Raw genomic sequence first — 72,089 nt, forward strand, 5'->3', positions numbered from 1 at the left:
CTACTTCTGTACCAGCAATCTACAAACAGAAAATACCCAACCAGAATGGGATGACGATACTAAACAGATGGTTGAACAGCTCACAACTTTCCCTTCTATAAATTCCAGTCTTTATCGACAACCACATCTACCAACATCTCTGCTGAACATTGACCTCAATGATGAGTGGACTCAAACAACAGCTGCTGAAAGATTTCTGCTAATCAATGCTGGAACCTACGATAAGATACTTGTATTCACCACTGACAACAACCTACAACACATGGCAAACAACGACAACAACTCAGTCTAGTAGTCTACGATGATGGTACTTTCTACACATGTCCATCAATCTTTGAACAGCTGTACACTCTGTATGCACTGATTGGTGTTCCCACTGGTTTTTGCACTATTACATGGGAAGTCAAAGGACATCTATACCAGATTCTTCTCACTACTAAAGACTGCTTGCACCCAACGCCAGATTCAACTGAATCCAACAACTTTCTTCATTCTTCATAGATGACGTCACTGTGTACTGGGTTGAAGCAAACAGACAGCTATGGAATCATTATCAAACAGAAGGACCAAGGACAACAAACCACTCAGAAGGATGGCACAGCGGTTTGAAAAAGATGATCCAAGTGCCACACCCTACTACAGAATAGTGATATTACCGTATTTCAGTTTGCAGACACTGCCTCCTATTTGATACATTTGGACTAGATTTGTTACAATTTTATATGATATTTTGTATTGTGTTCTTAAATACTGGTTTGAAATCAATTATCATACATTAATGAAGAAATTAATGAAGAAATGAGTAGTGCTTGATATCTGATATTTTATGACTTTACATTATATTTTATGTTTGCTGTTATTTCATATTAATATGTGCAAAATAAAATACCTAATAATTATTTTATGTTCTTTTTTTCCAGATTTTACAAGAAAATCATTAGCTACCTGTAATTACCTACTTCACACTATAAACAGATTAATCACAATAAAAAAATTCCTGATTGTCCCACAATTAAACTTCCCAATTGTCCCACAAACATCTTCCCGATTGTCCCACACAATTTTACTACCTTTTTACCTGTAATTTCAAAAAGTGGGACAATCGGGAAGACACCAATTATATACCCTGTCTGAGACATTAATTTCATATAATGTTACTTACCTAAGTGCCACACATAGTTAGGACCCTGAAAAACAAAAGAACACAACCAAATAAGGCTAACAGGACTGTGTAGAGTTTCAGTAAAATAAAGTAAGTTGCATGAGGAATAATAACATACACTTTAGTTTATATCTTGATGACTTGAAATTCAGAATTTTGTTTTCGACAAGAACATTTATACATACTTATGAAATTGAGAATGGAAATGGGGAATGTGTGAAAGAGACAACAACCCCACCAAATAAAAAAACAACAGCAGAAGGTCACTAACAGGTCTTCAATGTAGCGAGAAATTCCCGCACCTGGAGGCGTCCTTCAGCTGGCCCATCAACAAATATATACTAGTTCAGTGATAATGAACGCCATACTTATTTCCAAATTGTACACAAGAAACTAAAATTATGAACCTGTTTCAAAAGGTTTGTAGCCATAACTGCACGAAAATTCAAAACTATATGTGTAAAAACATTGAGGAATAATATATTAAATGAAACAGTTAATAAACAGCTGATAAGTCTGTTACATATTTAATAGAATAAACTTCAATTACTTCTTAATGTCATAGTGGAAATTAAAATTTATAAAAATCTAAAGGGAGCTTACATAATTAGATATCAACAATTCACCAAAGTTTCATGAGGACTACTGAAATCATAAAATTTGGAGTTATTGTTCGAATACTGGAAAATTTCCTTTTTTTTTCTGAATGAAACCCTGTAACTCAGAGATGTATAATCTAAAATTTATAAAAATGGTAAAGGAGCTCATGTCAAAAGATATAAACAATTCACCAAAATTTCTTGCAAGATAAAGGGTTTTTGAGTTATTGTCCAAAGTGTTGATGATACAGACGGACCACAGTACACCATTATATGTCCAGTAAACGAGTGTTTAATTACTGCAATGATGTTGATGACACAATTCAGACTGAAATTGATGAAGACACTGTATCTCAGTAACATGAAGATTTATTTCTCTTACATTATATAATTAAATTATCATATTATGAATGGATGTGGCAGTGAATCAAGGTTTATATTTAAAGTTTGAAGGTTTGTACATGTATGCTACTTAAAAGTCCTCTTACAAGGATATATTTAAAATTAAAACATAATGCAGAATACCTGTATTAACAGTTAAATTAATACTTTCTATGCACATAAAACTAGATATCATGGATCCTGAAAAAAAAATTCAATATGACCTGATAAAAATGCATAGATCAATTATTGTTCTCCAAACATGAAATCAACATGTACGTCGAACACCTACAAATAAGAACTGAACTTTTCTTTCTTTAAATGATATGTTACCCTGGATATATATTTTCTTCTCCTTAATCTTCTACCTTTATGTCTTTCAATACCATCACCATCTAAAATTCTAACAAGTTCCCTGGAAAGAGACCTAAAAAAATATATCCATATAATCATTTGAAAAAGAAGTGTACAATGCATGTGAAAAACATATTACATATATAAAGGAACCACAATGGTCCATTACAAATGTAGTTGGATCAAGGTGCGATATCCATTATAAACAATCATGAACATATTTGTATTTGATGCCAAGTACTGTTTATAAATAACAACATTTCATAAAAATATAGAATTACCTTGTTATTTGCAAGTGGTATTTTATTTTCAGTGAACGACGTAAATTTTCACATCCATTACAACCATTCTGGATTTCAATCTAAAATAACAAAACAAAAAAGCAATTTTAGGAAAAGGCAATGAAGTTATATAAATAGTGAAATAGCCAAAAAGTAAACACCAAAATAATAATATGTTTGTTTCTGTAACTTCAATGAATTGAAAAAAAAGCAAGACTTCGGTCAGCTGTTTTATGTGACAGAGGCTTCTCCAAACCAAGTTTTTTTTAAAGCAAGTATAAATTTCATTCATTAACTCAGTCTCCATATCAAAATACAGCATGGGAACGGCATTTCATGTTTCGAGCAAGATTTTTTTGCTTCAAGCACTGAGCAAAGTTTAATGACTTCAACCCCTGATCTTAGCCTTTTTTCAACTGATTATGGTAGTTTGTTCTAATGCTGTATGTATGTCATCATTTTTAAGATTCACCGACCAAATAATTCCATGGAAATGAAATATGCCAATGCTAATACAACTGCAAGTAAATTTTCATTATCTTACCACTAGTGGTTCCCCGCAAAGTGACCTCATCACAAACTAATAAATGAAATTTAGCAAACATTTCAGAGTAAAAAAAAAAAATGAGGGGAAGCAATTTTCAAAGTCAGTAGACCATAACTGACAGCATGGGACCAAATAATCCCCAAGGTTATGAGATGTGCCAATACTGATACAACTGCATACCAAATATTTTTGACATACCATTAGTGGTTCATCATAAACTGACCTAATCACAAAATAATACGTTTCGAAGTCAATAAACCATTACTGAGGGGGCGGTGCCAAATAATCTCCATTGTCATGATTGTAATGACATGTGTCAATACTTATACAACTGCATACCAAATAACTTTGACTTACCACTAAAGGTTAACCATAAAGTAGACCTAATTACAAACTAATAATATTGATTCCTTCATCGTCATTGACGCCGGAATCAGCATACCTGTGTCTCTGTCAAGCGAGTCAAAAACAGAATTTACAAATAATTCAACAAAAAGTAGCTAGCTTTTATCTTTTAAAACAAAAAAGTCATGTTTTTCTGTCGAAAGGGAAAATATGTCCACAAATCCTTATTTTGAGCAAATATATAAAATTTCAACCTCATTTTCTCAAAAGTAGCAAGGTATATTTTTTTTTACATATGTGATTTAATCAGGCAAAAAAAAGCCTATATTCAAATTGTCCGCAAAATTTCAATATGAGATCAAAACTGTATAATATGCCCTTAATTGTCACTAACCCTGCCAATGAGATTGCTGTATCAATGTCAATTCTACAGTTCCTTCTCTTTAAACCTAACCTGGGGATAACTTTATGCTGCAAATATTGGAAACTGCCAAAAAATAACATCATTCAGAATAAAAATATTTAATCATTAAAGGGAGGAAAATAAACCAATTGATGTTGACTTCTTTTTGGAAAGTCAGGAATAGCATCAGAAATTTTCTAAAGAAGTCAGTTTTTAATATAATCAAAGTAAGTGTAATGTGAATTGCAAAGGAGTGAAATTTGGAAGCTTTTATGTACAAAATAAATCCTGACATAAGTGTGTGTACCCATTTTTGTCAATGATGTTCCAATAGTGTATTTGCCAATTCCTGTAATTGACCCTGTTATTATAGATCCTTTTTTTAGTTGTCTCCCTTATATAGACACATTTTTATGGGCAATGAAGAGCTACCAGAATGAGCAAATCTACCTGTGCATAATGTCAGAAACTTTTATGTTTTTCTATTATTTATTTGATTTTAAACTAAATACCTTTTACATTAGAAGTTAATTTCACAAAATATTAGTAAAACATGCTTTAATTGTCAAAACCCAATTTAGTCGTTGTAGACACAGATTATGATGGACAAATTTAAGGGTATTTTTTTTTTTGAAAAGAGAGTAAAAACCAAATCAAATCGTATTTGGCAAATGGGCTATCAGAAATTGTATGTCTCAACTGTTAAGGAAATAATTACATTTTACAGCAACATACCTTATCTGAAAGTTCTTTTTTTTCCAGTATGTAGTGCATCAGTCTATAAGGATGTCCTTTATAAAACATTTTAATTATGCACTGCTTTATTTCTGAAATGAGTCATATACAGAATATAAACATAGACTTCATATCTCATGGATAATAGATTACAAGTATAAGGAATTCTGTCTTCAAATTATGGTAAAATCTCCTCCAATTATACACTATTGAATCAGCTTTTTGTGTTATATAAAAGGGGTCAGGTAAGTTGAAGAATACAACTGAACAATAATTTCTGAAAATCACACACCTTTAAATACACTACAAACATCACTATTTGACTTTAAAGAACAAAACTGTATATATCAGTAAATTTTTACAATAGTTATATAATATAATTTTACAACATAAATTTAAGGCAGATAACTTTTTTGTAGATTAATATGATTAACTACAGCACTGAAATCAATGCAAAAAAAATATTTCACTCGACACTGTAAATTAAAAACTTTTTCAAAAATATTTTATGAGTAAATTCCTGACTGTAGTATAATAAGAAATCCATTAGTAAGTGCATAGTTTGAACATAAACTTAACAGGAAATCTATAGAAGTTCAAATATATATAAGTAACACTACGTAACCATCAGGTATCATCTTGAGTTAATCTTGTAATGGTGCTATTATACAGACAGAGGACCTGAAAAAACGAAAAAATAAGACTATGACAGTATTAAATATTCTGTAGGATTTAACAACTAATAGCAATATAAATTGAAAATTTATTGATAACATGTTGAAGGTGTGTTTGATATGATATGTGCTGTAATATCTGTCCAACATTACCTTCAATTGACTTGTGCAAGAAAATACACACAAGCACATATCTTTAACATTTTTAATACAGGTAGTTTACACCATCATTGTCTTATTCTATTTACAGTCATTTTTTTTTCAGTTCAAATGTAAACCAAATTTCAGTAACAATCTTTAAGTGACAAGTCAGAGGTCTAAGGTTCACATATTGCTTTTCTTTTTCTTAAAGAAAGCAACAGGTTTTTCATCTTATCCCATGTATACTGTCATAGGAAATTCGTTCAATAATTAACATCCCGATTTTTCATATACAAGAAATGTACTCATAAATATATATGTATAAATCTAAACGTGTGACATCTTAAGATTGACATCCTTCTTCAGAAAATAAATCCATGGTTACGACAGAGCTAGTTTTAAACAATAATAAATATATTTATCACATAAGATACTAGTTACGACTATAAATTAAAATAAGGTATTAGTAAAATTACCTGGACAATACTATACATTTGTAGCTGGAATGATACACATAAATTCTTCAATAAAATATCCGATGCACGAGAATATAGAAAACATGAAACTCACTCTAGCTGGTATATAGCATGTAGATTTTTTCAAACATAATATCATGTGAATTGTTGAAAATGAGGTTTCATCAATTTGTCAGTATGAGTATTCACAGTAATGAGTGACTTATATATAATGTAATATAATGTAATTGTTTGTTTAATGAAAATGGTTGAAATAATTGCCATGCAGAATACTTAATAATACTACAATACTGTTTAATTTTGATTAAAACTTGAATTTGTGAATATATGCCTTGAAGATGATACAAGTTCATTGTTACTGCATTCTGGAGATGCTATAAATGCATTTCAAAATAGGATTAAAAATCTGAAGAAGGTTTCTATATCCCCTATGGTAAGTCATGTTGAAGGAATCTACATTTCTACCAAAAAAAACCTAGAGCAGCAAACAACAAGACAAAAACTGCATTTTTTATAAGTGTGCATGTAAAACAAATTTTGTTGTAGAGCATAAACACAATTTTCCTAAAGACATTTGACTAACAGGTTGAACAACTGGTTTTCTTAAACCCTGGTGACTGCCATTTTTATAGCTGACTATGCGGTATGGGCTTTGTTCATTGTTGAAGGCCGTACAGTAACCTATAGATGTGTTTTAACAAGATTTAGAATTGGAGCTCACAAACTTGAAATAGAAGAAGGTCGTTATTTTAATATTAAACTAGAAAATAGAAAATGCAAACTCTGTAATGAGGAAATAGAAGATGAGATGCATTTTCTTTTAACATGTAAAACTCTGGATAATGTTAGAAATCTCTTTCTTAGCAAAATATATAGTAAAAATAAAAATATTTCAAAACTTGATAACAAATCTTTTTTTATTTGGCTAATGGGAAATGAAGATAAAAACATTTTGATAATAATTTGTCAGTTATTAGAGGTTTTAAATATAAACAGACATACAATATTAAATAAGATTTCTCTATATAAAATTATGTATGATCAAATATATATTTACATAAGTTATTTTACATAAGTTATTTCTTTTACATTTGATAAATTATAAGTATATACTACGAGGTGTGCTGTCCAATAAAGGGACCAGAGTAACAGACTATTGGTCATATTGTATTATATATGTTTATTATTTACAAATTGCCTACTTCATTTTCTTTAATATTATATATCAACCAACTAAATCAAAATCAATCATATGTACTTTGTTTAACCTATTTTTAATTTACTTTACATTATGTTTGAAAATTATATTATAATTATTCTGCGCATTCTAGGCGCAGTGATTGGCAAATAAAATATTTGTTTGTTTGTTTGTTTGTTTGTGTCATTTTGTTTTTTTTGTGGGTAGTTGCCTCATTGGCAATCATACCACATCTTCTTTTTTATATGATGAACAAACAAATTGATCACAACATGTAACAAAATGGATCTTTATATCTACATTTGTATTTGATACCAAACAGGAAACAATAAACTTCCCAGAAAAGATGGTAAACCACAAACATGAGGTGCTTAACATTTATTTTTTACACAATTTCTGGACACCCTGTAAATCTGGTTAATCTAGGTAATATTGTGTTTGTTGGGATACATGTATATATATATATATATATAAACGAGTCTAAATTGAAAACTACGTTCAAACCTATGACTGCGTTGGATAAAAACCGCAATTTTTATACGTGTGCATGTCAAACAAATTTCGTTGTAGAAGGGTCTAAAAACAGCACAAACAACATTTTCCAAAAGACCAAAAGAGTGAAAAAGTATATTTAAACAAAACGCATTTGACTAACAGGTCGAACAACTGATGTTCTTTAACCCTGCTGACTGCCATTGGCGATTGCCAAATAAAATTGATCACAAGTTGTAACAAAATGGATCTTAATATAAATTTAATACGTCACAGAAAAAAAAATAAAATTGTTAACTTGTGGACAGGATGTTGTGCCACAAACATTCGGTGTCAATATTTCTTTAGTACACCATATCCGGATTTCGACAATAAATGTCTCTTCAGTGATGTTAGGGATCGAAACGGTATTTGGAAGGCCAAAAAAAGTACCCTCATTTTTAGAGAAAGTACCCTCATTTTTAGATTAACTCTTGAATTTTAAGAGTCAATATATAGGATGAACGGATCATATAAACCGGAGGGAAAATATGATACATGCCCAAACAAAAAAATATAAACGAGTCTAAATTGAAAACTACGTTCAAACCTATGACTGCGTTGGATAAAAACCGCAATTTTTATACGTGTGCATGTCAAACAAATTTCGTTGTAGAAGGGTCTAATAACAGCACAAACAACATTTTCCAAAAGACCAAAAGAGTGAAAAAGTATATTTAAACAAAACGCATTTGACTAACAGGTCGAACAACTGATGTTCTTTAACCCTGCTGACTGCCATTGGCGATTGCCAAATAAAATTGATCACAAGTTGTAACAAAATGGATCTTAATATAAATTTAATACGTCACAGAAAAAAAAATAAAATTGTTAACTTGTGGACAGGATGTTGTGCCACAAACATTCGGTGTCAATATTTCTTTAGTACACCATATCCGGATTTCGACAATAAATGTCTCTTCAGTGATGTTAGGGATCGAAACGGTATTTGGAAGGCCAAAAAAAGTACCCTCATTTTTAGAGAAAGTACCCTCATTTTTAGATTAACTCTTGAATTTTAAGAGTCAATATATAGGATGAACGGATCATATAAACCGGAGGGAAAATATGATACATGCCCAAACAAAAAAATATAAACGAGTCTAAATTGAAAACTACGTTCAAACCTATGACTGCGTTGGATAAAAACCGCAATTTTTATACGTGTGCATGTCAAACAAATTTCGTTGTAGAAGGGTCTAAAAACAGCACAAACAACATTTTCCAAAAGACCAAAAGAGTGAAAAAGTATATTTAAACAAAACGCATTTGATTAACAGGTCGAACAACTGATGTTCTTTAACCCTGCTGACTGCCATTGGCGATTGCCAAATAAAATTGATCACAAGTTGTAACAAAATGGATCTTAATATAAATTTAATACGTCACAGAAAAAAAAAAAATTGTTAACTTGTGGACAGGATGTTGTGCCACAAACATTCGGTGTCAATATTTCTTTAGTACACCATATCCGGATTTCGACAATAAATGTCTCTTCAGTGATGTTAGGGATCGAAACGGTATTTGGAAGGCCAAAAAAAGTACCCTCATTTTTAGAGAAAGTACCCTCATTTTTAGATTAACTCTTGAATTTTAAGAGTCAATATATAGGATGAACGGATCATATAAACCGGAGGGAAAATATGATACATGCCCAAACAAAAAAATATAAACGAGTCTAAATTGAAAACTACGTTCAAACCTATGACTGCGTTGGATAAAAACCGCAATTTTTATACGTGTGCATGTCAAACAAATTTCGTTGTAGAAGGGTCTAAAAACAGCACAAACAACATTTTCCAAAAGACCAGAAGAGTGAAAAAGTATATTTAAACAAAACGCATTTGACTAACAGGTCGAACAACTGATGTTCTTTAACCCTGCTGACTGCCATTGGCGATTGCCAAATAAAATTGATCACAAGTTGTAACAAAATGGATCTTAATATAAATTTAATACGTCACAGAAAAAAAAATAAAATTGTTAACTTGTGGACAGGATGTTGTGCCACAAACATTCGGTGTCAATATTTCTTTAGTACACCATATCCGGATTTCGACAATAAATGTCTCTTCAGTGATGTTAGGGATCGAAACGGTATTTGGAAGGCCAAAAAAAGTACCCTCATTTTTAGAGAAAGTACCCTCATTTTTAGATTAACTCTTGAATTTTAAGAGTCAATATATAGGATGAACGGATCATATAAACCGGAGGGAAAATATGATACATGCCCAAACAAAAAAATATAAACGAGTCTAAATTGAAAACTACGTTCAAACCTATGACTGCGTTGGATAAAAACCGCAATTTTTATACGTGTGCATGTCAAACAAATTTCGTTGTAGAAGGGTCTAAAAACAGCACAAACAACATTTTCCAAAAGACCAAAAGAGTGAAAGAGTATATTTAAACAAAACGCATTTGACTAACAGGTCGAACAACTGATGTTCTTTAACCCTGCTGACTGCCATTGGCGATTGCCAAATAAAATTGATCACAAGTTGTAACAAAATGGATCTTAATATAAATTTAATACGTCACAGGAAAAAAAAAAAAATTGTTAACTTGTGGACAGGATGTTGTGCCACAAACATTCGGTGTCAATATTTCTTTAGTACACCATATCCGGATTTCGACAATAAATGTCTCTTCAGTGATGTTAGGGATCGAAACGGTATTTGGAAGGCCAAAAAAAGTACCCTCATTTTTAGAGAAAGTACCCTCATTTTTAGATTAACTCTTGAATTTTAAGAGTCAATATATAGGATGAACGGATCATATAAACCGGAGGGAAAATATGATACATGCCCAAACAAAAAAATATAAACGAGTCTAAATTGAAAACTACGTTCAAACCTATGACTGCGTTGGATAAAAACCGCAATTTTTATACGTGTGCATGTCAAACAAATTTCGTTGTAGAAGGGTCTAAAAACAGCACAAACAACATTTTCCAAAAGACCAAAAGAGTGAAAGAGTATATTTAAACAAAACGCATTTGACTAACAGGTCGAACAACTGATGTTCTTTAACCCTGCTGACTGCCATTGGCGATTGCCAAATAAAATTGATCACAAGTTGTAACAAAATGGATCTTAATATAAATTTAATACGTCACAGGAAAAAAAAAAAAATTGTTAACTTGTGGACAGGATGTTGTGCCACAAACATTCGGTGTCAATATTTCTTTAGTACACCATATCCGGATTTCGACAATAAATGTCTCTTCAGTGATGTTAGGGATCGAAACGGTATTTGGAAGGCCAAAAAAAGGACCCTCATTTTTAGAGAAAGTACCCTCATTTTTAGATTAACTCTTGAATTTTAAGAGTCAATATATAGGATGAACGGATCATATAAACCGGAGGGAAAATATGATACATGCCCAAACAAAAAAATATAAACGAGTCTAAATTGAAAACTACGTTCAAACCTATGACTGCGTTGGATAAAAACCGCAATTTTTATACGTGTGCATGTCAAACAAATTTCGTTGTAGAAGGGTCTAAAAACAGCACAAACAACATTTTCCAAAAGACCAAAAGAGTGAAAAAGTATATTTAAACAAAACGCATTTGACTAACAGGTCGAACAACTGATGTTCTTTAACCCTGCTGACTGCCATTGGCGATTGCCAAAAAAAATTGATCACAAGTTGTAACAAAATGGATCTTAATATAAATTTAATACGTCACAGAAAAAAAAATAAAATTGTTAACTTGTGGACAGGATGTTGTGCCACAAACATTCGGTGTCAATATTTCTTTAGTACACCATATCCGGATTTCGACAATAAATGTCTCTTCAGTGATGTTAGGGATCGAAACGGTATTTGGAAGGCCAAAAAAAGTACCCTCATTTTTAGAGAAAGTACCCTCATTTTTAGATTAACTCTTGAATTTTAAGAGTCAATATATAGGATGAACGGATCATATAAACCGGAGGGAAAATATGATACATGCCCAAACAAAAAAATATAAACGAGTCTAAATTGAAAACTACGTTCAAACCTATGACTGCGTTGGATAAAAACCGCAATTTTTATACGTGTGCATGTCAAACAAATTTCGTTGTAGAAGGGTCTAAAAACAGCACAAACAACATTTTCCAAAAGACCAAAAGAGTGAAAAAGTATATTTAAACAAAACGCATTTGACTAACAGGTCGAACAACTGATGTTCTTTAACCCTGCTGACTGCCATTGGCGATTGCCAAATAAAATTGATCACAAGTTGTAACAAAATGGATCTTAATATAAATTTAATACGTCACAGGAAAAAAAAAAAAAATTGTTAACTTGTGGACAGGATGTTGTGCCACAAACATTCGGTGTCAATATTTCTTTAGTACACCATATCCGGATTTCGACAATAAATGTCTCTTCAGTGATGTTAGGGATCGAAACGGTATTTGGAAGGCCAAAAAAAGGACCCTCATTTTTAGAGAAAGTACCCTCATTTTTAGATTAACTCTTGAATTTTAAGAGTCAATATATAGGATGAACGGATCATATAAACCGGAGGGAAAATATGATACATGCCCAAACAAAAAAATATAAACGAGTCTAAATTGAAAACTACGTTCAAACCTATGACTGCGTTGGATAAAAACCGCAATTTTTATACGTGTGCATGTCAAACAAATTTCGTTGTAGAAGGGTCTAAAAACAGCAGAAACAACATTTTCCAAAAGACCAAAAGAGTGAAAAAGTATATTTAAACAAAACGCATTTGACTAACAGGTCGAACAACTGATGTTCTTTAACCCTGATGACTGCCATTGGCGATTGCCAAATAAAATTGATCACAAGTTGTAACAAAATGGATCTTAATATAAATTTAATACGTCACAGAAAAAAAATAAAAATTGTTAACTTGTGGACAGGATGTTGTGCCACAAACATTCGGTGTCAATATTTCTTTAGTACACCATATCCGGATTTCGACAATAAATGTCTCTTCAGTGATGTTAGGGATCGAAACGGTATTTGGAAGGCCAAAAAAAGTACCCTCATTTTTAGAGAAAGTACCCTCATTTTTAGATTAACTCTTGAATTTTAAGAGTCAATATATAGGATGAACGGATCATATAAACCGGAGGGAAAATATGATACATGCCCAAACAAAAAAATATAAACGAGTCTAAATTGAAAACTACGTGCAAACCTATGACTGCGTTGGATAAAAACCGCAATTTTTATACGTGTGCATGTCAAACAAATTTCGTTGTAGAAGGGTCTAAAAACAGCACAAACAACATTTTCCAAAAGACCAAAAGAGTGAAAAAGTATATTTAAACAAAACGCATTTGACTAACAGGTCGAACAACTGATGTTCTTTAACCCTGCTGACTGCCATTGGCGATTGCCAAATAAAATTGATCACAAGTTGTAACAAAATGGATCTTAATATAAATTTAATACGTCACAGAAAAAAAAATAAAACTGTTAACTTGTGGACAGGATGTTGTGCCACAAACATTCGGTGTCAATATTTCTTTAGTACACCATATCCGGATTTCGACAATAAATGTCTCTTCAGTGATGTTAGGGATCGAAACGGTATTTGGAAGGCCAAAAAAAGTACCCTCATTTTTAGAGAAAGTACCCTAATTTTTAGATTAACTCTTGAATTTTAAGAGTCAATATATAGGATGAACGGATCATATAAACCGGAGGGAAAATATGATACATGCCCAAACAAAAAAATATAAACGAGTCTAAATTTAAAACTACGTTCAAACCTATGACTGAGTTGGATAAAAACCGCAATTTTTATACGTGTGCATGTCAAACAAATTTCGTTGTAGAAGGGTCTAAAAACAGCACAAACAACATTTTCCAAAAGACCAAAAGAGTGAAAAAGTATATTTAAACAAAACGCATTTGACTAACAGGTCGAACAACTGATGTTCTTTAACCCTGCTGACTGCCATATTTGTTGGAAGTGATCAGCATGCATGTACATTTGTAGTAAATAGTTTGAGAGAAACATGGTAACTGTGATATAAAGGTGTAGTGTTTATTTTTTAATTGGTTATTAATTGGAGCTGCAGAAATAAAAAAATAAGATTGGACAGTTTTATTTAGATCCACTTACAGTACAGACATAACTATTGATAGCCTTAATGACAAAAATAACTAATATGTGTGTTTCCAAAAGCATCTATGACAAAATAGGTGAAGAAGTACATTGTAGGTCATGGTAGGTAGGGTTTGTTTTTTTTGCTTTAAAAATAGGAAGGTTACAATACATGTACCTACATGACCTAGCATTTCTTTGGATGCAGATTTAAACTGCACTGATTTACTACTGACTGGAGTTCCAAATTTCCTAATTAACATTTTGAACAGGTGTTCAATAACAACGTAAAAGTCATACAAGCCAAGTGTATATTGTAGCTATGCTGTTTCTATTGTCAGAAGTGATCAGGATGCATGTAGTGTATCAATTCCAACCTTCAAAATGGGTTTCTTCTTATGAAGTCTAGATTGGGTTTTCGGAATATAGAATAATGAACCAATACTACAGAAAAAAGGGTAAAAAAAAGACCAGTGAAACAGATTTAATAATATGATAAATAATAAGGGATTTTTTTTTATAAAAAGTGACCTACATTACTGAACAATACAATTTGGAAAGACTGCAATCCAGAACCTTAACTATATAAAACAATTAAAAAGATGTGGTGGAATTAACTATCTGACTGACTTGAAATGACTGCAGATTTAAGGTTTAAAGGTCAACCTACATCCTTCAATAATGAGGAAAACCCAAAACTCATATCTGAGTGCAGCCTAATAAAGATGACACAATGTGTTTCCATTCAAACAAAACTAAAATGCTTTGCTGAGTGCAGCCTAATAAAATTGCAGTGGTAGAACCTGGAATGGGTGGTACAAATTTGGACACAATATTGAAGATTGATTCTATGTGCATTTGAATTGTGATCCCAATTTGACATAATTTATGTTTCTCACACAAAATTAATTTAGTCAAAGATTTTACAAATCAAATACATTGCAAGTGATGATTTCTTCTTGAAGCTTTTCAAAAATTTTAGATTTGAAAAAAAAAATTAAAAAATAAACCCCCTAAAAACAGTATGACAACCCTTTCAAAAATGTTGATCCCCCTTGAAGCATTAGCCATCAAACTCAACCTGGCCAGTCCTTATTTTGATGTATGAAACCTTGTCTTTAAATTTGAGAGAAATCAATTGTCTTAAAATTAAGTATTGTCTTGAAACATTAGAAATGCTTGTTTTTGGATCCTTTGTTGTCCCCTGGTGAATTCCTGCATGTTTGGGGCAATTATTATTATAACCCAAAAACTGAGTCCAAGATTTCCTTTTGTGATATATATATGGAAACTTGTCAAACAATGTCAAATTTCCAGCTGACTTTGCAACCATACATGTCCATATGGCGTAACGATTAAAAGAAACATTGCCAGCATTATTTAACAGTAATATCTAAATATGATATTAAATTCCTGCATCTGATCAGCATTTAATTAAACTGTATATTTAACAGTAGAAGAAAATAGCCCTCCAAAAAAATGACCCAAAATGACAGAACTCCAACTTAAGAAACTATATACAGTGGCAAATGTCAAAATATTAGGAAGGAATCAGTATCACTGGCGGATCCAGGGGAAGGTTTAGAGGTTGAAACCCCTGTTTTTTGGACGATCAATACATTTGAATGGGGACCAGAGGCTGATTTAGTGGTTGGGGATGGGGCAGTCCAAGGGCCCCCCTCCCCTTTTGAGATAAAAATATATTAATAATTGATTATATTGGGAATCACTGAAGTGTAACCAGAGCTGCCCCCTTTTAGGCAGCCAGTGGGATCCCTTAATGAAAATTTCTAGATTCATCCCTGTGGACTTATAGTTGGTACACCCCCCCCCCCCCCCCCCCCATCCCCTTTTTAGAATGGCTGGATCCGCCCCTGAAAATGCTGTGGCCATGCACAACTTTATTATGTATATGAACATCCTACAAAATTATAAGAGATAGCCGGACAAACAAAATTATGCATCTTAATTTGATCATCTTACCACAGGCACAGGAGTTTGAAATCCTATCAATAAGGGGATAAAATATACCCTTATTGAAAGGATTTCATTACGGACGAACAGACGAACGGACAGTGGTATAATTATATACACCCACCCTCTATTTTTTTACGGGTGCTTGTTGTAATGAGCCAATTTATGCAAATCTAGAGAGCTTCGAATGTATTTCTCTGTTCCGCGCACATTCCGCGTCTGCATTTTATGATAATAATCGTCGGTGAAATTTTAAAAGCCGAAGATTATAATAAGCCGTAGATTTTAAAAGAGCCGAAGATTTTGAAAAGCCGTAGATTTTGAAAAGCCAAAGATTTTGAAAAGCCGAAGATATTGAAAAGCCGAAGATTTTGAAAAGCCGAAGATATTGAAAAGCCGAAGATTTTGAAAAGCCGAAGATATTGAAAAGCCGAAGATTTTGAAAAGCTGAAGATTTTGAAAAACCGAAGATATTGAAAAGCCGAAGATTTTGAAAAGCCGAAGATTTTGAAAAGCCGAAGATTATAAAAAAAACGTAGTTTTTAAAGAGCCGAAGATTTTGAAAAGCCGTAGATTTTGAAAAGCCGAAGATTTTGAAAAAGCCGTAGATTTTGAAAAGCCGAAGATTTTGGAAGATTTTGAAAAGCCGTAGATTTTTAAAGAGCCGAAGATTTTGAAAAGCCGTAGATTTTGAAAAGCCGAAGTTTTGAAAAGTCGTAGATTTTGAAAAGCCGAAGATTTTGAAAAAGCCGATGATTTTGAAAAGTCGTAAATTTTGAAAAGCCGACGATTTTGAAAAGCCGAAGATTTTGAAAAGCCGAAGATTTTGATATTCCGAAGATTTTGAAAAGCCGAAGATTGTAGAATTTATTATAATCGGCGGGATTGTCAAAGCCGAAGATTTATTTGTATCCATGTATTTCTAAGGGGAAAAAATAATAATAATAATAATAATAATCGGGGGGTTCACTGTGGCTTTCCATACTTTTCAATCAGTATGATACAAAGGAAACCATCAACAAAACTAAATATCACAAAGGTGAAGACATACAAGTGTGATCAAGATAACACATAACATAAAGTACCAGGATTATGTTATCAGTTTAAGACAGATTATTAAAAAAAATCCTTGTACATTTTATAGAACTAAATAAAATCAAAAGACCTCCAAAAACCTGAATGACTTACCTGCATTTTTTTTGTTCTTAAATCTTTCATCAATGATTATTTCTGCTTTTCAATGGAAATAAAGTAGTGCTTACATTGTCAAATTGGTATTTAATTTTTTTTGGTATCTGTCATATTTTCTTCAATGGCAAAACAATGCATTTTAAACCAATATGATATTAAGCCATAGTGACTATATTTCTTGGCATAAAAGAAAACACAGTCAATTACTTACAGGCCAGCAACTCTTTAAGGGGTCACAAAAATTAGCAATTTAGTGGCATCAACCAAACAATGGGTAGTTTTATTTGTCTGAAAATGCTTTACCTAATGAACCTTTTCACCAATGTCAGATTTAATTTTATTTTAGATACCCTAATGATGATAAAGCTTACGTTTGGTTGGAATTGGTTCAGTAGTTTCAGAGGAGAGTTCAAGATCTTTGAAAACGTTTAACCTTTATTACATAAATTAAACCATTAGTACTGTTACCTGATCATTCAACTCCTCCTCAATTTTTAAGCTCATTAAATCCGATACGTAAAGAACATTCCCATACACCGTACCAAACTTTTCGTCAGCATTTCCTTTCCATGAATCCCATATAGTTTCCAAAAATGCTTTAAATAAATAATCATTTTTAACAATCAAAGTAATACAAATAATAATACCTGAAACAAATGACATCAATTAAGTTTCTTTTAAATTTTGGAATTCTACGAAAACAGAAGTGCAATCTTGTTTAGCACAGAAGATCACAATATTTGGATAGGGTGACCAGAAGTAGCCGCAGTCAATATTATATAAACAATAGGTGCCATATTATTTAAGTCTATAACCGTTTAAATTGCAAAGAGGTAATAAAGGTTTACAAGTTACAGAATGACATGAGGTAATTAATATCAACATATGTGTAGGGTTAGCAGAGTAAGGCCGTGTTCACATTGACCTATATTCGGTGTTGTGTTAGTGTAACTCACACGTAAACTAAACACAATTGCGTTCCCATTGATAAAACTCAATGTTTACATGTAGTTTAAATCGTGTTTTACCTACACACAGTCGATAGTCAATGTAGGCCTTTTGTAGGTTAAGTGTACACAAAACTAGGCATTTAGGACATTAGTTTTATCGTGTATATATTTAAGGAGGAAACTATTTTTGATTAAAATTGATATTTTTGATAATTATTAGTTGTCTAAATTTTACAGATTTGTTTTTTGTTAAAAAATTTTTAACGTACTTTATTAACCCCTAATCAAGACTCAAAGCAGCATCATCGCCGAACCCATAAGGCAGTAACCAATTGATTCTCTGGAGGGGGGGGGGGGGGGGCTATTATAGTCGAGTATAAAACATAAAGGCAATGGGGTGGGGGTGGTGAGCTATGGATTTTGTTTTGGAAACAAAAAATGTTTCCAGTTTTTGGCCCTGAAAATAAATATGTTTGTTTCACCCTCAGCTGCCACTTTATATAATGCTAAAATTGATTTCGACTTGTCACCAAAATTTGTCCTGAAAAAAATCAATAGCTCACGCCCCCTCCCCCTCCACAAAAAATGAAGTAAACAGTTGCTGCCTTATTCATTTGAAAAGGTCTTCCCGAAACGACTTGACGTATACAAAAAAATTCGCCACTGGTCTTTACTCAAAAAACGATTCACGCATAAATGCATGACTAAAAAAAGTGTGAGGTAAATGATATGTTTGTCTAGTATCTTAGTTCCGTTAAATAACACGTAAAATAAATAAAACAAACGTTACCCTATTCCTTTACCAAATACTCCTTGGAGAAGAAATACCATTTGAAACGAACAGAAAAGATAAAAATGTAGTGATCCCTAATATCTCAATCCTTTATGTTCGGCTATAAGCACGCTGTTGCAGCTAACGTTTTCTAATGCGTTATCGAGACATCTCTAGTACATGTATATTCAAACTACTGCAAATTATAAAATTGGGTTTCATAAAGTAGCAACCACTTAACTTAAAAAAGGTGGAGGGTTATTTTTTTTTTATCTGAGTCAGATTTTTTTTCGCGCGTACGTTTTTATTCCTTTTTTTTCGATGCTGATGATCAAATACTTTTTTTTTCAATATTTAATACTATAATTTATGGGGAAACTCTTTTTTCAGAATAATTTTTTTTATCATCTGTATGACCATTTTTTTTTTATCAAATTGGGGATCGGAATATTTCCATTCCCACCCCCCACCCCCTTTTGAAGTCAAATGGTTGTTCCCTTACCGCTAGAAAAATTTTCCACAAATTTTGAATTCAGTTCTACGTAATGAACATTTAAATGACATATAGTTTACAAGTGGGAACAAATCTTATGTACAGGTAGCTAAACAAGGTGTATAGATGTGAACAAATGTAATGTGAAACCAGTGTACACTACACTAAACTAATTGTAAACATGATTACTCTACACGGCGATTGGTGTGAACACGGCCTAAGTCAGAAACTATGTAGGGTGACCAGAGGTCAACCAAAGTCACTATCAGTGAAGGGCGACAAGATGTAACCAGTCAATATATTTGTAAGGTAAGCGAATGTTAACTAAGACAATATGCGTAGGGTGACCAGATTTAATCAAAGAATATATATCTGTTTAAATGTCGCAGAGCTAGCCAAAGTTTATAACTTTGTCACCTGACTAAAGTTAACTAAAATCAATATATGTGTAAGATGACCACAGGTTACAAAAGTCAATTACTATGTAAGGTGACAAAATGTAGAGAAAGTCAATAAATGGGAAGGGGTGACCAGAGGGCAACAGTTCATAAATCTGTAGGGGACAAATGTAACCCAAATCTGTATATGTGTGAACTGCCTACAAGTTAACAAGTTTGATAATTGTGCGGGAGTAACTCAGGTCAATAACTTAGTAGGAAAAGAGGTTATAAAGTCATTTTATGTGAAGGGTGACCAGAGGCAACCTAAGTCAATATATGAGTAGGGTGACCAGAGATAACCGAAGTTAATATCTGTGTTAGGTGACCAGAGGTAACCAAAGTTAATATATGTGCAAGGTGACCAGAGGGCACAAGTCAATAAATCTCTATGGCGACCAGATGTAATCTTTAATCAAAATCTATATCTATGTAAACTGCCGACAGCAAACGAAAGACAATATCTGTCACGTGTATGGCGTTAGGAAGTAACCAGTTTCAATATATATGAAGGGTGACCAAAGGTAACCATTGTTTAATCTGGAAGATATGATTTTAGTATGCACACAATTACTGCACAGAGTTTGGTAATTTTAATTTTCCAACGAAAGAAAGAGGTAGGGCCAATATGCCGAGGATTTTTTACAGAAGGGCCTATTTCAAAAAGTGCCGACAGAATAAAATTTACTATAAAAACAAAAAATAAAAATGCTTTTTGATCAATATCTCGATTTACATATAGTATGATATGTGTGATCAATAGCTAATTCCCTAAAAAATGATGAAAATCCAATATCCGGATTTTCGGTTGTTTTTATGTGGAAAAAACAGGGAATCCCCCAAGAAGGACATTTCAAACCAAAAAAAAGTTATGCTTTTTATGACTGTTGTTATTCATACTACTTTTTACTTCAAAAATGAAATTGGTTTAGTGTGTCCTTATTACATAAAAAACAACTTTTTAAAGAAAAAAATGTAACATCGATAAATTGTACCGATATACCTTCTAAATAAGAGTCATAATGATCAGAATCGCCGTAGCTCCACCATTAGAGCACAGAACTACTATTAAATGATGAATTTGAAGAAAGGGTTCGAACCTCGCTCAGAACTTTTGCATTTTTTTGTGTTGTTATATTAAATTTTAAAGTTTCTATCATATTTTTTCGGATGTTTGCTTGACTCATAGAGTCATTCTGGTTCATTTTGACTATTCAGTTAGTTTACTAGTATATAATTTTACGTGTATCAAAGAAAAATAATGTATCGCTTATTGTGTGCAATCCTATGACTGTCCATACTCTTGAATTACTTTCTATTCATGTGTTTACATTATTACGTATATCCAAGGGACAACTGCCGTCAAATTGATGTAGGTGCCTGTACATAACCAATAACACGAGAATTAATTCGATAGAAATTAAGCCTACATGTTGCGGGTGAAATGTACACATAACTTAAAATAAGGCCATTGTATACAAGTTTCATAACAACAAAAAACAATTCGTCGAAACCTTTTTTGAACATGGTATTATATGTAACAAATGCAGTCAACAACAATTTTGTCGCCAAATCACAAACTGTAAAGATACTAGTACTGAAATTTTTACCACCTTCTATAAACGGGTACCTAACTCATCAGAAAAATAAAACAACATAACAGAACAAATCAATTACACTACAAATCGCGATTGTAGGTAAAACATCAAGAAGCTGTTGCATCTGTATCACAACGAAGGGCCGATTTGTTAAAATTGCAGAAAAGGCAATAAAACATGAAGTAGTAACACAGGTATCTATGACCAACTGATGTAAGATGTTCTCCGGTTTTAATTTTATATACATGTACATTATTTTCTTGTCTTATCTTATAGACGACAAAACCTTAAAAGACCAGGACAAATACAGATATACATATTCAGAATGAGAAAATCACGATTTGAATTAGTTCGATATTATTTGGCTCCTTGACAATTTACATGGTATGGCACCTCGCATAAAGGATGTTAATAATAAAATAAAATCAATATTAAAAAAACAATAGTCTTGGCCTTGTTTTTGTAGGAATACCTGTTCAAGGTATGAAAATAAATAATGTGACGTATTTTCTTGTACTATAATTAGCATCTATCGGGCTATTTAAAACATTATTTACCTATCTTATCGAATGAAACAAATCTCCGGCAAATTGGCCCTCCCTCTTTATTTTTTTGGATTCCTAGCAGTTTTATGTTATGGTTTACGTCTACTTTGAAATTTAATTGTAATTTAATTTATTTCATATCGGTTCAGAATAAGATTCTCTTATTGGATAAAAAGGGGTAATATGACATTCATTATTTTTCAGTAATAAATTCCATCCTTCATTAACAGAACAAAACGGACCAGAAAACTGGTCGTTAACGAACTTTTACATGAGAATGACAGGTGGGCGTGGTTTCCGTCTGATAATGACCGTTGAGGCGTGGTTTCTCTGTAAATGACCGTTGGGGCGTGGTTTCTCTGTTAATGACCAATGGGGCGTGGTTTCTCTGTTTAGATAGATTTATCCATTTTTAAAACATGTTCCTTTCTTTAATATTATATTTAATTTGTTGAATTGTTTATTATTTGTTTTTGTTAATAATAAAATTAAAGAGAACTTGATTAAGTATTTATATACTGAAAAATTGCACTAAAATGAATGGGAGTATTCCTACAACTGGTCTTCACTCTCTGCCATACAAATCGTACGTCAACTACTCGAGTTTGCTTTAGGCATTTTGAATTAATGAAAATTTTCAAAACAGAGTTCCTCAATGAAATAAACATAATAGTTCTTAAAAAAAAACTGGTCATTATCGTGATACATGGACTGCCCGTAGGACAGTAATATTGACTATGACAGCGTTAATGACCTCGCCTTCGCGTCATAAATCGCTACCTTAGTCAATACCACTGTCCTGTGAGCGGTCCAACTATTATATAAATATTAAACCCTGAATTAAAAGGATTAAGTCGATTAGAATGTGACCTTACTCTTAATACTGTTCAATGGCATTTTAATATAATTACACCAACTATATATAGCTAACAACATTACAAATGTCTACATTCATAAATACATATAAATATGTTACTGGTTGAGTTGACAAATAAAACTGTAAGATCAGCATAACATCAGAAGAAACCTTCTCAAGCTCAAGAGATAAATCATTGAAAAATATTATTAAAAGTAAATGTCATAATATGGAACCTTCTGGTACTCTTGATTAAACCTCTAAAGTAGGTAAATCCCTAACTTTGTATTGTGTAACTTTTGTCTTCCGTTTGTAAGGTGGCACTAGATCAATAGCATTTCCTTTCTTCTTGAAGATAAATATAGAATTGATTTAAAAACTTACCTTTACTTCTTTCTTTTATGACAGCTAACATTATCCTTAAAAAATATTAAAATACAGTTCATCAATTGCTTAAGTTATCTTAACATTATCAATATCATCAACTACATGTATAAGATTAGGCCGTGTTCACATTGACTTAAACTCGGTGTTGTGTTAGTGTAACTCACACATTAACTAAACATAATTGCGTTCCCATTGATAAAACTTAATGTTTACATGAAGATTTAATCAAGACTCATCTATCATCTTTGCCGAACACATAGTTCATTTGAAAAGGTCTTCCTGAATCGATCAACACACTGACAGAAATATTTGCCACTGGTCTTTATACTCAAACAGCGATTCACTTATAAATGCATTACTGAAAAAGGGGGAGGTTAATTGTTTGTATGTGTAGTATCTGAGACTCGTTAAAATACTATTAGAAATAATAAAAAAAACATTCTCCCCTCCCTTTGACAAATACTCCTTGGATAAAAAAAAATAGCACTTGAAACAAACAGAAGAGATATAAATGTAGTGATCCTTAACATAGCAATTCTTTTTCTTCGTCTGTAAGCACGCTAATGGCAATCCTACGTTTTTAATGCGTAATCGAGACATCTTTAAACTACTGCAAATCATCCAAAATGACTTTCTTAAAGGAGCAACCACTTTACTTCAAAAAAAAGGGAGAGGGGTTCTGAGTTCTCGCGCGAAAGTTTATAATTAGTTTTTTTTCGATGGTACCAATTTATATAATATTTAACATGTTTAACACTATAATGTATGGGAAAACGTTTGATTCAGAATATTTGTTCATTCTATAATTGTCTGAATGTCTCAATTTAAAAAAAAAAATCTAATTGTGGAAAAATCCACCCCCCCCCCCTTTTTAAAGTCAAGTGGTCGTTTATTTACTGTAGAAAAGTTGTTCGAAAATTTGAATTCGGTTCTACGTAATGAACATTTAAATGACATATAGTTTACGAGTGTGAACAAATCTTATGTACATGTAACTAAACAAGGTGTATAGATGTGAACAAATTTAATGTGAAACTAGCGTACATTACATTAAACCAAATGTAAACATGTTTACTGTACACGACGTTTGGTGTGAAAACGGCCTTAGTGAATTATTTATTTTGTGTTTTTTTTTAATATCTACTTCTACTTAGAGTCTTAGGGTGAATATATCATTCTAGTCTGTGATTCGAACATTTAAAAAAAACGTGTCATCACAAATGACAAATCATGCAAAATGGATGAAACAATTATTTTGCTTTGAATGACTTAATTAAACTTAATATGCTTAAGTTTGTGTTATTCATTGTATTCAATTGCTCGGTATGTTAATTTTACTTACAGATAATACAGACGGTGACAGGCTCTATGGTGTATTGTTAAATAGAAAGATGAATTGTCTATTTTAAGCTTTCTATTTTTAGACATGTGTTAGAACTACAATATTACTACACACAAGAGCACTATTTATAGGGTGACCAGTGGGCACCGTTCAGCGTAACTATTATCCTTGTGCATATGATTGCCAATGCGCCAATTATCCACCGGAATTCAAATATGAAGAAGATGTAAGCAATTTAGGCAACTGTAAGGCCTTCAACACAACTGACTAAACAAGATGATATAACATCCTCTATAAAATGCTCGACATTAAACGTGGGAAGCAATTCAAACGAAAAAAACTAACGCTCTAATTATATATAACAAAACAATTTACAAAATATCAAATACGAGTCGAGACATGAACCAACGACAAACACTTAACTAAAAGCTCCAGACTTGTGACAATCACATAAATCAATAGGACAGGGTTAAAATAAAAACGGAAAAGTGGCATCTCTATACAGGAGACCAAGTTTCACAGAAATTAAAAGCTATAACCATTGGATGACCTTCAACGATAAACAGTCCAAACCGCATAGTCAGCTGTAAAAGGCTCCAAAATTGCAATTGTAAACCAATCTAGTTTTAATTTACAAAACAAAAATGAACAACAAATGTGAAACATACATGTACATAGCAACAAACGACAACCACGCCAATCCTGACTTGGGACAGGCAAATACATACAGAATATGGAGGTTTAAACATGTTAGCGGGATCCCAACCCACCCCTAAAATGGGAAAATGATGTAACAGTACACTCAGCCCTCCCCGAAGCTACGACAGTGGTATAACAGTACAATTAAACAACAATCTTCAAAAATCATTTGCAATTAAAATAACTCAAAAGATCGATACGTGACACACACACACAATAACATAGTCTGACAAACGTCTGGTAAACATTGTATACTTGCACATAGATCTATATACAATAAAAGTTTTTGAAATGAGGTTGATCCAAAGGTTTCGACCATCGAAATTTTGCAATAGTAATAATATTTTGGACCAGGAGATTTTTTTCGAGGACCGCAAGAGAAAATGGTTCTGACAACTTTCCGATAACTTTACTTTATTTCAAAGTAATCCAGTTTGGTTGCTTAAAAACAAATTTGGATAGACACGATGTCCTCATTTATCATATTCCAGATGAACATTGACGAAATCGTATGCAGTTTATTATTCTTCTTAAAAATCTTTTTTTTTTGGGGGGGGGAGGAGGGAGGGGTAACCTGATTGGTTTAGCAAAATTGAGTTACGGGCAATCACAAAGAAAATGTAACGAACACTTTTTACAGTCATTTCTAATGGACGTATCTTCCTTTTTTTTAAAAAATCACCGTAAACTTCATTAATGACATTCAAAATAACAAAAATCTGCTCATATTCGACGGCAAATTAAATTTTGTTTTATTGATATTCCGTAGATTTTTCCAGAAGAGGTTTAAAGATACTTCTTTTAACTCTTCACTAGAAGACATTCTAGAGATGTGCAGAAGAGACCAATAAAACACGCCCCAGTTATACTACACAATTATGGGTGCATAGCAGATGATACAATTTCTTTTAGAATGATCATTTTCTGAATAGATATCATTGCTTATAATTAAAGGATGGGAAAGATATACGAATTTGCAGGGGAAAGGGACGATTTTTCTAGTATGCGCACCTAGATTTGAACAAAATCAAATAATAAGCCAGTTTGATTTTTTACTGAAATTAATTACGATATCATACTATCATACTACTTGTGGACCTTGACCTGAAAATGTATGAACTATTTTTCACTGGACGAAAAACAAACAACATTCAACCAATCTCTGGAAAACCCGTACACAGCTATACAGTCGAGTTGTTTTTACGATAGCAGATGGTAATTATGGTCATCGATCTGTGTGTCCGTTCGTCTGTCTGTCTGTTCGTCTGTGTGTCCTGATTCAGGTTAAAATCTTGGTCAAGGTAGTTTTGGTGAAGTTTAGTATGACGTCCATTATCACTGTACTAGTATACATATGTTTTGAAGGGACCAGCTGAAAGACAACTACGGGTGCGGGAGTTTCTCGTTACACTGAAGACCCATTGGTGGTCTTCGGCTTTGACACATTCCCTATTTACTATCTCAATTTTATTGAAGTCCAATCAACTTAAAACTAAGTTAACATGTTCCCTATGATATGACTTTTTTCTAATTTGAATGCCAGATTATAGTTTTGACTAATATTTCTCGGTCCACTGAACATAGAAAATGATAGTGTGCATGGGACATGAACTATGGACACATTCTAGTTTTACGGATGTCTCCAAAGGTTCCCATTGACTTTTAAAGTGTTAATCACTATATAGCATGTTCCACCTACATGTATACATGTATGATACCCGAACGGCAATTGCAAGTTTATTTTTACATTAAACTTTTTCTGCTCTTAAGCTTGTTCTACATGTAGCTCTCAGTTTGTTGCGTCAATAGAAGACACGAACGGAGAACACTAGCGGTATTTCTGTTTTACATACAATGACTAAATCGCGAGGATCTGTAATGTCATGCTTGGCCAATTAAAGGCAGTTTAGTAACCTGTAGAGCATCATCCTATAGTTATAGTGTTAACCTTATATAATACGTATTGTCCACAACTCTTGAGAAAAATTATGCCCGAGGCTCTTTGTCTTGCGTAAAATCGACACGAACATTGCTGTCAAATACCATTTACGTTTCGGGTATTTTATGCCACCCTTCCACGTAGTTGTTGAAAATGCGCAATCGGTAAATATCAAGTTCGCATTTACTAAGAATCCTTGCAAGAGAATTTCAGAGTGTACATGACAGCGAGTATTGTTTGAAATGTTTGAAAGGCAGAACAAACGGGTTAGACAAATTGAATTACAGTCATCAGAAATTACAATGCGAAATGTTTTGACATTTTGCAGGAATATGATTAAGAGTCGGTTCTGCATCAAGTACAACCCGTCCAAAATTTCGGATCACAGATAAACACACCTTTAATTAAATGTCCGTCACTATTGAGTTCGAAAAAAAATTAGATATCAAGTTACTTTAATTCCTAAGGGTTGGCGACTGTTTGTTTTTCTTTCTCATTACTCCTTTTTCACGGCCTTTTTTCTATCATTTCTGCTTAACCCTCGCTGCATGGTGTTCCAAAATGTAACGAAGAATAACTTTAAGCGATATATTAGTCTTATTCTTCACGGAATAATTATTATGAAATATCTGTTCCATAAAAAATAATTATAAAGAAATTATACATGAAAAGGTTTTCGAAGAGACGTTTGTTATCAGAAATCAATATACGGCGACATCATTACTATATAGTTTAAACACAAGTCGATATAAATAATACACAGATAATTAAAAACCAATTGTTCAAAGAACAATTGAAGGTCTTTCCACAAGTAAAGATCTATTTTATTATCAAAATATTAAAAATCAATCTAAAATGTCAGTTCCTATAACTTTATAATGTATAAATATCATGAATATGAATTAAAAGCAAAGGTCAAAATCTAGAACGTCCTATTAACCTTTGACCTTGACCTCAATTTCAAGGTCACCAACCAAGGACCTCAAACAAAAAGACCCTAGGTCTGTAATATGTATGGTTAATGAGTTATATCACTATAGGCATGATTTTAAATATAAGATGGGCGAAAACTCTCATTTATTGTTTACGCACCCTTCCAACCAAAATTTATAAGTTACAACATGTCGCAACTCACAATTTAGTAAAAAGAATTTGTCGATATCTTTCACGGTTGTTGAAAATAAGAGAAAATAAGCCAAAATCAAAATTTAGAATATGACCTTACCTTTGACCTTGACCTTATTTTCATTTTTTTGGACCAAGGACCTCAAATCTAAAGACCCTAGGCCTATATCACTGATGGTTTACCAGTAAGAAACACATATCACTTATATCAAATGCATAAGGGGAAATAACTCTCATATGGAGTCTCCGGATAGCTTCGGTCCAAATGAATATTCTAATCCTGAAGACGTAACGAGCAATTTGGTAAAATAAATTTGTCGTAATCTTTTACGGTTGCGAAGGAGTAGTGGCCACAAGAATAACAGTGTTTGGGGAGATAACTCTTACAACGTAAAGTATTTTGTTACGCAGTTGTAAATTTTTAAAGCGTATAAACTATACGACATCATATTCCAAATATCTAAGCGACATCTTTTGAAATATCAATACTACGCAAGAAAAAAATTTAGGCGGAAGAAAAAAAAAAAAAAAAATAATAATAATAATAATAATTAAAAACCAATTGTTCAGAGAACAATTGAAGGTCTTTCCACAAGTCAAGATCTATTTTTTTTTCAAAATATTAAAAATCAATCTAAAATGTCAGTTCCTATGACTTTATAATGTATAAATATGAATTTAAAGCAAACGTCAAAATCTACAACGTCCTATTTACCTTTGACCTTGACCTCAATTTCAAGGTCACCAACCAAGGACCTCAAATAAAAAGACTCTAGGTCTGTAATATGTATGGTTAATGAGTTATATCACTTTAGGCATGATTTTAAATATAAGATGGGCGAAAACTCTCATTTATTGTTTACGCACCCTTCCAACCAAAATTTATAAGTTACAACATGTCGCAACTCACAATTTAGTAAAAATAATTTGTCAATATCTTTCACGGTTGTTGAAAAAAGAGAAAATAAGCCAAAATCAACATTTAGAATATGACCTTGACCTTTGACCTTGACCTTATTTTCATTTTTTTGGACCAAAGACCTCAAATATAAAGACCCTAGGCCTATATCACTGATGGTTTACCAGTAAGAAACGCATATCACTTATATCAAATGCATAAGGGGAAATAACTCTCATATGGAGTCTCCGGATAGCTTCGGTTCAAAGAAATATCCTAATCCTGAAGATGTAACGAGCAATTTGTTAAAATAAATTTGTCGTAATCTTTTACGGTTGCGAAGGAGTAGTGGCCACAAGAAAAACAGTGTTTGGGGAGATAACTCTTACAACGTAAAGTATTTTGTTACGCAGTTGTAAATTTTTAAAGCGTATAAACTATACAACATCATATTCCAAATATCTGAGCAACATCTTTTGAAACATCAATACTACGCAAGAAAAAAATTTAGGCGGAAGAAAAAAAAAAAAAATAATAATCAGAACAAATTCAATAGGTCTTTCCACGGAAAAGTGGAAAGACCTAATAATAATCAGAACAAATTCAATAGGTCTTTCCACGGAAAGGTGGAAAGACCTAATTATTAGATACAATACAATTCAGTTCGTTGCCGGATAGTTTTTCTGCATGTGGTATAATTGCCTATTTTAGTCGGGTCAAGGTCTGAAAAGTTGAAGAGCATTGAGAACACTAAACTTCCAAAAAGATGTGCCACATACGGTTAAGGTTTATATATGCCAAATTTTATTTGTCACTGTATCGGATATACTAAAGTATAAGAAATAAAATCGTGCGTTCTTGATATTAATTATACATTGAATTATTCGTCAACCTATATTGAAGATTTAGTTATGAGCAGGAAAAGGAGAGTAGGAAATTAGCCGAATAATTGGATAACTTGCAAAATTGATATATGAAATGAGTGTTATTTATACAAATAAACTTATGACTATCCTCAGACCATCTCAAGACACTCTTGTGCAGTCCTAACTTTATGACCAACTTTGAAAGATGTCCTAATTGAGGACCACGCTGTGACTTAGATATGTCTTAAGACCATCCTAGTAAGGAATATATATAATAAGTCCTTAGGCAGCTTTGTGAAACTGACCGCAGATCAGACTAAACTGACAATTTTTCGCAATAATATTAACCTAGTGATGTCTGAGTTGAATTGAATGAATTTTATCAACCTAGTGATGTCTGAGTTGAATGGAAGGAATTAACATGATATTTCAGTGTTATGGAAATGATATTAGTCAACCATTCTCGACCGTTAGCCTATTTTGAATTTTCAACTTTTTTCTCTAAACCAGCGTCACTGGTGAATTTTTTGTAGCCGAAACACGCGTCTGGCGCAATTACTAAATTTTAATCATGTAATCTGGGATGAGGTTATAAGAAATCACATTCTGTACCAATCAAACGTACTTGTTGACTGTTTTATAGAAAAATAACATTCCTTCACTGTTTTCCCAACTATCACATCGGTTTAGTGTAACGATTAAATCTTATGCCTTGTATATAGTGAAGCTGTAGCACTGTCCACGTGTAAAAGAACACCCACAACATCCTTTGATAGCCTGTAGTTGAGACAGCGCTGGTATAACTCTTATATCTGTTAAAGTCATTTATTTCATTCTTTTTACAATTTATTTTTGTATCGTAGTTCTCAGTAGTGTGTAATGTATCCGATTTCATAGAGGTCACATCATTTTAACACGTGTTTAAACTGTGTTATAAATTAATAGGTTGGTGTATTTTTTGTTGGCAATATAGGTCAGGTAAACAAGTAGAATTTATTAGATCAAATTATTGGTGCATTTTTGGTGACAAATATTTATACAAGGACTCTGTTTTAGAGATGAATGATTTGAATGCGAGAAGGAATATTAAATACAATATGAAACGTTCGAAAGGATTATGTTTGTCTATGCAGATTTTGGCAGATATTTGGAGGACTATAGTTGTGCTACATTTTTATTCATGTGTATTTAATTTTGTGTTTTTTTCCCGCACAGTAATGGCAATGCTGCGTGTTTTTTTTCTGCATAGTATTGAGCACTATGCGTGTTTTAATAATTCGTCTACACCGTATTGGTCATCGTTGTCTTATTCTCTTGAATATGGAATATAACGAAACTGTTTGTGGTAATTTGTGAAAGTAATTTTTCTATGTGAATCTTCGAATCATATGTTTTTGTCGAGCCTGCAACTTTTGTTGCAGAAAGCTCGACATAGGGAAAGTGATCTGGCGGCGGCGGCAACGGCGGCTTTGGCGTTAGTTAACTTTTGAAAAGCTTTATATTTAAGAAGGTGGAAGACCTGGATGCTTCATATGCTTTGTATAAAGATGCCTCATGTTACGAACTTCCCGTCAGGTACATGTTCAATGTCATTGGCCTCATTTTCATGGTTAAGTGACTACTTGAAAAAAAGCTAAGATTTTTTTGTAATGGTAAATTCTCTCTCATTATAAGTAATTGGATAACTATATTTGATATGTGCGTTCTTTGCAAGGTCCTCATGCCCGTCAGACAGTTTTCACTTGACCTCGACCTCATTTCATGGATCAGTGAACAAGATTAAGTTTTGATGGTCAAGTCCTTATCTCAGATACTTTAAGCAATAGGTCTAGTATATTCGGTGTATGGAAGGAATGTAAGGTGTACATGTTCAACTGGCAGGTGTCATCTGACCTTGACATCATTTTCATGGTTCTGTGGTTATAGTTAAGTTTTTGTGTTTTGGTCTGTTTTTCTCATACTATATGCAAAAGGTCTCCTATATTTAGTGTATGGACTGATTGTAAGGTGTACATGTCTATCTGACAGGTGTTTTAGTGGTCAAAGTTAAGTTTTTAGTATTGGTATATTTTTCTAATACTGTATGCATTAGGTCAACTATATGTGGTGTATGAAAATATTTTATGATCTATATGTCTGTTACGAAGATTTTATTTGACCTTTTATATAAATATTCGCCTGAAATGGACTTATAATAAACAATAAATTAGTCGATTTACTAGTATATTTTCATTTAATATATCTGAATTATCTGTCGTCAAATTGTGTTTTATTTCAATGTACACGGTCTGACATGAAAGTTTAACGATACTCGACCGTTGTGGTGGTATGTCGGACCATAGATGTAATAGCTATTATATGTATGGTCGGACGAGTTTCTGTTTCTCTTTTTTTTTTATCATGCTTGCATTAACCAATGACAAACGAAAGGAGAAGCGGTTTGTAGAACGCACTTTTGCCCTTCCTTCATTAACTTTTGCTCATGCACATGAAATATTTGCCACTGAACGTTAAACAAGAAACAATCAAGCAATGCGTAGCTCAGAAAATTAATCACAAGGCTAATTGACATGTAACTTTATCACCTTTATCTGAATTCGGGAAAAAATCTTGATTGGTACTCATATGTATAATTCATTTTATCTTCTTATTCGAATTCGGATAACAACCAAGACAAATTAATATTAAATGTAGAAACACTTTTCCCAATTTGGATAAGGATACTCATTGCATACTTAATATTCTGAGGTAAGTAGTCTATACTGCTTATCCGAATTCGGATAAGAGCAGTTAATTCTCCTTGGTAATGTGTTTTAATTTTCTATTTTATCCGAATTCGGATAACATCAGTTTTTTGTTGATGTGTACATTGTCGATCTTATATTCCTGAGCTTAATAGTGAGTATTCGAGAATTCATGTTCTTTTTTTTTTATAAATAAAGGTGACCTATCAAAGTCCTTATATCAGAATTTTCGCTTATCCGAAATACCCATTGACTTGAGCATATGGAAATGCTCAAAAGCAACTGGAAGCTGTTAGTACTGGTCTGCAGTCAGATAATAAAATGTAATCGGAAGGGAAATACAATACAATTTGGAATGACTTGACATTTTTAAAAATTTATATCCAGTTGGCTACACTTCAGTTTTATCTCTTTGTTTATCACATTTTTTCATAGCTTGTCAAATTACTTGCTTTTGGATGACGTATGTATTTTTATCCAGGTGATTCTCTTCATTGCATAGGGGAGGGTTTTATTCTTTACATATTTATATGAATGTGCGATTCTCTATTTTTAAACAAAGACGTTTTATTTTGCAGTCAGTTACCATATATGGTCACAAAAATAAACTGGAATTTTTATGTATTTAAAGCGACATGTTTTAAATAATCGATGAATGCAATCAGTAATAAGAATTGTTCTGAATATATTACCATCCGTTTGTTTGTAGATTCTTAATGTTGAGTGCCATTTCATATTAGACCACATTATTGTCTAAAAGGGTCTAAAATTAAACTTTGTTTCATGTCAACAAACATTTGGGTTATTGTTGAATGTATTTTAACTTTGTTAATTTGATCAATAAAGGTAAATGTCCAATTTCACAATTGTTAAATTCCATATGCATACTGTGTCATAGAATTATGTTGTGTCAAATATTTTATCTCAATTCTAAAGCATAGCTGTATCTCTCATGAACATTGTTTTACGTACTTGGATTTACTTTGTAAGTAACTAATATAATGTTAAGCAATAGAAGACATAAATATGTAAAAACATAAATTGTCAATTGATGTTTAGTAGGTATTACCTAGTGCTCTTGTAAGTTAATTTGTACAACTGTTTCTTAAATTTTTAAAAAGAATTCAAACAGTATTTGTTTTTAGCCAAGTATGAACTACAAATAAGTTAATGACCGGTATAGTCAATCAATCTGTTATAGTACTTATGACATTGAAATAAGATTTTTTTTAGTGTTTTTTAGACAAACATCAGGGATATACAGAAACTTGTAGATTATACTATAATTATTCGCTGTTCTCATGTTTTGACATCGGAATTTTGAAGTTTTTGGGTATCTCGTGAGTAGTTCGAGAGATTAACTCAGTCGCAAGTGTGTTTAAGTAATTTTACAAGTACTGGTCTAGTCATATAATAAACTGTAATGGGAAGGGTAATACAATACAATACAATTTGAAATGACTTGACATTTTTAAAAATTTATATCCAGTTGGCTACACTTCAGTTTTAATGTTAAAATTGTCTCTTTGTTTATCATATTTTTTCATAGCTTGTCAAATTACTTGCTTTTAGATGACGTATGTATTTTTATCCAGGTGATTCTCTTCATTGCATAGGGGAGGGTTTTATTCTTAACATATTTATATGAATGTGCGATTCTCTTTTTTTAAACAAAGACGTTTTATTTTGCAGTCAGTTTCCATATATGGTCACAAAAATAAACTGGAATTTTTATGTATTTAAAGCGACATGTTTTAAATAATCGATGAATGCAATCAGTAATAAGAATTGTTCTGAATATACATTTAAGTATAGATGCTTTATAATTAAGATAAGTAGTCTTCATGCATTGATAGCAAACCATTGTTTCAACAGAACTGAAGAAAGTAAATGTTTGTTATGTGATTATCGATACTACATTACCAGAAGTTCGAATTTATGCCAGTAAATTTTCATTAATCTTACCAGCCGTTTGTTTGTAGACTCTTAATTTTGAGTGTCATTTCATATTAGTCAACTTAAAAGTCTAGAAGGGTCCAAAAGTAAACTTTGTTTCATCTCAACAACCATTTGGGATATTGTTGAATGTACTTTAACTTGTTTACTTGATCATTATAGGTAAATGTCCTTTTTCAAATTTTTTAAAAATCCATATGCATGCTATGTTATAAAACTATTATGTGTCAAACAAATATCACAATTACAAAGCATAGCTTTATCTCGCTTGAAAGTTGGGTTACGTGCCTCAAATATTCAGAGTTTGACCTCTGCGGTCATATCCAGCTGCACCCATATGAGCGTTTTAGTGTGTATTATTTAAACATTATTTTAAATCACTACTTAAGGTGGTATGAAAGTCTAAATTAAAAATGATAGAATTTGTTCATACTTTGCCAGAACGTAGTATGTACTGATATATGTTCAAAAAGATCATAAAACTGATTGGGCACCGCGCATTTTCTCAAGCTACAGGTCGTGACAAAATAACATATTTTGTATGGATTATAACGGAAAAAGCACCATTAAGTGATTAGAAGCTTAACTAAATAATAGAATTGTAAAATAAAATTCGAGAAGATATTTTTTACTAAAATTCTTTGAGAATATCAAATGAAAAGTTAGGCTCACCGTAGGTTTTTTCCAGCTAAAATACAAAATAGCAAAATTCAGTATAGTTTCCTTCAGAAAATGCACTTTTTCAGAATAACCGCCCCTTTAAATGCTAATTGGAAAATATTAAAATTCAAGCAGAACTAACCAACACTTGTACAGATATTAATATTTATAAGTTATAATTTTATAAATTTGTTCTTTTAAATGCAAATTCATATAAGTTATCTTCAATCCTGCATCGAATTTGCTAATTTGATTGAAAATCTGAACCTTAGATTCTCTTTTTTTTTTACAATCCATGATGGCGAAAGACACCCATACCACCTTAATTGAATAATTTTGTTGTAGATTTTGAAGACTTAAATATGGGTTGAAAATCAAATGACCATATTTCGTATTCTGTTAAACACTTTTTCTATAAGTTTATGTTTCATGATCTTTGAATGTGCCAATCATTATACTTTTATTTGATTTGTATGTAACTAATAAAATGTTAAGCAATTGAAGACATGCACGTAGGTAAAAACATAAATTGTCAATTTATCTTTCGTAGGTGTTAGCTAGTGTTCTTGGAAGTTAATTTGTACAAGTTTTCTTAAATTTTTCAAAAGAAATTCAAACAGTAATTGTTTTTAGCCAAGTATGAACTACAAATAAGTTAATGACCGGTATAGTCAACCAATCTGTTATAGTACTTATGGCATTGGAATATGATTTTTTGAGTTTTTTTTAGACAAAAATCAGGGATATACACAAACTTGTAGATTATACTATAAATGTTCGCTGTTCTCATGTTTTGATATCGGAATTTTGAAGTTTCTCGTAATTCGCTCTAGAGATATACTCAGTGGCAAGTGTGTTTAAGTAATTTTACAAGTACTGGTCTGCAGTTAGATAATAAACTGTAATGGGAAGGGAAATACAATACAATTTGGAATGACTTGACATTTTCTTTAATTTATATACAGTTGGCTACACATCATTTTTAATGTTAAAATTGGCTCTTTGTTTATCAGATTTTTTCATAGCTTGTCAAATTACTTGCTTTTGGATGACTTATGTATTTTTATCCAGTTGATTCTCTTCATTGCATAGGGGAGGGTTTAATTCTTAACATATTTATATGAATGTGCGATTCTCTTTTTTTAAACAAAGACGTTTTATTTTGCAGTCAGTTTCCATATATGGTCACAAAAATAAACTGGAATTTTTATGTATTTAAAGCGAAAATTTCATGATTAATAGAACAACTTGGAAAAGAGCAAAACAGGTAACTCTTAAATCTATACAACATGTACAATGATATACCATTTATCTTAATAAATAAACGCTTGGGTGTGTCTACTAAACTAGTTGCAGTTTACCAAGACTTTACCGATTTGAATAAGCCTGATTACAGACATGAAATTCTATAAGTACACATGTATAGAGATGTACATGTTTTAAATAATCGATGAATGCAATCAGTAATAAGAATTGTTCTGAATATATGTTTAAGTATAGATGCTCTATAATTAAGATATGTAGTCTTCGTGTATTGGCAGCAAACCATTGTTTCAACAGACCTGAAGAAAGTAAATGTTTGTTATGTGATTATCGATACTACATTACCAGAAGTTCGAATTTATGCCAGTAAATTTTCATTATTACCATCCGTTTGTTTGTAGATTCTTAATGTTGAGTGCCATTTCATATTAGACCACATTATTGTCTAAAAGGGTCTAAAATTAAACTTTGTTTCATGTCAACAAACATTTGGGTTATTGTTGAATGTAATTTAACTTTGTTAATTTGATCAATAAAGGTAAATGTCCAATTTCACAATTGTTAAATTCCATATGCATACTGTGTCATAGAATTATGTTGTGTCAAATATTTTATCTCAATTCTAAAGCATAGCTGTATCTCGCATGAACATTGTTTTACGTGCCTCCAAAAATTAGAGTGAAACTTCTGCAAACGTATCCAGCTGCACCCAACTAAGCGTGTTAGGGTGTTTTATTTATACATTACAAGTTTGATCGTTTATATCAATATACAATGTTATTTCCATTGTTTTATGCAATGAAGGTCTACATATAATAGTAATGCTGCAGCTGATTTAATAAGTTTATGTAAATAAATCGAAAACAAAAACTTCGGTTTCTTCATAGTACAATCTGAATAAAATTTGGATCTATTATAATTTTCATTCGTATAGTTCTGGACATAATATTCAATTTCATGATGCTTGATGTATACTTGTATAGGGAAAACGGAAGTATTACATTTTCCCAGCATTAGGTTGGCCTTTTGTGTACCCAAGACAGGGCGAAGGAAGTCAACTTAAGAACGCTGTGATTGGATGTATTAAAGTGTACAAGTTATTTTTTTATTTATCTATTAATTACTGCAGTGTGTATATTTACAATATAAATTTTAGAATCTATTGAAATATTTTCTAGTGAATTATTCGAAAATGTTGCATAATTAGTAAAGGTTGAATCAAGTGCATTTGGTTACTATGCAATTATTCTAAAAATAGTAAAATCACGTGAAGGCCGCGTGGAGTCTGCATGCACAAAGCGTGATAGATATTGTTCGGAACCAAATTGCGTTCTGAAATTCTCTTGATTTTTTATTACTTTAACATATTCCCAATCATTTATTTATTTAGTATATTGATATATAATAAAGCCTGACGAAAGTTCATTCTGTTGTTTCGGGATTGTTCTTAAATACTCGGATACATCGGGATTTTTCAATCTCTAAATTCTGAAAATCAAGTGAAGGCTGCTTGGAGTTTGCATGCAGCAAAAAAAGTGAAACCTTTGGGGAACAACGTAAAAGTAGCATGTTCTGACAGAATACCGTATAGCGGGTTATTTTCGCGGGGTGTAAATTTTCACTTATTTTCGCGGATAAAACAAAATCGCCAAAATTAATTCCGCGAATTTAAAAGTGCGCATGCAAATGTATAGATAAAAATTTTGAATCCGCCAAAATAACAACCGCCAAAATATTTCGTAAACTTTATTTTAAAAAAATCGCGAAATTTTACACCCGCGAAAATAACCCGCTATACGGTATTAGACTTAAGTGAAATGTTTTTGACATCTCTTTTGAAAAAGGTCAAAATGGCTGCCGTTGATATGGACACAGCAAAATTTGAAAAGTGAACCATTTACGGCCTTCAACAATGAGAAAATCAAATGCATTATATTCAGTTAGAATTTGTTGAAAAAATATGAAAAGTGAAGCTTTTACGGGCTTCAACAATGAGCGAAACCAAATGCATTATATTTAGAAGTTGCTTTAAAAAATATGTAAAATGAAGCATTTTCGACCTTCACCAATGAGCTAATAGCAACTGTTGCCTAAAGAGTGTTTCAATGGAAGTCGCGAATTTCTGTATTCTTCCCATTATGATGTCATTGGTCTGTATTCTTTATTTTTGTTTAATTATTTTGTTAAAATTTCTTTATACTTTACCACCCTATTAGCCTTTATTTTTTATATTGGGGTATAAAAGCGTATAGTATGCATTTACAGTTTAAGATGCCATAAATAAATTAATATAATTTCTGACACTATAAATTCTGTTAATAAGATATTTATTTAGGCGCTCCATATAAATAACATGATAAGAATCAATCAAGTTCATATGGACAGGTTACTCGGACATTTTTCTATAAATAGAGAATCAGGTGAAAGCTGCATGGGTTCTTATTATAGGACATTAATCACGACCAGGTAAAAAATGTTGCATAATTAGTAAAGGTTGAATCAAGTGCATTTGGTTACTATGCAATTATTCTAAAAATAGTAAACTCACGTGAAGGCCGCGTGGAGTCTGCATGCACAAAGCGTGATAGATATTGTTCGGAACCAAATTGCGTTCTGAAATTCTCTTGACTTTTTATTACTTTAACATATTCCCAATCATTTATTTATTTAGTATATTGATATATAATTTTTAAATGATTTCTTAATTGAATTATTTTTGTTGTAGATATTGAAAACTAAAATATCTGTTAAAATCAAATTACCATATTTCGTATTCTTTTAAACACTTTTTCTATAGGTTTATGTTTTCATGATCTTTGAAAGTGCCAATCATACTACTTGGATTTACTTTGTAAGTAGCTAATAAAATGTTAAGCAATAGGAGACATAAATATGTAAAAACATAAATTGTCAATTGATGTTTAGTAGGTATTACCTAGTGCTCTTGTAAGTTAATTTGTACAACTGTTTCTTAAATTTTTAAAAAGAATTCAAACAGTAATTGTTTTTAGCCAAGTATGAACTACAAATAAGTTAATGACCGGTATGGCAAATCAATCTGTTATAGTACTTATGACATTGAAATCAGATTTTTTTTAGTGTTTTTTAGACAAACATCAGGGATATACAGAAACTTGTAGATTATACTATAATTATTCGCTGTTCTCATGTTTTGACATCGGAATTTTGAAGTTTTTGGGTATCTCGTGAGTAGTTCGAGAGATTTACTCAGTCGCAAGTGTGTTTAAGTAATTTTACAAGTACTGGTCTAGTCATATAATAAACTGTAATGGGAAGGGTAATACAATACAATACAATTTGGAATGACTTGACATTTTTTAAAATTTATATCCAGTTGGCTACACTTAAGTTTTAATGTTAAAATTGTCTCTTTGTTTATCATATTTTTTCATGGCTTGTCAAATTACTTGCTTTTAGATGACGTATGTATTTTTATCCAGGTGATTCTCTTCATTGCATAGGGGAGGGTTTTATTCTTAACATATTTATATGAATGTGCGATTCTCTTTTTTTAAACAAAAACGTTTTATTTTGCAGTCAGTTTCCATATATGGTCACAAAAATAAACTGGAATTTTTATGTATTTAAAGCGACATGTTTTAAATAATCGATGAATGCAATCAGTAATAAGAATTGTTCTGAATATACATTTAAGTATAGATGCTTTATAATTAAGATAAGTAGTCTTCATGCATTGATAGCAAACCATTGTTTCAACAGAACTGAAGAAAGTAAATGTTTGTTATGTGATTATCGATACTACATTACCAGAAGTTCGAATTTATGCCAGTAAATTTTCATTCTTACCAGCTGTTTGTTTGAAGACTCTTAATTTTGAGTGTCATTTCATATTAGTCAACTTAAAAGTCTAGAAGGGTCCAAAAGTAAACTTTGTTTCATCTCAACAACCATTTGGGATATTGTTGAATGTACTTTAACTTGTTTACTTGATCATTATAGGTAAATGTCCTTTTTCAAAATTTTTAAAAATCCACATGCATGCTATGTTATAAAACTATTATGTGTCAAACAAATATCACAATTACAAAGCATAGCTGTATCTCGCTTGAAAGTTGGGTTACGTGCCTCAAATATTCAGAGTTTGACCTCTGCGGTCATATCCAGCTGCACCCATATGAGCGTTTTAGTGTGTATTATTTAAACATTATTTTAAATCACTACTTAAGGTGGTATGAAAGTCTAAATTAAAAATGATAGAATTTGTTCATACTTTGCCAGAACGTAGTATGTACTGATATATGTTCAAAAAGATCATAAAACTGATTGGGCACCGCGCATTTTCTCAAGCTACAGGTCGTGACAAAATGACATATTTTGTATGGATTATGCAGGAAAAAGCACCATTAAGTGATTAGAAGCTTAACTAAATAATAGAATTGTAAAATAAAATTTGAGAATATCAAATGAAAAGATAGGCTCACCGTAGGTTTTTTCCAGCTAAAATACAAAATAGCAAAATTCAGTATAGTTTCCTTCAGAAAATGCACTTTTTCAGAATAACCGCCCCTTTAAATGCTAATTGGAAAATATTAAAATTCAAGCAGAACTAACCAACACTTGTACAGATATTAATATTTATAAGTTATAATTTTATAAATTTGTTCTTTTAAATGGAAATTCATATAAGTTATCTGCAATCCTGCATCGAATTTGCTAATTTGATTGAAAATCTGAACCTTAGATTCTCTGTTTTTTTTACAATCCATGATGGCGAAAGACACCCATACCACCTTAATTGAATAATTTTGTTGTAGATTTTGAAGACTTAAATATGGGTTGAAAATCAAATGACCATATTTCGTATTCTGTTAAACACTTTTTCTATAAGTTTATGTTTCATGATCTTTGAATGTGCCAATCATTATACTTTGATTTGATTTGTATGTAACTAATAAAATGTTAAGCAATTGAAGACATGCACGTAGGTAAAAACATAAATTGTCAATTTATCTTTCGTAGGTGTTAGCTAGTGTTCTTGGAAGTTATTTGTACAACTTTTCTTAAATTTTTCAAAAGAAATTCAAACAGTAATTGTTTTTAGCCAAGTATGAACTACAAATAAGTTAATGACCGGTATAGTCAACCAATCTGTTATAGTACTTATGGCATTGGAATATGATTTTTTGAGTTTTTTTTAGACAAAAATCAGGGATATACACAAACTTGTAGATTATACTATAAATGTTCGCTGTTCTCATGTTTTGATATCGGAATTTTGAAGTTTTTGGTATCTCGTGAGTAGTTCGAGAGACTTACTGGTGTAAGTGTGTTTAAGTAATTTTACAAGTACTGGTCTGCAGTCAGATAATAAACTGTAATGGGAAGGGTAATACAATACAATACAATTTAGAATGACTTGACATTTAAAAAAAATGATATCCAGTTGGCTACACATCAGTTATAATGTTAAAATTGTTTCTTTGTTTATCAGATTTCTTCATAGCTTGTCAAATTACTCTCTGTAAGATGACGTATGTATTTTTATCCAGTTGATTCTTTTCATTGTATAGGGGAGGCTTTTATTCTTTACATGTTGATATGAATGTGCGATTCTCTTTTTTTAAACAAAGACCTTTTATTTTTCAGTCAGTTACCATATAAGGTAACAAAAATAAACTGGAATTTTTGTGCATTTAAAGCGACATGTTTAAAATAATCGATGAATGCAATCAGTAATAAGACTTGTTCTGAATAACATTTAAGTATAGATGATTTATAATTAAGATAGGTAGTATTCGTGTATTGGCAGCAAACCATTGTTTCAACAGACCTGAAGAAAGTAAATGTTTTTTTATTTTACTTATGGCATTGGAATATGATTTTTTGAGTGTTTTTTTAGACAAAAATCAGGGATATACACAAACTTGTAGATTATACTATAAATGTTCGCTGTTCTCATGTTTTGATATCGGAATTTTGAAGTTTCTCGTAAGTCGCTCTAGAGATATACTCAGTGGCAAGTGTGTTTAAGTAATTTTACAAGTACTGGTCTGCAGTTAGATAATAAACTGTAATGGGAAGGGAAATACAATACAATTTGGAATGACTTGACATTTTCTTTAATTTTGTACAGTTGGCTACACATCATTTTTAATGTTAAAATTGGCTCTTTGTTTATCAGATTTTTTCATAGCTTGTCAAATTACTTGCTTTTAGATGACGTGTGTATTTTTATCCAGTTGATTCTCTTCATTGCATAGGGGAAGGTTTTATTCCTTACATATTTATATGAATGTGCGATTCTCTTTTTTTAAAACAAAGACGTTTAGTTTGCAGTCAGTTACCATATAAGGTCACACAAATATACTGTGTTTTTTTTGTATATTTACAGCGAAAATTTCATGATTAATAGAACAACTTGGAAAAGAGCAAAACAGGTAACTCTTAAATCTATACAACATGTACAATGATATACCATTTATCTTAATAAATAAACGCTTGGGTGTGTCTACTAAACTAGTTGCAGTTTACCAAGACTTTACCGATTTGAATAAGCCTAATTACAGACATGAAATTCTATAAGTACACATGTATAGAGATATACATGTTTTAAATAATCGATGAATGCAATCAGTAATAAGAATTGTTCTGAATATATGTTTAAGTATAGATGCTCTATAATTAAGATATGTAGTCTTCGTGTATTGGCAGCAAACCATTGTTTCAACAGACCTGAAGAAAGTAAATGTTTGTTATGTGATTATCGATACTACATTACCAGAAGTTCGAATTTATGCCAGTAAATTTTCATTATTACCAGCCGTTTGTTTGTAGATTCTTATTGTTGAGTGCCATTTCACATTAGACCACATTATTGTCTAAAAGGGTCTAAAATTAAACTTTGTTTCATGTCAACAAACATTTGGGTTATTGTTGAATGTATTTTAACTTTGTTAATTTGATCAATAAAGGTAAATGTCCAATTTCACAATTGTTAAATTCCATATGCATACTGTGTCATAGAATTATGTTGTGTCAAATATTTTATCTCAATTCTAAAGCATAGCTGTATCTCTCATGAACATTGTTTTACGTACTTTGATTTACTTTGTAAGTAACTAATATAATGTTAAGCAATAGAAGACATGCAAATATGTAAAACATAAATTGTCAATTGATGTTTAGTAGGTATTACCTAGTGCTCTTGTAAGTTAATTTGTACAACTGTTTCTTAAATTTTTAAAAAGTTATTCAAACAGTAATTGTTTTTAGCCAAGTATGAACTACAAATAAGTTAATGACCGGTATGGTCAATCAATCTATTATAGTACTGATGACATTGAAATATGATTTTTTTTGGTGTTTTTAGACAAAAATCAGGGATATACAGAAACTTGTAGATTATACTATAATTATTCGCTGTTCTCATTTTTTGATATCGGAATTTTGAAGTTTTTGAGAATCTCGTGAGTAGTTCGATAGATTTACTCAGTCGCAAGTGTGTTTAAGTAATTTTATAAGTGCTGGTCTAGTCATATAATAAACTGTAATGGGAAGGGTAATACAATACAATACAATTTGGAATGACTTGACATTTTTTAAAATTTATATCCAGTTGGCTACACTTCAGTTTAATGTCAAAATTGTCTCTTTGTTTATCAGATTTTATCACATCTTGTCAAATTACTTGCTTTTAGATGACGTATGTATTTTTATCCAGGTGATTCTCTTCATTGCATAGGGGAGGGTTTTATTCTTTACATATTGATATGAATGTGCGATTCTCTTTTCTTAAACAAAGACGTTTTATTTTGCAGTCAGTTACCATATAAAGTCACACAAATGAACTGGAATTTTTATGTATTTAAAGCGACATGTTTTAAATAATCGATGAATGAAATCAGTAATAAGAATTGTTCTGAATATACATTTAAGTATAGATGCTTTATAATTAAGATAAGTAGTCTTCATGCATTGATAGCAAACCATTGTTTCAACAGACCTGAAGAAAGTAAATGTTTGTTATGTGATTATCGATACTACATTACCAGAAGTTCGAATTTATGCCAGTAAATTTTCATTCTTACCAGCTGTTTGTTTGAAGACTCTTAATTTTGAGTGTCATTTCATATTAGTCAACTTAAAAGTTTAGAAGGGTCCAAAAGTAAACTTTGTTTCATCTCAACAACCATTTGGGATATTGTTGAATGTATTTTAACTTGTTAACTTGATCATTATAGGTACATGTCTTATTTCAAAATTTTTAAAATTCCATATGCATGCTGTGTTATAAAACTATTATGTGTCAAACAAATATCACAATTACAAAGCATAGCTGTATCTCGCTTGAAAATTGGGTTACGTGCCTCAAATATTCAGAGTTTGACCTCTGCGGTCGTATCCAGCTGCACCCATATGAGCGTTTTAGTGTCTATTATTTAAACATTATTTTTAATCACTACTTAAGGTGGTATGAAAGTCTAAATTAAAAATGATAGAATTTGTTCATACTTTGCCAAAACGTAGTATGTACTGATATATGTTCAAAAAGATCATAAAACTGATTGGGCACCGCGCATTTTCTCAAGCTACAGGTCGTGACAAAATGACATATTTTGTATGGATCATACAGGAAAAAGCACCATTAAGTGATTAGAAGCTTAACTAAATAATAGAATTGTAAAATAAAATACGAGAAGATATTTTTTTCTAAAATTCTTTGAGAATATTAAATGAAAAGATAGGGTCACCGTAGGTTTTTTCCAGCTAAAATATAAAATAGCAAAATTTAATATAGTTTCCTTCAGAAAATGCACTTTTTTCAGAATAACCTCCCCTTTAAATGCTAATTGGAAAATATTAAAATTCAAGCAGAACTAACCAACACTTGTACAGATATTAATATTTATAAGTTATAATTTTATAAATTTGTTCTTTTAAATGCAAATTCATATAAGTTATCTGCAATCCTGCATCGAATTTGCTAATTTGATTGAAAATCTGAACCTTAGATTCTCTGTTTTTTTTACAATCCATGATGGCGAAAGACACCCATACCACCTTAATTGAATAATTTTGTTGTAGATTTTGAAGACTTAAATATTGGTTGAAAATCAAATGACCATATTTCGTATTCTGTTAAACACTTTTTCTATAAGTTTATGTTTCATGATCTTTGAATGTGCCAATCATTATACTTTTATTTGATTTGTATGTAACTAATAAAATGTTAAGCAATTGAAGACATGCACGTAGGTAAAAACATAAATTGTCAATTTATCTTTCGTAGGTGTTAGCTAGTGTTCTTGGAAGTTAATTTGTACAAGTTTTCTTAAATTTTTCAAAAGAAATTCAAACAGTAATTGTTTTTAGCCAAGTATGAACTACAAATAAGTTAATGACCGGTATAGTCAACCAATCTGTTATAGTACTTATGGCATTGGAATATGATTTTTTGAGTGTTTTTTAGACAAAAATCAGGGATATACACAAACTTGTTGATTATACTATAATTGTTCGCTGTTCTCATGTTTTGATATCGGAATTTTGAAGTTTTTGGTATCTCGTGAGTAGTTCGAGAGACTTACTTCTGTAAGTCTGTTTAAGTAATTTTACAAGTACTGGTCTGCAGTCAGATAATAAACTGTAATGGGAAGGGTAATACAATACAATACAATTTAGAATGACTTGACATTTAAAAAAAATGATATCCAGTTGGCTACACATCAGTTATAATGTTAAAATTGTTTCTTTGTTTATCAGATTTCTTCATAGCTTGTCAAATTACTCTCTATAAGATGACGTATGTATTTTTATCCAGTTGATTCTTTTCATTCTATAGGGGAGGCTTTTATTCTTTACATGTTGATATGAATGTGCGATTCTCTTTTTTTAAACAAAGACCTTTTATTTTTCAGTCAGTTACCATATAAGGTAACAAAAATAAACTGGAATTTTTGTGCATTTGAAGCGACATGTTTTAAATAATCGATGAATGCAATCAGTAATAAGACTTGTTCTGAATAACATTTAAGTATAGATGATTTATAATTAAGATAGGTAGTATTCGTGTATTGGCAGCAAACCATTGTTTCAACAGACCTGAAGAAAGTAAATGTTTTTTTATGTGATTATCAATAATGCATTACCAGAAGTTCGAATTTATGCCGTTTAATTTTCATTATTACCAGCTGTTTGTTTGTATATTCTTAATGTTGAGTGCCATTTCATATAAGTCCACATTATTGTCTAGAAGGATCTAAAATTGAACTTTGTTTCATTTCAACAACCATTTGGGTTATTGTTGAGTGTATTTGAATTTAGTTAATTTGATCATTATAGGTAAATGTCCAATTTCACAATTTTTAAATTCCATATGCATTCTGTGTCATAAAATTATGTTTAGTCAAATATTTTATCTCAATTCTAAAGCAGCTGTATATCGCTTGAACGTTGTTTTACGTGTCTCAAAAATTCAAGTTAGACAATTGCAGTCGTATTCAGTTGCACCCAATTAAAAGCTTTAGTGTGTATCATTTATACATTATTTTTAAATAACTACTTAATTGAATAATTTTGTTGAAGATATTGAAGACTTAAATATCGGATAAAAAGCAAATGGCCATATTTAGTATACTGTTAATCACTTTTTCTCTAGGTTTATATTTTCATGATCTTTGAAAGTGCCAATCATAATACTTTGATTTTATTTGCATGTAACTAATAAAATGTTTAGCAATTGAAGACATGCAAATAGGTTAAAACATAAATTGTCAATTGATGTTTAGTAGGTATTAGCTAGTGCTCTTGCAAGTTAATTTGTACAACTTTTCTTAAATTTTTCAAAAGAATTCAAACAGTAATTTTTTTTAGCCAAGTATGAACTACAAATAAGTTAATGACCGGTATAGTCAACCAATCAGTTATAGTACTTATGGCATTGGAATATGATTTTTTGAGTGTTTATTTAGACAAAAATCAGGGATATACAGAAACTTGTTGATTTAACTAGAATGGTTCTCTGTTCTCTTGTTTTGATATCGGAATTTTGAAGTTTTTAAGTGTCTCGTAAGTAGTTCGAGAGATTTACTCAGTCGTAAGAGTGTTTACATAATTTTAAAAGTACTGGTCTGCAGTCAGATAATAAACTGTAATGGGATGGGTAATACAATACAATTTGGAATGACTTGAAATTTTTTAAATGTATATCCAGTTGGCTACATATCAGTTTTAATGTTGAAATTGTTTCTTTGTTTATCAGATTTCTTCATAGCTTGTCAAATTACTTGCTTTTAGATGACGTATGTATTTTTATCCAGTTGATTCTCTTCATTGCATCCTCTAAACTATTTGGAGTTTAACAAGAATTTACCGATTTGTATTAGCCTTTTAACAGACATGATATTATATAAGTACACATGTAAAGAGATGTAAAATTGAGAATGGAAATGGGGAATGTGTCAAAGAGACAACAATCCGATGTACATGTTTTAAATAATCGATGAATTGCAATCAGTAATAAAAATTGTTCTGAATAAACATTTAAGTATAGATACTTTATAATTAAGATAGGTAGTCTTCATGCATTGGCAGCAAAACATTGTTTCAACTTACATGAAGAAAGTAAATGTTTGTTATGTGATTATCGATACTACATTACCAGAAGTTCGAATTTATGCCGGTAAATTTTCATTATTACCAGCCGTTTGTTTGTATATTATTAATGTTGAGTGCCATTTCATATTAGTCCACATTATTGTCTAGAAGGGTCTAAAATCAAACTTTGTGTTTTATTTCAGCAAACATTTAGGTGAATGTTGAATGTGTTTACACTTTGTTCGTATCCAGTTGCACCTATATGAGCGTTAGTGGGTATTATTTATACATTTTTTTTAAAATCACTTCTTATTGCCTTCATGAACTTTATAACTGTCAATCATAATAATTTGAACTTGAATTAATTTGTATGTGACTAATGAAATGTTAACTAAGAGAAGACATACAAATAGATAAAAACATAAATTGTTAATGTATCTTTAGTAGGTTTTAGCTAGTGCTCTTGCAAGTTAATTTGTACAGATACAGTTAAGTCGGCTTCATATCTTGACTTACATCTAGAAATTGACAATGAGGGTCGGTTGAAGACAAAACTTTACGACAAAAGAGATGATTTCAGCTTTCCAATTGTGAACTTTCCATTTCTAAGTAGCAACATTCCAGCAGCACCTGCATACGGGGTATATATCTCCCAATTGATACGATATTCCCGTGCTTGCATTTCCTATCATGATTTTCTTGATAGAGGGTTACTGCTCACAAGGAAGCTATTAAACCAAGAGTTCCAAATAGTGAAGTTGAAATCATCCCTTCGTAAATTTTACGGACGCCATCACGAGTTGGTTAACCGTTATGGAATAACCGTTTCACAAATGATATCGGATATGTTCCTTACGTCGTAACTACAATCCCCTTCCCTTTCATGAATTTGACCTACCGAATTAGACTATTTACCGGATTTGTAATCACATAAGCAACACGACGGGTGCCGCATGTGGAGCAGGATCTGCTTACCCTTCCGGAGCACCTGAGATCACCCCTAGTTTTTGGTGGGGTTCGTGTTGTTTATTCTTTAGTTTTCTATGTTGTGTCATGTGTACTATTGTTTTTCTGTTTGTCTTTTTCATTTTTAGCCATGGCGTTGTCAGTTTGTTTTAGATTTACGAGTTTGACTGTCCCTTTGGTGTCTTTCGTCCCTCTTTTTGTACATTATTTTCTTAGATTATTCAAAAGATCTAAACAGAAATTGTTGTTAGCCAAGTATGAACTAAAATAAGTTAATAACCGGCATGGATATCAATCAGTTATATAAGTTATGGCATTGGAAGATGATTTTTTAGTGTTTGTTAGGTAAAAAAAAAGGGATATACAGAAACTTGAAGTTTTTACCATAATTGTTCGCTGTTGTCATGTTTTGATATAGGAATTTAAAGTTTTTAAGTATCTCGTAAGTAGGTCTAGATATTTACTTAGTCGCAAGAGTGTTTAAGTATTTATTTTACAACAATTCTAAAGCATAGCTGTAAATCGCTTGAATGTTGTGTTCATACGTGCTATTCAGAGTGCGATCTCTGCAATCGTATCAAGCTCAACAAATTTGCTTTATTTTGCATAACTAATACATAGTTTTCAAATAACTACTTATATGAACAAGACTGTTGTATATTCTGAAGACTAAGATTATATTGGTTGAGGATAAACTGCTTATGTTTCTTTTCTGTTAGTACTTTTTACTATATGGTTTTGTTTTTTTCTTGAACATTAAACGAGCCAAGCAAAATACTTAGAAATAATATGTATGTAACTAATACATCCACTTAGTCGTCCGATTGAAGAAAATGTACGTTTAGCTCAAGTTTCTGTACGGTATGCAATTTTGCTACGGACGAACAATCTTATTTATTTATCTATGATGAGTTTATTTACTTGTATTCAAATCTAAATATCACAAGCAGTTATTTTATTCTGTCTACGTGCGTAAACAGATTCGGTATTTGAAAAGATCATGTGATTCCTTTTTTAATGTGTTGGGGTACAAAATGTAACTGTCAAATCGATGTTGTCAGATTTTCACATTTATTTAATACTGTTGTTTCATTTATGATAGAATTATGTAGCGGTAAAAGGTCATTGATACACACAGTTCTTATTTTTTTTATTAGTTTCAGATTTGAGTATGTATAAAAAGGAACGAGGGAACTTCTACCGACTTTCAACTGTTATAGTTGATCATGGAAAGGAATCACTGTCAGCAGTTCTAGACAATGATCTATCCAACACAAATATGACATTTGAAGATTTCATCAACACAAATCAGCATGAGATCTTTCATCTTTGTCACACTGAATTGCCTTGTTGCCAATGTCCGAATGGAATTGTACCTAAACGATATAAATGGGGTGCTATACATTCTGTACAACTAGGTATTCTTCTAGACAAAAATGGGTTACTCTTGAAAACACACGAGCAAAAAGCAGCTAAAGAGTATCAATATTGTTGTCGTCCAGCAAAACGCTCCTTGTCATATACTGATGTAGACATCACCTTGCTACACTGCCTGTTGGCCAATTTTTCTGAAACCTACCGCGATAATTTTACCCTTAGGGAAGACATAAAAGGTATGGTTGGATGTAGAAACACTCTATACGCCCATGTAACAGAGGGAAGACTTACCGATACTGTCTATACACATAATAAAAGTAAGGCAGAACATTTAATTCTCCAAATTGCTCGATTCTGTAAAATTTATAAAAAAATGAAGCAAAAACTATATGACACTTCTAAGAGATCTTTGGATGAGTCTTTACTTGAGCAGTACCAAATAACATTGATGCAGCAGATTATTTACGACAGGGATATTAAAGAGGTATAATTTATCATGTTTATCGTTTAAATTTCTTCTGTATTTAAAAACTATGACGAAATAACTTTTTGAATAGTTTAATGGAAAGTGTGACAAAAAATATCAAATTAAATATTAAATAGTGAAACTTCTGTATATAAAGATATAACACAGTAAATCTATGTTAATTGATTTGATTGGTATGATATTGATTTTGTTATCTTTAATTAATTAAGTTATTCTTATCGATCGATATCTTTATTTTAGCATTCCACAGGATATGTTTTTCTCTCGAAATTAAACAGGTCTTGTACTAAATCTATTAGAAGTTGGATGTGTACTGATTGATAAAATAGTCTTAGATGCATGTTTAATTTTTATTAGTTGTCAATGGCTTTAAAATATCTTTCAATAATTGAGAGAAACGTCAGATCTGTACTAAGTGTCATGGATATATACACTGCCGCGTTCTGTCTGTGTTTTTATGTATGTTTTGGTATCGAATTGATAGGTTCAAATTAAAAATGTTAATGGGGAAGTCATACTTATCTCAGAAATATCAAAATATACACAAGAAACAAAGTAAGGACTGCTGTACATATATTTTGACTGTGTTATTTATTTTGTATGTTGTGTTCATGTATCGTTGTAAATAAAAGAAATTTGGTGAGACTGTCGTACAAGTGAGAGATCTAGCGCTATAAAACCAGGTTCAATCCACCATTTTCTACATTTGAAAATGCCTGTACTAAGTAAGGAATATGACAGCTGTTGTCCTTTCGTTTGACGTGTTGTGTTATAAGATTTTGCCATGTGATTAGGGATTGAATGTTCCTCAGAGTTCAGCATTTTTTTATTTTACTTTTGAACAGCATCTTACTGCACTTGATGAAGCAATGGAATGCAGCACGCGCATAATCGTAGACAAAATCAGCAAAGAGGGTAAGTAATAGGAGCACATATACATCTGTTTTAATATATTCAGTAAGAAGGGCGACCTTGATCATATCTAATTTTAAGCAGTTGTTGTTTTTGGTTTAAAATGTTAAATATCTTCTAAATATAAATACTCCATATGCGTTTCTGTAATTTATAGTGAAGGGTTTGTCTTTAAAGCATAACACCAGACAATTCCATATTGTTGCTACAAAACATATCCATTTAGCACATTAAGCAAATCCCTAAGTTTTATGTACAATAATCACAAATAGTTAAGATGGAAAAAACGTTAATCATTTATGCACAAAACGACCAAAATCAAGGACGAAGAATACACAAACAGAATAATGCCTGCAATTTAAAATTCTTTCATCTTTACAGCTGACCATGGTAGAAGCATGATCATCGGTGAGTAGAAAACAACAGATATGAATTAAATTATCAGCAGTTTTTCAATTTCGCTAATTTTCAAACCTATATTTTCCGTTTTTTAAATTTTGATTTTTGTTGAGCCTTCGACTTTAGTCGAAAAAGCGAGACTAAGCGATCCTACATTCCGTCGTCGTCGGCGGCGTCAACAAATATTCACTCTGTGGTTAAAGTTTTTGAAATTTCAATAACTTTCTTAAACTATACTGGATTTCTACCAAACTTTGACAGAAGCTTGTTTATGATTATAAGATAGTATCCAGAAGTAAATTTTGTAAAAATTATATTCCATTTTTTCCGTATTTTACTATAAATGGACTTAGTTTTTTTTCTGCGGGGAAACAAAACATTCACTCTGTGGCTAAAGTTTTTAGAATTTTAATAACTTTCTTCAACTATACTTGGTTTGTGCCAAACTTCAACAGAAGCTTTTTTATGATCATAAGATAGTATCCAGAAGTAAATTTTGTAAAAATAAAATTCCATTTTTTTCCATATTTTATCATAAATGGACTTAGTTTTTTCTGCGGGGAAACAAAACATTCACTCTGTGGTTAAAGTTTTTAGAATTTTAATAACTTTCTTAAACTATCCTGGGTGTGTACCAAACTTGGACAGAAGCTTGTTTATGATCATAAGATAGTATCCAGAAGTAAATTTTGTAAATAAATAAATCCATTTTTTCCATATTTTACTTTTAAATGGACTTAGTTTTTCTGGGGGGAACCATTACATTCACTCTGTGGTTAAATTTTTTTTTAAATTTTAATAACTTTCTTAAACTATCCTGGGTTTGTACCAAACATGGACAGAAGCTTATTTATGATCATAAGATTGTAACCAGAAGTAAAGTTTGTAAAAAGATTACTCAGTTTTTTTTCTGTTATTTACTTTTAAATGGACTTAGATTTTCTTACAATCATAAAATAGTAACAAGAGGAATATTTTTATTGATTTTTTTGCACATTGTTGTTGAGCCTGCGATTTACAGCAAAAATAGGCGAGACACTGGGTTCCGAGGAACCCTTACAAATTTTTTTACTGTTAAGAGAAAGAGAGAGACAAACGATATCACTTGTACATTCAACCTCATAAGTCGAAAACAAAATGAGACTTTGAAACGAACACCTACAACAAACACGCTATTCCTTTGCTTTTTGTGCGTTAATTTGCTGTGCATGATTATGTGGCATAAATGGATATCCCGTAGCTCTTCTCTTCTATGACAATGTCGTGCCAAAACATGCAAACAATTTACACCGAACATCATGACAATAGTCACAAAGCAACTTTTCGAAATAAATTTTGTTATGGACCAGTAGTCCACAGCTTAAAAAATAAGGTACATTATATAAAGAAGAGAATGAGAAAGAGGGTTAGATGGGTGTCATCCAGAGTTTTAGGTAGAAAAATATAAAGCTGAACACCGGAACCCGAAAAAAAGGCATTTCATGCCGAACCCGAAATTTTAATAATTGATTCCCGAGTCCTATTAATTGACATGCCGAAGCCACAAAGCAAAAGACAGAGAATCTGTTTCTGTTCCGGAACAATTTTATTCTTATCGTAGATAGTTATCAAAAGTACTAGGATTATAATTTAATACATCAGACGCGCGTTTCGTCTTCATAAGACTCATCAGTGATGCTCAGTGCAAAATATTTATGAAGCCAAACAAGTACAAGGTTGTGTAGAGTAGTATGCGGATCGGAGCTGGCACTGCCAGTGAGTATGAACAACTATAAAACTCACAAGAAGTTTAGTTACGACCTGCTACTGTTTATATGATGAAATCATAATCTTTTAATTAGTCTAAGTGAAGTCTGGAGCTGCCATGTTAGTTAACTGTTAGTAGTCTGTTGTTATTTATGTATTATTGTCATTTTGTTTATTTTCTTTGGTTACATCTTCTGACATCAGACTCAGACTTCTCTTGAACTGAATTTTAAATGTGCGTATTGTTATGCGTTTACTTTTCTACATAGGCTACAGGTATAGGGGAGGGTTGAGATCTCATAAACCTGGTTAACCCCTGCCGCATTTTTGTGTCTGTCCCAAGTCAGGAGCCTCTGGCCTTTGTTGGTCTTGTATTATTTTAATTTATGTTTCTTGAGTACATTTTGGAAATAACTATGCCGTTCATTATCACTGAACTAGTATATATTTGTTGAGGGGCCAGCTGAGGGACGCCTCCGAGTGCGGGAATTTCTCGCTACATTGAAGACCTGTAGGTGACCTTTTGCTGTTGTTTTTTCTATGGTCGGGTTGTTGTCTCTTTGACACATTCTCCATTTCCATTCTCAATTTTATTTACTATCCGCATACACATTTAATTCTGGAACGGAAACGATAACTCTGTGGAGTTTGAGCAACTATAGGTCATCTTACGGCCTTCGTATTTAAGCAAAACCCATACCACATTAATCGATTAAGGTCGAGACAACAAAATTAATGCATTTCAAACGAGAAATTAAGAGCCTGAATTATTATTTACAAAAACACAAACGAGTAATAAATATGATATAGAGCAACAAATGATATTGACTAAATGACAATCTCCGGAATTGGGACAGGTACTTACAAAAAGCAAATCAAACATATTGTTTTTGTTAATTACACTACACATACTTTCTTTATTCAAAAAATAAGTTCGAAAGTGCATCATCGTTACGAATTCACCATGATAAAGACTGTTTATAATGTAATGTCTTTTTGGTTCAATCTTACTAAGTTTGGTTAGCGATGCAAAGTTTTAGACATTTAGCTTGAAAGTTAAAAAGAATTCCGTGAAAATATGTCCGTATCTTTTTGCATAGAAGAAAACTGGACGAAAACGAAAATTTTGTATGTACCATATTTTTGTTAACACGCACGACTTGTGTGCAAAAATACACGCACGAAGCGGAAATGTATAAATTTATAAATTTCGCTTGATAAAGAAAGAAACACACTAGTATTTTGAACCCTGTAAACAAATGTGCAGTTCCTTGAGCATAATCCGTTATTGCTGACTTTTTAAATTGATTTATTAAAATCTTAATCTCGTAATTCCAGATCAGTCTGAAGCCTGCTTAGCAGACCACTCCGAAGATGACACCTACGTTATAACAGAGAATGTAAAACTGTGTTGCGACATCCTGGACAAATATAAGACATTGGTTATAATCGCTAAAGCAGGAGGTGGCAAGTCTAAAACAAGTCGGCAGATAGCCAGGATGTACCAAGAAAAAATGTACACACCAATGTTATTTGTAAACGATGAAGTAGCAAATCTGAGAAAGCTTATCAATTTTAAGGAAAGTAATATTATTATTGCAGAAGATTTGTTTGGACGATCGAACATTGATTTCAATGAAGATCTACACAGGGGTATACTTGATATTCTTCATTCTAATTTCCAACGGCAATCGTGTAAGTCAAAACTGATAATTACCGTACGAGGAAACGACAAAATCAAACAAAAACTAGTTAAAAACCACAAAATGTTCGAGAACGATGTTTTTATTAATTTGGATGACACACTTAGTGTGCAGTGCAAAACCAAGATTTTGTCAGAACATATGAAAAAGAATAAAATATCTTTATGTGATTGTGAGAAGGGTTCACACTATCCCAAAATACTATGTAGTCGAGAAGTTTTCGAAACAAGTGACAAATCAATGAAAATTTGCAGTGTTTTTTCTCGCGCTTTATGTGGTGGAGAATATGAAATACAAATAGGTTTTCCACAAGCCTGTTATTTTTTTTGTTGTAACAAACAATTTACAAAACAGGGAAAAGCATATTTTACACGTACATCCCAAGCATTAGTTCATGAAATGAATTGTTTGAAAAAGGATGGTTTTAAAGATAAGGAGATACAGTACCGGTATTGCGTATTAGTTTATGCTGCAATTGAAAATACAATTGATTTAGATAATATTGACGAATTAAATTTTCTAAAAATCCTAACATCCATTTATCGAAAAGATAATAAAAAAATCACGAATTCTTTACTAGAGGACGCTGTTCGTGATTTAGAAGGGACATACGTTTGCAAAAAAATCATAAAATCGCCTACAGAGGGAATCAAGCGTCAAAAAATTGCAGAAAAGTATATGCTACAGCATAACACAATTTTAGAAGCTGTATTTATATCATATAGCATTGACGCCGACATTTTACCATTCTGTGATTTTAAATTTTTGCAAGAATACATTAGACCAAAAGGTTATACAGATGAGCTAAATGAAAGCATGGTATTAACATTTGTTAATTATGAATCCCTTGTCGAAAGACTTATCAGTATGCTATCAATTGACAATAACACGTGTTTAGGCATAGGACGGTATTTAAACGATATAGCATTGCAGCATCAACAAGATGAAATAATACAGTGTTTTTTTCAAAATCTAAAAGATGTTGAACCCGAACAGTACACATGTCTATTAAATGGATTAACAAATTTTGGAAAAAACAGAGCATTGGTTAAGTTGCATCCTAAATTGTGTACGGAAGTAATGGTGCATGCCGGATCGTATGTGTTTGTTGCCCTCTGTAGACCAATAGGTTTCGTGGACAATGATGTAAGTTTCGTTGCAATGGAAACTGATTTATTGATAAATACACTCTGCAAATTATTTGGCAAACGCGAAATCCCGGAATTGGGATTTAGAAATGATCTGTCTGAAGTTGGCAATTACGTTTTTGAATATCTCATAGTAAACAAATTTGTTAATATTGTAGATTTTTTTTTTCAAAAATTGAAACAAAATAATTTGCAAATCATTGCGATTGAGATAAAAGATTTTCTAGATGGACTTTTATGTAAAGGTGAAAGATCAAGTATCATTTCTCAATACAAAGATTTTTTTGAAGAAGTGTTATTCAAATATGGCAGTATTCCAGTAATTACGAAATTGTGTAGACCGTTAACCTCTACTACATCAAATCAAAATATAATAAAAATTGACGATAAACTGCTTGCAGGAAAACTCTCTGCCCATTTAGAACCCACAACCTCAACACAAACTTTCCTAAGAGAAAACGGGAAATATTTTGTTTTCAAGGATCACATTAATTTTATTGAAACGATCGCCCTTTATATTACGAAACATGGTTTTAATTCAAACAATGTAAAGTTTGTCCAAGTGATGTATGACCAATTAATAGCGCACGAAAAGGAGCAAAACAGTGATACAGGAAGTGTTGATAATGAAAACATAGATATGACTGACGAGTCATCAAATCATGAGGTGGCTAAGGAAAATTGTGCTGTTAACGGTAAAAAGGTAGTTTTTGATGGTTATCCAGGTGACGAATTAAGAGTGGATGCAAACGACATGGTCATTGAAAGCTTAAGTCAGGTGAAAGTTGGCTCTGTTAAAAATGTGTATGACAGGCACTACAGCTGCCAATTATGTTTCGATAAAATGACTTACAGTTTTCTGTTCAAATTTTTATCTCATTTAAAATCGATGTTAAATTTCAGTACACCAGGTACACTCATAGGATTACTTAAAATGAAGTTTGAGCGTCTATTGGACAACATTAATAAAAAAAAAAGTTATTTTAGTTCCGACTCTTCTGATGATTACATTTCTGGTGATGATTCCAATTTTTCTGATGATTCCAATTCTTGTTATTGTTTCGATTCTTCGAAACTTATGCGGATGGTTGATGAATACGCTTTAATTCAAAAAACAAATTAACTACTTAGCTATACATACCCCATGATGCGAACTGAATCGCAATCTAAATTTTCAATATCATTGACGTTTAATGTCTGCATTATATTTCTCAAAAAGTTTGCTTTTTATATTTCGAATACAAGTATAAAAAATTTAGGGAATCTTCCGAAATTCCATATTACTTTAAAGACCTCAAACTATGATATTTATTTGAGAACTGAATGCTTCTTTTTGTAAATTTATTGGTGTGTAAAAGCGTTGATAGAAGTACATTTTGTATGAAGCGCTGAAGCGCTTCATTTTAAAAATGTACGTACGGTCAACGCTTTTACAACCCTATAAGGTTACAAAAAGAAGTATTCAATACTTATAATTACATTTTTAGCTAGGATCATGAAAACACGATTTTTATCATGTTTTATTTAATTCACCTGTGCACTTTATTGTAGGACCTCGTGTCATCATGAATGATAAATTTTATTGTTTGATGCAATTGCTTACGGAATAACATGTGATGTGCAGTTAGCCAATCAGAATAACGTATTATAATGAAACATACATCTAATGTAATTATTTAAATATGTTATTAGAATAAACATTGTCATGAATTGTCGTTTTTATTTCGCCTGATACCTCTTCTATCCAATAATGGTGCATTTGTACAGTTGCAACACATGTATATACATTTATGTCGATTGATTAATAATGTATTGTTTTATGATTATGTGTTCCTATATTAACCGGGTCAATCGTGGAAATAAAGGCAGTGATCGACTAGAGAGAAACACATCAAAGTAACGTGTATATGTTATACCGTTGTCTGCCTTTTGTGTTTTCAAACAATGTTTGCGCGGGACTAAAATGACGTAATGGTCAATTGTATTTCTGTAAGTTTTTAGATTTACTTCTTATAATCATAACGTTTTATAGATTTTCTGCATCCGAAAAGGTCATTTAAAAAAAAAAAAGTTTTTAAGAAATAAATTATCGATTGAAAGTCACACATTTGTGAATAAGAAGAAACGTTACAGGGAATATTACAAAAACGGACTGTCAAATTTATCTAAGTATAAAAAAGAAGATGTGGTTTTATTGCCAATGATCCAACTCTCCACAAGAGACTGACAGCCACAAGGTATTATTCCATTGTCTATTCGGTATTTATAAGCATAAAAAGTAAGACACAGTTTCTTTGTATTAAGTCTTAATAAACACCATATGCAAGACAAATAGAACAGTACTAAGAAAAGAAGATTTTCGAATCCCCTAATAACAGGTATATCCTTTAAACAAAAAAGCTTAAAATATGAGGATCAAAAGCTATATAATGAATATAGTGCATAGATCCAGTTAAGGGCATACGATACAGTTTTGATCCCCTATTTACAGTTTGATGAAAATTTTTGAAACCTTGAATTCCCTAATAACAGGTATATCCTATATATCATAAGAAAGCATAAAATATGAGGAACAAAAGCTATACAGTGAATACAGTGCACAGATCGAGTTTCAAAACTGTGAATGAAATCCCTGTGATTTTTAAAACTTTCACATGTAAAATTGCTAAGTTGAATAATTGAATAAAGCTTATAAAATGAGAAACAAAAGCTATATAGTGAATATTGTGCATAGATCAAGTTTAAGGGGTATTGGAGCAGCCGAATACCAAAACCGGTCGAACCTAAAAAAAAATACGTCAACAATCACGTTACGATCGAGTTTGAACCCTTGAATCCCCTATTAACAGATATATCCTTATACAATATAAAAGCTTAAAATATGAGAAACAAAAGCTATGTAGTGAATATAGTGCATAGATCCAGTTTAAGGGACATTGCAGCGCACGAATACCAAAACCGGCCGAACCTAAGAAAAATTACTTTAACAAGCACGTTACAATCGAGTTGTGAACCACTGAATCCCCTAATTACAAGTATATCCTATATACCATAGGAAAGCTTATAAAATGAGGAACAAAAATATACTACTGAGATATCGAGACACTAAATCGCCTGCACTGCGCCGTCCCGCTAGACCACACGACCACCTAAGCTTCACAATAATAAAGCTTTCGGTGGCCGTATGTTACCTTTCCTCGTCAGTTTTAATCTAGCGTCGTACTACAGTACATGATATATCAGGCATGGAGATGTTACAGATCAGCTAAATTTAACATCTCCATGCCTTATATATCTCAGTAGCATGGGTTCGAATCCCGGCGAGGGAAGAACAACAAATTTGCGAAAGCAAATTTACTGATCTAACATTGTTGGGTTGATGTTTAGACGAGTTGTATATATATTTATATATATACAACTCGTCTAAACATCAACCCAACAATGTTAGATCTGTAAATTTGCTTTCGCAAATTTTTGGTTCTTCCCTCGCCGGGATTCGAACCCATGCTACTGTGATATCGTGACACCAAATCGCCTGCACTGCAGCCGTCCCGCTAGACCACACGACCACCTGGGCTCTCAATAAAAGAGCTTTCGGTGGGCATGCATTACCTTTCCACGTCAGTTTTAATCTAGCGGCGTACTACAGTACATGATATATAAGGCGTGAAGATGTTATTGTTACAGATCAGCTAAATTATCTATAGTAAAGGATCCTACAAATTAATGTAAGATACAGTCACAGAAAATAATTATATTCATAAGTACGTCTGAGTCAGTGACAACCCTACAACAGATGTGTCCATCGGATCGCCATCAATGATGGTGATACATGGCTGTGTACATAATGTATATACAACTCGTCTAAACATCAACCCAACAATGTTAGATCTGTAAATTTGCTTTCGCAAATTTTTGGTTCTTCCCTCGCCGGGATTCGAACCCATGCTACTGTGATATCGTGACACCAAATCGCCTGCACTGCAGCCGTCCCGCTAGACCACACGACCACCTGGGCTCTCAATAAAAGAGCTTTCGGTGGGCATGCATTACCTTTCCACGTCAGTTTTAATCTAGCGGCGTACTACAGTACATGATATATAAGGCGTGAAGATGTTATTGTTACAGATCAGCTAAATTATCTATAGTAAAGGATCCTACAAATTAATGTAAGATTTGCGAAAGCAAATTTACAGATCTAACATTGTTGGGTTGATGTTTAGACGAGTTGTATATACATTATGTACACAGCCATGTATCACCATCATTGATGGCGATCCGATGGACACATCTGTTGTAGGGTTGTCACTGACTCAGACGTACTTATGAATATAATTATTTTCTGTGACTGTATCTTACATTAATTTGTAGGATCGCCACTTTCTAACACTGCAACAAATTCTACATTCACAGTTAACTGAAGTACTTTCATTTTACTATTCAGAAAAGAATTTGAATATGTATCATGACCGTTTACTTTTTTTCCTATTTTTAAAAACCTAAGGCCACTAGTACTTTTAGGTCTTTTATGGTGCAGTATATTCAAAATTAAAAAAAAATCATTTTCACCTGTATGTAAAATTATTTCATATTTTTTTATACCTGATTCATCCTTCAGTTTGGCAAGTATGTTCAGTTGATACTGTATTTTTTGTCCAATCACACTGTTCAGATACATTTACCTAAGTAGGGTACACAAAAGAGCAACCTAAATTCTGGAAAACAAATATTACCGTGCCACATTTGCCATCATCATCTATGTAATTTGGATAATATTTAATTCATAATAATTAGACAGTTTGTCTAATTTAAAAGGTAAGTTGGTTATAATCTTCGTGATGTTTTGAATCATAATCGAAGTCTGAACTTATTTGAAAAAACTGTGGTATATTATATTGATACATCTAAACACCTCAGGTAAACATGATTATACACAAGTCACAACATCAGAGTGTACAACACAAAGTTGTCAAAAATAAATAATCAAAAGGTTAAAGAAGTAGACAAAAAAGAGTGTGTATTATACAATATTGAATAATAATAATTTGTGTGATGTTAAAGTACATTATTGTCACCTGACATGCTCAAGTCATGTGACATAATACTTGGGTCATGTGACTTCAGTGATATTTCTTATTATTTATGATCATTTATGAAGTTAAGGGTTTTTATGATCAAACTACTGTTTTTTGTTTTAATTACAGTATTGATTTCAACTATATATTTTATATCTGCCTTGATTTTTTTGAAGATATCTATTTTTGTTCTCATTGAGTCAGAAATGTAATATGATCATGATGATTTATAGATGGAAAAAAATATTACAGTCAAAAGGTAGTCAATTTCATAGTAAGCTTCATCAATTGTTTTATATCCTACTATAAGATTTTCCATATTAAGAATGCTTTCATTGAATCCCATAAATGTAAGAAGTTTCAATATTTTTGATATCAAGTCACTGTTGTCACTGCAAGAAAAATAAAAGTGTTCATAATCTTCTTTTATACTGCAATGATTACATTTATTATCTGTGAGTATTTTCCATTTTACTAATAAATCATTGCATGGAAGTATGAAATGAATTCATTTCCATCTAAACATTTTAAATTTATTGTCAGGTAAGTAGTTAAAAAATGAAGTTGAAACAATTTTCTAGTTTGAAGTAGAGCCCCTAGTTTTTGGCAAACATTTTTTCCCACATGATAACTCCTATAGGTTTGTCCGGTTTGTTTTCATTTATAATAATGTTATAAATTTGTTTTGTACTCATTTTCGAATTGATTTCTTTATTTGCCATGATTTTTAGACTATTTATAGTTTTATTAATATTAACTCTAGTTTTAAATGAATTATCTTGATTTATTATCATAAGCCATTGATTTGGTATAGCTTTTTTATTGCAAGATATCTGCCTGATCCAATCTTGTTTATTTTTTAGTTTAGAAGTATCTATGTTTCTGAAATTTGACCTCTATCATCTATGATATCATTTATGAAATACAAATTGCTTTTTACCTACTCTTCAAAAAATAAATTTTTTCCATTTAGTCTAAAATTATTTCCCCATATAAATTGTTTTCTTATTTGTAGAAAGTCATGTGGGTATGTTGAACCACCTCCTTTAACACTAATCCAAGTTTTAATTAATTCTTGGTAAAATTCTGGAACATAGGCGAGTGTAATATTTGAAAAAGACGTCTAGTTAAGGACTTTAATGCACCCACCTAACACACGGCTAATTTGTTTTTTAAATGAAAGAATAATGATTAAACTTTGATTTTTGCCCGGTCGTCACAAAATCGTATGGTGCAGTTTTTGTAAAATTGACGTTTATTTCAGAAATTAGTTGAAAATTATAAAATTACGACATTTTATTCAAGCAAAGGAAATCAGTCGTATCTCTTCTTTTAGACAGAATAATTTAAGGAATTATATTCTTAAAATAATGAAAAACAATATTTACAACAGTAAGTCCGCATGCTTTTGCATTCCTCCTAAATATTTGACATTTTGTACGAAAATTTTCATAATCCTGACCTTTTCGGATCTACAATTAAATTTTTATTAAGTTCTTTCGCACTCTATCTGTTTACGAACACACCAAATTACTCATCAGTTATCGTTTTTTCATTCAAGATCAAGACTTTATCTCAACATTTCTTTAAATCACGAATTTCTGTAATTTTATGATGGTGGGTAAAATCAATATAGTTTCCGGAATCCCTTATCTATTTCGTTATCGTTTTTTACTGAATATTTTAGTCGATTTCCGTGTACTTAATAGTGCTATTAGAGTACGATAAACCATATTTAAACGGTTCTATTTCTATCTTTAACTTCAGTGTAGCCTGAATATATATAAAATCGTCCGAAATTAAGATCAAATTGAAGTAAAACATAGTTTTTGAGTTCTGTAGAATTCACCCCTTTCTAAATAAGGAATCGTATCGGAAAATTGCAGAAAATCTTCCGAGTCTTGTCAAATTTTCAGTCCAGTTCACAATGAAACCTAGGCTACCTATGCTAAAAAGCAAAAACCTATCCATTGATTGACACAGAAGCATGGTCTGTCAGGTTTCTACTACAAAGAAACTATTTGGTTCAACACTTAAATAAAGATACAGTTGTATTGCCGCAGTGGAAAAACGGTAGGACGAAGTTTACAGAAGACTGGCAGTCGATGAATATGAAAAAAATGAAAACATCCCATTTGAAAATACAAAATATCATGAGAGTTGCTATCAATATTTCAAAAGTAAGCACAACCTATTATCTTCTGTGTGTTTGTACAAAGACTTTGTACTACATGTACCAATTCTACCGACAAGTCTCTTCTCCTATATCGACGAGGGCAATACTACAACGAGTCATTCTGATTTGTCTGTTTGTTTATTTTGCAAATGTATAAAGCCTATAAGCAAGTAACACAACTTCATAAGGTATCCTCTGAGGAGCAAAATCAACCTGTATTGAGTATAACTACATATATCTCCTACAATGATCTGATTTACAAAAGAAGTCATGATAATTTTACTATTAAATCTTTAAAGCATCAAGCTTCCATCGCTAAATGTTTGCTACAAAATTTGAAATCAGAAAGTAAAGAGCTAATAAATTCTGAACATAAAACAGCTTTTACTAACATTTCGACGATTAAAGATGACGTGGGTGTACACAAGGACGTATTCTGGTTACTTGGTCAGTTAACCGGGCTTAATTTCTGCCCGAGGATCGCCGCCGAGAAAACTACACAACATATTATCAACTTCAACAAAAACTAAAAATATATGGCCAATTTATAGTTACCTGTATACAGCCTCAACAAGGCCAAGGTACAATATCCAATAGTATACAGTAGCTCTATAATTTTGTCTAATGCCGTAATGACGGAAAATTACCCGTTTAAAATGACTGTGCATGATATACAGTCTGTCGAATTTAAAGATATGAGCAGTGACTGCGAAACTGGTTGCAAGCACTTTATGCAGCTACTAGTATTTTACGGAAGCAGAAATACGGTAAAGTTGTAATCCGATCAGACGAATATCCATTTTCTAAAAATATTTTACTGAATTATTCAATTGAAATTATGCCACCTGCTTTCAGAACATTTCTGTATTGTCTTTTGGATGATGGCGCATCTGTGGCAGATAATAAAGCTTAAATGTAGCTATGGTTTAAGTAGAATGTATATTATCTTTAAATATTTTTTTTTACTCTTTTTCATTTAGGTTTATTATAACAAATGCACCGTATTTATGGACACACCTTTGCTATACTATTAACAAGTTTGACTGCTCCGGAGATTAGAAAAATTGAAAATGGGGCCTTAATTCTACATGGCATTCGTTTTCTTCTGGTGGTCAATACTTTATCCAAGACAATGTAGATCTACAGAAACAATAAAAGTTATTCGGTATGACTTTGGTTGGCTAAAAGGCAACATCGGTCTGGTATGATTTCATGCAACTTTCTACAAGATTTGATCTGTTCACGCATTGGTATAGGTAAAGGGGGAGGGTTGGGATTTCCAAAAAAACGTGTTTAACCCCGCTGCAATTTTGCCCCTGTCCCAAGTCAGAAGCCTCTGGCCTTTCTTAGTTTTGTATGATTTTTTATCTTAATTTCTTGAGTATATTTCGAAGCTTAGTATGACGTCAATTATCATTTCAAACTAGTACAAATTTTGTTTAGGGGCCCGCTGAAGAACGCCTCCGGGTTTGGGAGTTTCTTGCATTGATGACCCATTGGTGGTCTTCGGCCGTTACCTGCTTTTTGAACGGGTTGGTGTCTCTTTGACAAATCCATCATGTCCACTCCCAATTTGTAATTCAATCTGTATATAGCAGATCTTGTGTCCGCTTTGAGCAACACCTCTGCTGTACTGATAATGATATATGCACAGGCCAAGGCAGTTGCCTTTGCATGTATGGATATGTTGACAGATAAGAAGAATGAGATTACAAGTTAAAATGAAGCTATAATATTCGGATATCGCAATATTCCGATATCTAAATGGTCCAACATCCCATTGGTCCAACGTTTCGATCATTTAGGTTATACGCTAACGGGATTTTATCATAAGAAAGCCAAATAAAAGGTTCAATATTTAAATGATAACCTTGTCCTCATTATCACTGAACTAGTGTATATTGGTTGTTGTCTCTTTGATACCTTCCCCCTTTCCATCCTCAATTTTATTAATTAAAAAAAAAGCTTTTTTGTCAAGTGTTGTTTGAATAATTAGATATCTCAAGATACACGGCGGCCGACTAAAGTAAATTCAAACACAGTTTGACTTACAATGAGTGATCATATTTTCCTTGTGGTGTTTTAATTCAAAATGGTCAATTTGTTGATATAAATATACTAGTAGTGCTTTACTCATTTTAGTAATGTTAGTTATAGTACTCTTATCATATCTGATTTAGTGATGTAAATGAAAACGCGGTATGATCCAGACTCAACATATTGAACTACAATAATAAAAAAAAAATCTGCCCTATGGTTGAATGATATTGAAGCGGTTGGCAGGCTTTCAAACTAACAGGAGACCATACGCTTCCTCAATTTTAATGTACAGCTCATCATGGGACTTTTTCTAAACAATTAAAAATACGTCATATGTTATATTTTCCCCTTGCTTCAAATATTTTGTTTCGGATTATTTATATCAAATTTGCAGATACATGTTTGTAAATACGTGTAATCAAATGATATGGAGGTATTATAAGATTTAGATAATGCAAATGCGACTACAGAAACATTTTTGTGACTTAAAGGTTGATTTTCAAAGACTCTGAGAGAAAACGTTACGCAACATGCGTTACCGTTAAAATCAACCAAAATTGATTAATAGTATGATAGAAATATATTTTCCCAATAGTAATACAGCATTCTTATAAAATTGTTTCGTTTTTGCATTTGTTTTGAATCGATTTATCTACTGGAAGTATCCGTGAATTGAAATTGCACCTATGACCTTTGACCTCGATTAAAAAAAAAAGCACCATAATTTCTTTTGACGACCGGGATATTTAGAAAGTACACATTCTTAGCTTTCCAGTGATATATAATTTAGCCGTGTGTTAGGTAGGTGCATTAAAAATGTAAATTTGGCTCTCATATCACTCGCCTAACACTCTTGAAAATTGTTTTATCTAGATCATTTATATTTTTTAGATTCATTAGAAATATGATCAAGTTATTACCAAATTTATTTAAATATAATGTTGGTATAACTGTCCAATTGTCCGTTTCAGTATTAAATAATTTTGTTATCCAGCCTATGTGTATGAATTTTATAAACATATCATTTTAAGTCCTCCTTTTTTGTACTCTGCTGTAAGAGTAGATCTTTTAATTTTATCTCTTTTACCATTCCATATAAAATTGTATATGAGGGTTTTAAATTTTTCGAGCGAATCTTTTGGTATTAGAGTATTTGATGCTATATATGTAAAGTTTGGTAGAATTAAAGACTTAGTTACTACTAATCTCCCTTATAAACTTAGTTTTCTTTTCTTCCAGTTTGCTATTATTTTTTCACATTTCAATATGTGTTTTTCAATATTAAGATTTTGACATTCTGATTTATTGTGACCAAAATAAATTCTCAAACTTTTGATTGGTTTATTACTCCAATTAATATTTTCAAATTTGTCTTTGCAGTGCTTTAATTTGCCAAGCCATATTCCTACAGTTTTAGTTCTATAAAGTTTAAGGCCACAAAAGTTACCAAATGTTTCAATTAAATTTAATGCAATTGTAATGTCCTGTTTAGAATGTAGGAAAAGAGTGGTATCGTCTGCTAGTTGACATATTTTTAGTGTATTGGTGCTGCTTTCTAGCTTAATTTCTAATCCTTTAATATTTCTATTTTCTCTAATTTTTATAGCCATTATTTCTACAGCAAGAACAAAAAGTAACGAAGATAGCGGAAAGCCTTGAAACCCAGCCATTATTAGTTATACATCCCTTAATATCTGAATACATTAGTTGAATCCATTTTAAAAAACTTTCTTTAAAACAAATATTTTTTAGTGTTTCAAACATAAAGATCCACTCAAGAGAGTCAAAAGCTTTGCTAAAATCTAGAAATAAGACAGCCACATCTATTTTGAGATTTTCTGAATAGTCAATAGCATCTTGTATCTGTCAAATGTTGAAACCAATGTACCTATTTTTAGACATACTTTTTGATCAGAATGTACCAGTTTATGAAGTAGGGGTTTAAGTCTTTGTGCCAAGGCATATGCTAGAAGTTTAACATCATAATTCAAAAGTGTTATAGGTCGATAATTATCAAGCGACAATGGGTCATTTTTTTTTTATAAATGAGTGATATAAGGCCTATATTGTGTTTTGGACAATTGTCCTTTAGAATAGCAATAGTTAAATGTTGATACTATTAAAGTTTTTAATTTTCCCCAAAACTTTCTGTAAAATTCAACATTTAGTCCATCAAATCCTGGGGCACGGTTTAATTTCATTTTAAATATAGCTACTGTACATTCTTCTTCAGTTATTTCTCCTTCGCAAGTATCACTTTCACTTTCAGTTATTTTTTTATGTTTTTTAATATCCTTTAAATAATTTTATATTTATTGTAAATTTGGATTTGTTGACGTGTATAAATCTTTATAATATTTTACTTCAAGGTTTAATATTTTTCATGATCCCTAGTTATCTCCCCTTTTTCATCATATAGTTGTGTTACGGTTTTTTTGCTTTGCCTAGATTTCTCAAGACCTAGAAAATAAGCTGAATTTCTTTCACCCTCTTCCACCAATTTTGCTCTAGCTCTAATTTGGTTACCCTTTATTTTTTCATAGTAAAGCTTTCCTAATTTTTCTTCTGTATATTCTATTAAAATTGAGAATGGAAATGGGGAATGTGTCAAAGAGACAACAACCCGACCAAATAAAAAACAACAGCAGAATAGCGAGAAATTCCCGCACCCGGAGGCGTCCTTCAGCTGGCCCCTAAACAAATATATATACTAGTTCAGTGATGATGAACGCCATACTAATTTCCAAATTGTACACAAGAAACTAAAATTAAAATAATACAAGACTAACAGAGGCTCCTGACTTGGGACAGGCACAAAAATGCGGCGGGGTTAAACATGTGTGTGAGATCTCAACCCTCCCCCTATACCTCCAGTCAATGTAGAAAAATAAACGCATAACACTACGCACATTAAACTTCAGTTCAAGAGAAATCCGAGTCTGATGTCAGAAGATGTAACCAAAGAAAATAAACAAAATGACAATAATACATAAGTAACAACAGCCTACGAGCAGTTAACTGACATGCCAGCTCCAAACTATATATATAGTTATTAATCTTTACACTTAAATAATTCATTGGCCAAAAATATGATAACTATTCATAAATAATTTAAACAAAATCATGAAGCGCATTTTCTATGGAAGTCTTTAATGTATAAGGCAATTCTTGATTTTAATTTATCTTTAATAAAAGTATGAAATATAATTTTGGTATTGTTTGAAAATACTTTTTTTCGTGTTTCTTTTTCTGTTAATGATCAGCATTGTATGGTTGTATGCAAGCGTGTTCCATTGATTTTAGTACGGTAGGTCGTGGGTTCGAACCCCGGTAGGTCAAACCAATGACTTAAAAATTGATAAAATAATGTGTCCAGGTACAGGTCTTTCAGCAGAATAATGTGTCCAGGTAGGTCTTCCAGCGGAATGTTTACAGATAACTTGTGATGACTTGTGACAGAACGTCAAAAATCCGGTTAATTAACAATGTTGGTTTTCATTTGTGCACATTTTGTGTGAGCAGCAAAAAATAAAAATAAATAGCAAGTGCTATGAAATAACGACACTATCTGGAAATCTCTTAGTTCTCTAGGCTTAACTTTGACTCTAAAATATTACAAAGTGACCTCATCACTAGTTGGTCAGAGAGGAGCTGGACTTTTCTAGTGTACATGTATGTATAGTGCTAGACTATTAACTAAAGAACAAGAAATCACAAATTCAAAAAAAATAAGACTTAAAATTACCCTCTACAAAATTGAATACTTAAATACACATGTATACATAATCATTGCAAGAAAATTAACATGTTTTAATATCACGAAGTGACATCATGATTAATTCTTATAATACCTTTCAGGGCAGATGGTGCTTGTAGGCATGTTGGAGCCACTTTGTATGAAACAGAAGCATTTGAGGTTAAATATGTAACAGATGGAAATTTCCAATGGAAGAAAAGGCCAAGAAGCCATGACTGTCCGGTCCCTATTAAACAGATGAAAATAATGAAAGCAAGGTATGAGTCATTAGTTTTAGAGGTTGAAGCTAGACAAATATTATATGATTTTTCATTAATTTCATTTCCGTCATTATTATATATACATATTATATGTCCTTATTAAAACAGTTAACTGGAATTTTATACTGATCACTAAAAAAAATATCATTGAAATAGTGAACCATTGTGAAGGAGAAAAGACCTAAAAATGTCCAATATTTATTAAATCTATTCTGTATTATCAATTTTTGTTAAAAATGATAAGAAATGTAACCTGATTTACTTTATGAGTTTAATATTGTGGCTTTAATGGACAATTTTCTCCTTGATCTTATTTTTATTGATCAACATATTTTCAGTATCAAATTATTTACTAGAATTGTTTATATTTTTATTTCTTTTATTACAGGTAATATGAAGAACCAACCATGGATTTTAATTTTATATCAGGAAGATTTTAACTGACTAATAATTAGCATGTGCAACTACAGTCATGGTAACATATCTGTATCAGGTAACATTGATATTGAATAAAATACACAAAGTCACAAGATGATGAATGATTAGCGATGTACAGAAGGAAATATTTTGTTAAATCCTAAGAAAGATTTTTTATTGCCTTGTCCATTGTTGCTCTTTAACAATATATTCGATAATCTTAGCTTCATATATTTATCATGTAAATTTCATTGTTTAAAACTAGTTCATAATGACGGAAAACGCATCGCAACATATTTATAAAGTTTCTTTGTTTTTTCAAAGTTAATGTATTATTCAGTTATGTTTTTCAAAATATTGAATTAAGAGAACATTTGGCATTAACAAGAGAAGGTAAGAATTGTAATGACAATAGACACATAATACAAATACAAACTAAGAGGTTTAGCGCTATAAAACCAGGTTCAATCCACCATTTTCTACATTTGAAAATGCCTGTACCAAGTCAGGAAGATGACAGTTGTTGTCCATTTGTTTGATGTGTTTTGTCATTTGATTAGGAACTTTAGGATTGAATTTTCCTCCGAGTTCAGTACTTTTGTGATTTCACGTTTTAGATAGTAACATCTTTATAATTTACTACAATGTATTAACTGTTTAAAATACTTTCGAAATAATAAGGATTTTCTATCCAAGGATTAGATTGACAGAGCTGTCTTTATCAAAAGTTTTGGAATTTGGGTCATCAATGCTTTCAACTCCAACTTTCTTTGTTATTTTTAAGTTGATCGATTCTTTTGCAGATAAAACACACGTCTAGTGTACACATTTTCATTCTATTAGTTTGTTTACAACCACTAGTTGATGCCACTGCTGGTTGAGTTTTTCTCCCCGAGGATATCACACAACAGCCCACTAATTGGCACTTCTGTGTGGACAGGATTTACTATTAATCTGGTTATAACTATCTCTTTTCAAGGCCTTCAATTTTTCTAAAAACTAAGGATTTTATACGCCAGGAATAGATAAATTCAGCTGTGTTTGGCAAACCTTTTAGGGAATTCGAGTCGTCCATGCTCCAACTTCGAACTACATTTGGCCTTTCAAAATGTTATGATTTGAGCGTCATTGATGCGTTTTGCGTGGACGAAAAAATTTCAATCCTGGTATCTTTGATGAGTTCATTTGGAGGTTTGCATCATGTTTGAAACCCGATTAATTTGCATCCTAACTCTAGATGTGCAAATGAGTTTTAAACAAAACAGCAGAATATTTCTCTCCAGCAAGTCGAAGGTAGAGCCCTCTCTGGTGTTAAGTGTAAAACATAAAACAAATATGAAATAAATGGTCGAGTTGTTGTCTCTTTGACATAGTATCCTCATATCCATTCTTAAAATTATATACCAAACCATTGATAAAAAAACCCACATCAGTGACCAACTATATA

Source organism: Mytilus trossulus, unplaced genomic scaffold (assembly GCF_036588685.1).
Source record: "Mytilus trossulus isolate FHL-02 unplaced genomic scaffold, PNRI_Mtr1.1.1.hap1 h1tg000164l___fragment_2___debris__unscaffolded, whole genome shotgun sequence".
Classification (NCBI taxonomy): Eukaryota; Metazoa; Mollusca; class Bivalvia; order Mytilida; family Mytilidae; genus Mytilus; species Mytilus trossulus.